Source organism: Pollicipes pollicipes, unplaced genomic scaffold, assembly GCF_011947565.3.
Source record: "Pollicipes pollicipes isolate AB1234 unplaced genomic scaffold, Ppol_2.1 Scaffold_7231;HRSCAF=8579_pilon_pilon_pilon, whole genome shotgun sequence".
NCBI lineage: Eukaryota > Metazoa > Arthropoda > Thecostraca > Pollicipedomorpha > Pollicipedidae > Pollicipes > Pollicipes pollicipes.
In genome coordinates, this window is record NW_023597034.1 from 25,577,009 (window position 1) to 25,647,787 (window position 70,779).

At 54.5% G+C, this 70,779-nt stretch overlaps 2 protein-coding genes across 3 annotated transcripts in view; one reads left to right on the plus strand and one right to left on the minus strand.

Moving 5' to 3' along the window:
- The first annotated feature begins 419 nt into the window (after positions 1-419).
- LOC119110622 (uncharacterized) lies at positions 420-38,621 on the plus strand. 2 transcript variants are annotated; one of them, XM_037234524.1, is made up of 14 exons: positions 420-587; positions 1,270-1,338; positions 1,666-1,844; positions 2,545-2,674; positions 7,172-7,298; positions 10,564-10,670; positions 13,018-13,109; positions 13,733-13,877; positions 21,951-22,064; positions 24,710-24,814; positions 29,246-29,374; positions 30,218-30,323; positions 35,046-35,143; positions 36,334-38,621. In XM_037234524.1, exons 1-14 carry the CDS (start codon positions 528-530, stop codon positions 36,424-36,426), a joined length of 1,554 nt encoding a protein of 517 aa, XP_037090419.1. In that variant the 5' UTR covers positions 420-527; the 3' UTR covers positions 36,427-38,621. The 2 variants fall into 2 exon arrangements, with proteins under 2 accessions (XP_037090419.1, XP_037090420.1); XM_037234525.1 differs by lacking the exon at positions 2,545-2,674 and adding an exon at positions 6,176-6,281.
- An 8,489-nt stretch (positions 38,622-47,110) lies between these two features.
- Positions 47,111-70,779, minus strand: part of LOC119109129 (extended synaptotagmin-2) — a 38,793-nt gene continuing 15,124 nt past the window's right edge. Inside the window, exons 10-21 of the mRNA XM_037232690.1 lie at positions 69,227-69,275; positions 67,467-67,556; positions 66,115-66,210; positions 65,833-65,994; positions 63,423-63,575; positions 61,165-61,264; positions 60,005-60,108; positions 58,634-58,722; positions 57,098-57,190; positions 51,706-51,799; positions 48,344-48,481; positions 47,111-48,087 (exon numbers count right to left, since the gene is read on the minus strand). Of these exons, the coding sequence (XP_037088585.1) occupies positions 48,001-48,087; positions 48,344-48,481; positions 51,706-51,799; positions 57,098-57,190; positions 58,634-58,722; positions 60,005-60,108; positions 61,165-61,264; positions 63,423-63,575; positions 65,833-65,994; positions 66,115-66,210; positions 67,467-67,556; positions 69,227-69,275 (1,255 nt within the window). The 3' untranslated portion in view covers positions 47,111-48,000. The remainder of the gene's footprint in view (positions 48,088-48,343; positions 48,482-51,705; positions 51,800-57,097; positions 57,191-58,633; positions 58,723-60,004; positions 60,109-61,164; positions 61,265-63,422; positions 63,576-65,832; positions 65,995-66,114; positions 66,211-67,466; positions 67,557-69,226; positions 69,276-70,779) is intronic.

Sequence of the window (70,779 nt, forward strand, 5' to 3'; positions counted from 1 at the left end):
GGGGATGGCGTCACGGCCGATGCAAAGTGGGCGTAGCGCTGACTCCATCAGACTGGGGCTGCGGTAGTACAGTGGTTAAGCTGCGCGTCGGGAAAACCAGAGGTACGGAGCTCGATTTCCCGCGGCGCCCGCCCTTCCTGCCAGGATTAGAGGCCGGTATTGCGCCATAAACTTAGCTGCTGAGGACATCGTAAAGCCCCAATGACAGCACGCCCCCCACCAGCTCCGGCGCCGTGCAGCCGGCGTCGTGCCACGCTCCAGGCGCCGGCTCGTTGGGCGCACCTGCGGCAGCAACGCCACCTACCGCCGCCGCTCCGCACTGCCCGCCGAGTCTGTTTACAGCATTACCATAGTAATGCGGCGCGGCTATCGACATTCGCGTCGGCAGGCGCGCCGTGCGGCCGCCAGTGCGCCGAGGGGGCCCTTGCCCTGCCGCTGAGCGAGCGAGCCACCCGGCCGACAGCCTGTGACCCCGGCGCGACGCCTGAGAGCCGCAGCGAGCAGCAGCGTCTGCCACCGCCGACGTCATGGGCTGCGGACAGAGCACCGACTCGGCCTTCTCCAACCGCGGCTCCATCTCCAGCTTGGTGAGCCGAGCGCCGCCCCGGTCGCCGCGGCTGGCCGATGGAGGGGTAGGGGGAGGGGGGGGGGGGGTGAGCGGCGGCTGCCGGGCGGTGGTGAGAGCTGCCATAGCAGGGTGCAGGTTTTGTGGCAACTAATACTCCTGCTATTGAGATGGGGTGTAGTTTACCATGCGTTCGGAGGGCCACAGCCCCCCGCCGAGCTCCGGCTTCCGGCCCCAGGCTGACGCAGCACCAGGCCTGTGTCGGGTGCGGGACCTGAACTCAGGCCTGCGCCACATGACCTTGCCGGTTTGGTTCGAACAGGACGGTGCTGCTGTGCTGCTAAGTTTCTTTCTGCTAAGAACACAATCATCGATGGCTTTATGCAGTTGAACAACACCATAGGTCAGAGCGACTCTGCAGACCGAAAGCTGTTCGTATATATTGAACGTAATGCTCGAAACATCGAACTAATGCAAACAAGTGGCTGAAACAAGGAAAACGTCATCGACAAAAGCATACCAAACTTATTGCGCTATACAAAGCCACCAGTTACAGAGACGTTGCCACGTGCCACGTCGCTAGGCTAGACCACGTAATACACGTAACGGATTGCAGTAAGTCACGTGATGGATACGACGGCCATGAATCAGAAGCTTAAGTTAGTTTGAAATTAGCTCAGCCTCTAAATCCTGCACCGTTTCAGAAACCGTACCCGCAGCAGAGTTCCGTGGAAGACTCGGGTGCAGCGCATGGAAATGGTGTCGGACCTGAGGTGAGTACCTTTGGGTGTATTGTTTTCAATGGCTGCTGTGCCGACCCGCTACGGTTGGTTGGTCTATAATTTTAAAAAAAACTAATCGACCCGAAATAGCCCACTAACGTATTCACCGCTCAGAGCACATTTTGTAAGGCATTGATTATAACAGAACCATTATGAACAAAATGGCAATCGCTAATGACGCAACTCCGCGAAGTCTATGCACACAAATTAGGCAAAACGAAGTGATCCATTTGACAATCGGAGGGACTTGGCGTTGCCAGGAGTGCTCGGGCGGCGGCGCCTATCGATGACCGTGACAGCGCGCCCCCGACATCGCAGCCGGTGGTGGACCGCGAGACGGTGGAGGAGTACCTGCAGACGGAGCGGGAGATCGGAGAGGCGCGTCGCGCGGACCCGCAAGTGCTCTCCCAGCTGGAGATGAAGACGGAGGCGCTGGACAAGATGACGCAGAAGGTGGAGCGGCTGGAGCGGGAGTATGGTGACCTGCAGGCGCTAGCGTGAGTCTCTCTCTCCTCCCCTGCAGACAGGGAGTGGCGTGTCTTCCCCCATGCTTTCGACACTGGAGTGAGTCTGTTCCTCTCCTTCCGGCACCGCCATGAGTCTATCCCCTCTCCTGCAGACGCTCGCGTGAGTCTGTTCCTCTCCTTCCGGCACCGTCATGAGTCCACCCCCTCCCCTGCAGACGCTTGCGTGAGTTTGTTCCTCTTCTTCCGGCACCGCCATGAGTCTATCCTCTGTCCTGCAGACGCTCGCGTGAGTCTGTTCCCCTCTTGCGGGCATTGATCATGAGTTTTCCCCTCTCCTGCAGACGCTGGCGTAAGCCTTTTGCCTCCTGCAGGCGTTCACGTGGTCCCTCCCCCCCCCCCCCCCCCTTTGCGGACGCTGGCGTCAGTCTGTCACCCTACGCCTTCCTACTGCTGTCATCAGAGCATTCAGGTGAACCCAAATTGAAATTAAGCAATGCGTGCTAAGGCAAACTAGCAAAGAGAAACCAGTTGCAAGTGTATCAAAACCGAATGTGTCGTTTGCTTCATCTGTTTAAAAGTGCTGGGCCATTGAAAGAAGAGTGTTTTCAGCCTTTCTGACAAGGAGTTTAAGAAAATAGGACATACTTGCTGAGCATCGCTTCTGATGTAAGGTACCTGTAGCTGACCAACTCAACTAGCCTCAGTCACCAGCCGCATTAAAACATTGCAGAGAAAAAGAGAAGGCCGATGTCGATCAGCTTGAAAAGCCGGATGTGAAAAAATTCCTAGTCGAACAAGGAAAACTTGAGGAAAAAATGACCAAAGAGCAGGAGGAGTACATTGACGCGTTGCAGAAAAAGGTATAAGACGCACAGCCCACCGTCTGCTCGCCTTGGTATTACTGATGAATGGTGGGACATCGGGTCTTGTATCTTGCATTTCGTGCCTTGATCGTGTCTTGAATTTGTATATCGAACGCATCCCGCTCGTACTTCAGAAACATGGCTATGGGTTTAATATATTACTCGGCATGCTTTATTTCAGGAAACGTGGATGCTGTATCGCTTCCAGCACCCAGCCTGGGGAATGCTTGGTAGTTTGCTTGTGTAGCTTAAGTTGCATAATTCGACGGGTTATTATTCTTCATGACGTTTTGGAAGAGACATGCTGCATTCTTATTTTTTGCTCGATGCATATTTTACAGCTCCGGCTCCCGGTAGCATTAGGAGCTTAGTTTGTTGGGTTGGGCTGAATTGGTTGTCTTTTTACTAGATCTTAGAGGCCTTTCAAACCATTTAGGGCATCAAAATGGAACTAGGCATTGTGTATGTCGGTATATAAACATCGTCACCAAAGTGTGCATGACTTAAAAGCTTCAAAAAGTTTGCACGACAAAAGCAGTTTAATTTGGCCAGGCCACGAGTATATGTTGTGCATTGGATGCAGCAATTCTTCTCTTCCAAATCTTCTGAAATCTGAAAATAGTTGCAAAGTGGCTCCTTTTATGCCAGTGACCTTTGGAAAAAATACTAATGGTCAAGGGAGCAGCAGGTGAACTGAAACTGACGACAAAACGGCTTGCGCGACCTTTAAACGTAGGTAAAAACGACTGTCATCCATCAATAATGGCCGTGATGTCATATGGTCTAGATCACGCCACGCGAATGTTTTATTTGACACAAAGTAATATTACAAGGCCTTTCACGGTGTCCACTAAAGCCTCCAAAGTTGACCGAGGCTTTCCCTCAGGGACAAAGTTGACCACGTTTGGCCAGTCGCCAGCTGACTTTTCTTTTTCAGCCCAAGTAGCGTGCTCACCCCGGTGCTCTTACGCAGCACCACACTAGTTGTCAACATACCTGCCTTCGATGGTGGGGCAAAACACCACGCCCCCCCCCCCCTTGGGACTCGTGACCGATAGCAGCCTATCACAAGCCCACCGCTATTTCGCTGGACCACGCGGCCCAGGGGATCGCGGACGTCGACAAGACTTTCGCTGTGGCGCTGCTCCTGCGTTAAGATCTTAATTGCACACACCGGCAAAACAAGTTGAGAAGGTCAAGAGCGCTTAACAGATCTAAGCAGCGCACCGTGCGTCAGTTAAGTTTTTATTTAAGAGCCCAGCTCGCCACTAATTGCATACCAATGAGCCGAGACCTTCCGTCAAACTGGCATTTACAGAACAGATCGTTTGTTGGTCTGCGCTATGTGACGCTGGTTGGTACCTATTGCTGCGCGATTTGATGGTTGGTACCCACCACTGCGCTATGTGATGCTGGCTGGCACCTATCACTGCGCCATGCGATGTTGGTTGGCGCCTATCACTGCGCAATGTTATGCTGGTTGTTGCCTATCATGACGCTATGCGATGTTGGTTGGTACCCATCACCGCGCGATGTGATGCTGGTTGGTACCTATCACTGCGCTATGTGATGTTGGTTGGTACCTGTAAGCGATGTCAGATTTTGGCAGACATATGATAACTGCTCAGGCTACCTCGTCCGGCTGACGAATGTTGGCTTGACTTGACGTTACTGACTAATATTTTGTGCGATGAAAACATTTGCTGGCGATGGTTAACGACGCCAAAGCGATTTATTAAGCTTATGGGCTGTGGCTAGCGCAGTCGTAAAATCTTTTGGCAACGTTTCACCCAACAGTTTTGTGCAGGGCAGTATATTTTGGACGGCATATCCTTGATAAAATCGCAGTGTCAGTCTAATCGTGATCCCCCTCCTTCCCCGCCTTGATTGTTTTTGGCTTCACCGCTGCTCGTTTTGAGCACCGGTGAAGTCATCTATGCAGCGCTAACCTGCTCACCAGAAGTGCCCTAAAAACAACTTTTTCGAGATGCATTTTGTGCGCCGAGTGAATTTCTCCGAGAGTTGTATTTTGGTAAACGCCGACTGATGATGTGTAGGAGCAGCCCTACGAACTGTTTTTTTTCTATTTCAGCGCCTGATGCTGCGCCGCATAAACGGGCATTTCAAAATTTTAAACCACCTCTTTACATAGAGTGGCTTGACCTGTGACTCACAGATATTAATTGTTTTCAAAAGCCCATCAAGCTTAACATACAAACTAAGGCTGGCGGCGTTTTTTTTTTATTCATGGGTGCAGCCACTGGGGGGATATGAGCTGTCAAATGTTTCTAGAGTAGCATGCTTTCCTCTCCGATTTTGTATTTAACATGCACAATTTTTCATGTTTTCCCATTGAAATGCCATCTTTTGATCAGATTTTCCGCTCTATATCTCATTTTGACCCCTTCCAACTTTAGTTTGCTCCTCCAATTACAGCTTGTCCCGGTCATCTTTGTGCATTGTGCAAATATCGTCCGCTAATATGAAATAAGGTGAATAAATATAAAGGTGACGTATAGGGCCACCTTCTCATTTTTGGTTTAGTTCTGCTCTCGCAATTAAGGTATTCAATCGTCACTGACAACATTACTTATAGAGCTTTTACTGCGGAGAAAAGGTAGCATTCATATATTCTCGTTCATTGTTTTTAAATGTTGAAGTGTTAAGTCAATCAAGTCAATTAAGTCAAGGTAAGTGGTAATTTCATTTTTCCCATCAACTTCATCGTTACCGTCAGTTTCACTGTCACTCTGTGCATCGCGTAATATCTCCTGGTGTTAAATAATTTGAATAAATTTGGAGAGGAAGTATAGAGCTATCTCATCATTTTGGTTTGTTCTGCTTCAACAAGTTAGGTGTTGAACGATTACTGACCACATTACTTATAGAACTTGCACTGTAGTGAAGATGTACTACTCACATGTTTGTTACTCATCGCGTTGACAGTTTCGCTGTCTTCATCTAAACTTCCAGCGTCTAGTAAGTTGTCTGCAACCAAATTAAGCTAGACTCTTGCCCCTATGACTTACAAACATAAATCTGGACAGTATGTGTCGCATCCAGACAGCACCAGATAGCTTTCCATTGCACTCGGGATGACAGCTCGTTTTAACAGGATGTTCTGATGCGTCATCGCCAGATCTTCTGCGCCTCCAGCATCAAAGGACTCCGCGGCTTACTCCTTTGTATGGAGGGGCCGTGCTTGATTAGCGGGTGACAGCTCGATAGTTTACGCCAGACACGGACTTGTATGCGACGACAAAACCACTGAGAGTAGTTTTCTCAAAGGACTTCCAAGAACGTTAAATGAGCAAAAATGTCTTGAGCTCCTGGCTTTTCGGCGTTGAGAGCCTAAGATGCCATCCACGAGGTCATTACCAACGCTACCAGCCTGCATACAGCTTAAACGATCCCCTACCTTTGGATATTAGCCTGCTCCGTCGCTCGCAACGCCGTCACGAACACGAGCGGCTGTACAATATCCGTGTCCTTCGATAGAAAAGATGGGGACCAGTCGGACACGAAAAAGGCGCTGGTTGCCATCAAGCGGGGTGCTCGCGCCAGCACGGCTGAGGAGGAACGGGTGGCCGGGTGCAATAACAAGGTTCGACAGCGCTGGTTGGCGGTGGCCGCTGCTCCTATCGCCGGCTTGTGAACTTACCGTGTGCGCCCTGTACATAGGATGACGTGATTTTGTAGATGTCGCCGCTGGCTGGCCAGCTTTATATAGACGCAGATGCTCGCTTATATACTGCTTACGCAGGCGTTTTCTACTTTTGTAAGGATGTTGCTTTTTGACGCTAGGTCCCGGAACATGAACTAAATGCATGAGCGATGCTGCATGGTCCCATCCAGGAATCCTTTTGTATTTTTCTATGCATGATTTGATGTCGGTTGGGGGCGGCTTGGTGTGAGACTGATGCATGTCTCTGGCGGATGTCAAAAAAGTGATGGGTCTTCCTCAAGCGTGTTTTTGAAGTCACTGTGGAAGGATTTCACGGTCGCAAAGCGCGTCTTTCCGCACGCGTGCACCTTTAACACCACCTCGGAATCATTTCACTTGGAATCTTTGCACGTCAAAATAGTTATTGCATCCTCGCATGTAAATCGTAAATGAACTTTGCTTGAGTTTGATAGACGCCGGGGACCAATACCTTGATCTGTTTCTGTCAGCACGTTGGTTCCGTTTTGTGCTGGAAATGTAAAACTTATCAGCAAAAAAGAGTTTGTACGATGTTACAGTTCAAAGAAATATATGTTCAAATTGATCTCGAACTTCACGTTGTTATTCTACACTCATCAGTTGCGTTGTAAACATCATAAATATTGTCATGATAAATGCATCTGTTATTTCGACGTCTTCTGCTCGGGTCGCACCATGTCCCTCTCTGCATACGTGGAGGAAGTGTTGTCGATATTTAGCTGATCTGGACCAAGGTTTTGCTCTCTCTCTCTCTGGGTAACTGGATGCCCTCCTGCGCAATGTGCGTGCAGGAGATAGCGAAACAGGCACGTGACGAGGCCGTGAGGCAGAAGGAGAACATCCAGAAGGAGGTGGACCAGCTGCAAAGCAAGGCGGCTAGGCTGCAGAACCTGTACACCAAACAAGACGCCCTCCTAAGTACGCACAGGTCATCTGCCGTGGCCTGAACATACGCCATGCTACGGAATGGTGTTGATGACAGTGTTCACTATGACTGGGGTCTAAAACGCCTGTTGGAATTAAGACCAAATGACTGTCTTTATTTTGTCTCGTAAGTCAACGTCTCCTCTCGTATGCTATGATAGTATATTAATATTGATCAGCAATGCATGAGAATCATGTTGAGCTGGTTGGTCCGACTAAAGTAACGTAATGCTCTGTTTGGTAGCTCTCTTCACGAGTTGCAGTTTTTCACAAAATGCTGAGACAAAATAAAAAAGCCCGCAAAATGCCACAACATCCAAAATGCCTTAGTAACCTGAAGCCCCAGGCCGCTCGGATAGAGCAGTTCTATGTTTCAGGGGACCTCAGACCACCGTGTGACCGCTCTGTGCTTATGTCTAGTGTAGCAGGCCAACCCGTGAGGTTAGAATGTGGTGCAGTTCTGCCAGCATGTGCTGCTGACTGAGAGCATTCTGAGGTGCCGTCACATAAATTACGTCATGATTTTGTGTCATTTTTGAAACGTATTTCCCTTCTGGTTACGCACTGGTTGCGTTTGGCAGAGACTCCTGGACTGTGTCATATTAGACGTAATTTCCCAAAAAGGAACTTACGATTAGCCCTTCATTTACCTGCAAGTGCGAAACAAAAGAAGAGTGTTGCTTTTGATGGGAGGAAGCCAACGGCAATAAGATTTTAAAACGTCTTGAAATGATCCACATGGTTGGCGACCACGCCCGACCGCAACGCTACGCTGCCTTCCTGTCACCCTTCGGTTATGCTCCATAAACCCTATTCTCTCCCGCCTTTCATGCGTGACGTAATATCTGGACGGTCCCTACCGACTTTCCATAACTGTTGCCGGAGGCTTCCCATAGCTGTAGGCCAACACCTGGCATGCCTGGGTGCACTGCGGTACAGCCTAGCCAGCTGCGCGTGTTATACAAGTCCGCACTGCTCAACTGTACAACGGTGCAGCCTATCTGGCTCCTAGAGTGAATGCCGCGTGCGTGAGCTCTCCCGTTCATCCCGCTTCACTCGCCTGTGCCGGACGGGTCTGCGTTGCACAACAGTCCCATCATGCGAACACATGCAAGGAATGTAGGTGACCACTGGTGAGGTGAAAAGGCGGGCTTGGCCAGGTTAGTCGTTCTGGAACTAATATCTGTAGGACCACGACGTTATTCCGAAGCATCGCACCATTGCAATGGCTGTCAAGACGTAACAGGTCTAGCAACGGCCCTAGTCATCTGCAAGAAAACGTGCTGCTGGCATTCATCGCAAATTTGCTTGTCGCTGGCTGAGTTCAGTGTACAGTTTATCTGTTTGGCTGTTGTTTCCACCCCGCTCATGCCAGTGGCCGGTTGGTGTGACTTATCTCGTTTTCGAACCCATAGTGAAGAAGTTCGGGATACCTTACAGCGACATGAGTCTCAGTGACGCTTGCTCTGTTATGCAATGTCGTACAGGGAATAGTTGGTGTCGTCACATTCGTGCAAAGGACGTGGTCTGGTCCTTGGGCTTTTCCTTTCAGGTATGGCTGTTGAAATGATAGTCGTCACTCTCAACCCGACTTATGCGAAGGAGATGACCCATTGTAATGTAGTTGATGCAACGAATGTAATAATCACAACGGCCCGCGCAGTGCATTGCAGCCGACTCAGCAGTAAATAATAATTTCGACTGATTCTTAGTATATTTTCTCCAATCTTGAAGTCAGCTGCCCTTTCCTCCAAAAAGGTGAATCACAAACCGCTTCTTTGCATTGTCCCGGATGCGCAAGCATCGCCATGAATGAGAACATAAATCAACAGTAGCGTTGATTCTCGCGCACTAACGACGCTCCGCCCACGCCAGGCAACCATGCCTGAATGAGACTCAGTCGCAGCAGCAGCTGAGTGGGTCCTGTATGGTACTATATGGTCCTGCAGAGCTCGTTCGTCCGGTTCAAAGCTGTACCACACCACACTTCCCTTCCGGCACCGCAAGGTGCTCCGCGCCTACGACCACTAGAGGAGTTCCAAAACTGGACCTGTTCTCCGAGACCCCTTGTCGTAGGTCAACTGACACCCACTCCTCGCTGTCTGTCGCCAAAACAGAGCGCCGACAGACCTCAGCACTGAGAACGGTAACCTCCCTTTGATAATTTCCACATTCACACGTGACTTTCTCCATTCCGACTTTCTCCATTCCATGTCATCGATAAGATTTTCGACTGTTGGCTGAACAGAACTTGTCCGAGGTTCGAAACCCAGAGGGTTGTTAGAGGAGACATCTGTCTTCTGATGCATAAGTACTTACCTATGCACCACGCACGAATCGGTCCGCTTTCTCATTTCCATCAATTTTTCAGAGCCGGCTGCGACATCGATGTGCCGCAGATGAGGAGCATGATTTGAATACTGGGTCGGGCGGGAGCTCTGTGGCTTGGCTCGAACATTTAGTGCTCGAAGAGACTGTTGCACAATGGGTTAAGTCCGGCGGCACACAGATCACATGGCAGATGCAACCATGCAGCCAGCCCAGCCGCTTCCCTCCCTTGTGTATCCTGTAACCGCTTCCCGTATGTTGTGCGACAGAGAAGCATGTCAAAAAGCGGAGAAGCAGCAGCGAGAGGAATGTCGCTGCTGCATTTGCCCAGCTCCTCAATGTCGTCGATGAAGCGTAAGCCATATCAACTGGACACGCTTGTGGGCGGTACAGAATGACTCATCAACATCATACAAGACTTTACCGACCGAACTTGAAATAGAAACCAACTATACGCTCTCTGGCAAACGATCGGCAACAACATAAACATCACAAAAGAACCAGATATACGACATTTTCCCAAAATATGTAATGAGGCGGCACTTTTAAAAAAGCGCTTAGGTTACATAATTATGTGTGAATAGACGCCCTATATCGCGTAGCACCAGGCGCGAAGCAAATAATACGTTTTCTTGTGGCCTTTTTGACCTGCTAGCTCGAAACATTGCTGCGTTATCAGTAATGTTTGATACCAGGAAGCAATATTTAGGAGCTACCCAACTGGTCTTTCCTTATCTGAACCGGCTTTTTCCAAAGCCTTAACTACCAATCTAATGGTCATATTGACTGCCAGCCCGGGCAGCAGTGATGTCCGGGTTTTTCTGTTCAGAAAGAATAGCAAATGCAGAAAAACAATCAAGTTAGACAAGTTGTCATACCGTCGTGGAAAAAGTGTGTTTGATTGAATAAGTGATATTATCCATCGTTTTAGGTAAAATATTCGGCGGAGAGTACGGAAGTGACTTGGAAAACAAACTGGAGGAGGAGCTGGACGCCCTGGAGGCTCAGAAGGCCCGAATCATGGAGGCCAACTTCAAGGTAACTATGCAGCTGTCAGCAACAGTCAGGCATGGGTTGAACGCAGTTTTGTTGGATGGTGCAACTGTTTGATGATGGGGGCTGCGTCCGCATAGTACACCACTCGATTACCTGGTAAACAATTTCTTGGCACACAGGCTGATTACCTGGTAAACAATGTCTTGGCATTACATGCCCTGTAGTAATGATTACTTACAGCACCACATAAGTGGCAAATTGGCATCGCTATTGTCTTCCCAAAGGAATGCTCATTTTACGCATTGTGTGCCGGCTGCGCCCTCATTCCGCAAAATAATGAGATTGCCGATCATATTACGCGTTTATCTACCGGTGCGCTTCGTTGTCAGTAAGCGCCACGCACAGCAAAGTCACCATATCCCAGTCAACCTCAGTTACGCTGTAATGACAATAGCTGCTTCGTTAGATATTGATGCACGTCGAAGCTGCGGCTGCGGCCACTGTCCGTCTTAGGTGTTGTGACGAGTACAAAGGAACATTCGATACGCGTCAAACCGCTGTGCCAATGTATCATTTCGAGACGTAATGGACAAGCGTCAGTCTGTTGTAAAACAGAATGAGCATATTTTTAAGCAGTGCAGAAAGACAAAATAATAAACAAAGAATTGGCATGGCAAATATGCATTAGGCAACAAAGATGCTCTCTGATTCATTTTAGGCTGACTCCCTAGTCAACAAATCATCATGTAGGGAGCTAAGTCCTGAATTCCGTGCTTCTATGCCAAAAAATCAGGTGGAAAATGAATATTTTACTGTTCTAAGATGACATGATCTCCGGATGATCCTTTAGATCCACCCTCTCCCCTATCCCACTTGCTTACGCTAGACCAAGGCTATCTAACGACGTAGAACCGTCCGGTCTGAAAACGTGGCAACATCGAGCTTGCGTGAGAATAGAGGTAGAAGTAGTCTGGAAGCAAAGCTTGCGTGATGTCAGGTGCACCACACTTGATGACATCACTGGAGAGGAAACTGCTCATTTATTCAGCTGACTGCTACACAACCCATCATATTGAATGGTGGATATGCTTTGGTCATAAGCATCTTTAATTACAAAAAATAAAATTTAACATTCAACACATTGAGCTATATAAATGCCAACATTTATTAAAGAAGACGTGAACAAAAAATCCCTCGGACAAGCCTCAGTTATGGCAACCGTAACGTCATGGACACCATATTTGATGACATCAGTGAAGAGGAAACTGCTCATTTAGTCAGGTGACCGCTGTACCGTCCATTCGTTTGAATGGTGGTTATGTTTTTGGTAGCGTGCGGACGGTGGTTCCCGGTTGGAATGCGTAGCAGCCGTGATACGTAATGCGCTACAAAAGCCGCATGATATATAACTCTGAGTTATGTGTACCCCCGGGAAAAATACAAAACTATGGTGAGGCTAAACTATTCCAGGATTCAATTTCCCTTACAAAATAGTTTTTGCATGCGAAAACTGTGAGCCATTTACACAGAGTCCAACCGGGAACTACCGTCCGCACCACCACCAAAACACACCCGCCATTCGGGCAAATAGGCTGCACAGCAGTCAGCTGACTCATGAGCAGTATCCTCTCCACTGATGTCATCCAATATGGTGTACATGACGTCATGCAGGCTTTGTGTCCAGCCTATATATTTTTTCACGCAGCTCGATGTTGCCACTTTTTGATAGTATTGGATGATATGGATGGCGTCCTCTGACCTGGACCCTCACCCTTCCCAGGAAGCCGGTGGGTCCGAGAACCGCTGAGCCTGGTTCGGCGAGCTGTCCTGAACTTTGACAATAGTGGGAATTACAACCGCAGAACATTCCTCGCATAGTTGCACGGTGACACGTAGCCCACAGCTTGGTACACCTGTAATTCCCATTACTATCGGGCATATGGCGTAGTTTCCCCAAATTAAATATCAACAGCTTTGGCAGGCATTGAGGGCTTTTTTTGTTAGGCTGTCATTTACTGCAAAAGGCTTTAAGCGTGTTGCTATAGCGTGACATATGAACCCAAGTCTGGGAGTCATGCAGGTCGATGCTGACAGGCACACCGCAAGGTAGAGTCCGGTTGATCCTTTTCGTATAAAGAGTGCATGTTGATTTTTCAGTTCTGAGAACATCTATGAATTCGTGCGATCGTTTGCGTCCGCTGGTTCAAATAGCACCGTTCGCGATGATGTTTGTGCGCGCTAAATACCGCGTCAGCTGAGGCCCGAGACGGACGGGAGCAGCTCGCTCCGACCTGTGACGTCATACCATGAATTGGGCTTGAGCCCAGGCGTCTGGACTCGGAAGCCGCCGCGCCGCAGGTCCGGCACTGACGCCGCCTTATCTCGACAGTGGCGCCAGGCGCAGATGATGATGGAGTTCGCCTGCAGGCAGCTGGCCGTGGCTGTGCAGAAGTGGCAGGACCTGCCCGATATCCCAGACACGTGAGCAGCGCCCCCTGGCGTGCCGTGCCGCGCAATGACACACTGTGATGCCACGCAGCCATTAGTCGCTCGCACATCAACTGTACTCGCCCGTGAGCACAGCTGATTGATGGCAACGTTCTGAACCATTGTTGGTGCTTACTTTTTGGTCGGATGAAGGTTTGATGACCTGGCGCACGTATGGTTGGTTGCAATGGTGCATTGGTTTTTAAAGTCGCTTTATATATATAAAAAGAAAGAGAGAGAGAGAGAGAGAGAGAGAGAGAGAGAGAGAGAGAGAGAGAGAGAGAGAGAGAGAGAGAGAGAGAGAGAGAGAGAGAGAGAGAGAGAGAGAGAGAGAGAGAGAGAGAGAGAGAGAGAGAGAGAGAGAGAGAGAGAGAGAGAGAGAGAGAGAGAGAGAGAGAGAGAGAGAGAGAGAGAGAGAGAGAGAGAGAGAGAGAGAGAGAGAGAGAGAGAGAGAGAGAGCGAGAGAGAGAGAGAGAGAGAGAGAGAGAGAGAGAGAGAGAGAGAGATATATATATATATATATATATATATATATATATATATATATATATATATATATATATACATTCAGTCCATTGCCTGCTTAAGGAGACAGGGTACGTTCGTCGGCTTGGCAGGAGCCTGGAGGTCCGTTACACGATGGCGGCCGAGGCTAGGAACAACCTAGTAGCCGCCTCCCAGAACATCGAGGGCGCTCACCGCTATCTCAGCAACGTGGAGTTCCCGTACTGCAACCCGGATGAAGTGGACACCCTCAACAAGGTAAGGCGCCACCGCTATTTCAGTGGCATTGAGTTCCCCTACTGTAACCCTGACGAAGTGGACATCCTCAGCAAGGTAAGGCGCCAACGTTATTGCAGTGACGCGGGCTTCCATTCTGGCATTTTGAGTTCAAAATTATTTTGCTGAGTTATCGGCTTTAAACATACCAGGAGGTAACGGTAAAACGACGTTTCCGAGCAGGCATTCGTCACATCGACAGTACTTCACGTTTCAAGCTGTGCATGTGATCACGATTGGAGTCTCCAATGCAACGAGTGAGTCCTTTGTCCGAATTTACATCATTTTATGCATGTTGCGAAACTTTAAAGCTCATAACCTTGACATTCACGATGCATGACTTTTTCTCAAGGTTCATCGGTGACATTTTACTTAAACGTGGTAAATGACGCTTAGTTCTCACCGTAAATGCACTCCAAAGGGGTGTTCTGGATTATTTTTTATCGCTATCATTTTACAGTCCCGTACTGTCGGGCTAGCTGATTGCTAATGGTCAGGTCACCCAAGTTCAAGTAAGGTTAAACTTTTGTCTTGGTCTTTGCAAGGTGGCCAGACATGGCCTTTTTTAATTGCATACAATAGTCGCTCTCACGAAGGATTACGGTGCAAAGTTTTTTAATTTCAGTGTTTTTTATTCTGACCGCGCACCTTTTGTCAGCGACTTCCGGCTAAAAATGTGTCGCAGAGATTTAAAATCATGTTTGACACACAATTTGATAAAATCGCGGTTGGCTGGTTATAAGCAAGATCGTATTTATGATATGACGCTAGATCTCTTCCTATCAGTTTTTTGAAAACTTATTAAATAAAAGCACCACAAAATACCAACATTCGGTGGTATTTTGACATTCTGACGCAGGCGCGACAAAGCAAGCTCATTTGTTCTGGCAACATTCCTGCTCATAAATATGCAGTAGTTGCAGAACCTGCTTAGAGTTTTCAGAGCTTGCTTACAGCACCTACAAAGCTTGCCTGCAATACTCACATGGCTTCCTTACAGTACCTACAGAGCTTACGCGGCTTACACAGGTTAACGTGATCCAAGATGAATGATTATTGAATGACATGATCCTTGAGTCCGCCTTGCCCCACACAGCACCGCTGTAAACAATAATATGGCAGCCGGCATCCAACGCCTTCACCGATGCGCATCGCTGACTGCCAGGCATAGTATTTTCCTACAATTTGGGTGAACTAGAGTCATGGGCTGAAGAAATATCTATAAATGGTCTCGTTTAATACAACAAGCTTATGTTTAGTTTGACACATGTGGTCTTCATCTTACATGTCAATGGAGTTCTATAAAACAACGTTCTCCTTGTCAGTGTTCAGAATATACTAAGATTTCACAGAAACATTTTGAAAAGTTTAAAAAACTTGTAGTGCCTTAAAAGGAGCGTTTCACATTTGTATGAGGCTTTTAACTGAAAAAACCATCTTAAAAATCATTCGGTAAACTTCACAGCCTTGTCTTTCTTAAGGCCTTAACACGCGCTCGGGTTGGGAGGGGGTCAGATTGAGCCCACCCCCAAAAGGTTTTTCCACAGTGCTTTCCGAACCGTATCGTATCCGTGCCAAAATTGGCCTAGCTGTAGGCAATCGAATAGCAGATCGCTTGACTTAAAAATTTAGATGCACCTTGTAATGTCACTGACCTATGGCAGGTCAAAGTTAGGCCATGGTTTCAGCGAAGGCAATTTCTAGGGAATCGTTCAATCTGATGCAGCAACGGAGTGTTTGAAAAAGCCATACATCTCTGAGATGCTTTCTTAGGCAACCCAAATTGTTGAATGAGCAAATTACGTTGCACTAAGTTCAGGTATGAAGGTCAGACCAAGGTAACCAGCTTGCTTTATGACTCCAGGGCTTGCTGTATGGGATACTTTCTGGTGCTCATTTCGAATTTATTGATAGCAGGAACCGCATTAGATATCTTCCATTGACTATTTAGAGGTCAGGATAAGTCATTGACCTAAGATGACACAGGTCGACATTTTGTTTTTAGGAACATAGTCCCTAGCGTAATCTTTGTCGCTTATTCAAATGCAAATGCAATTCAACGCTTATTCAGAGCAGTCTTGTACATTTCTGGTCGCCATGACCTTCAAAGGGTCAAACAAGGTCACTTACCGTAAATGAGCTTGTGACCTTTTGCTTAGAAACAGTTATCTAGGTTCTGGGGCACTATGAAGGCCAACCTGGAATTTGACCTTGTTTGACCTTATTTCACCTGAAGGTCATGACTTAGAAACCTCATACTTTGATCTAAGCGAGTTTATGTACAGATAAATGTACCCTGTAAATTTGGTATTTCTAGCTTTCTTAGTTCTCGAGATCTCAGTGGGTTCAAATTGACCCCCACCCGAGCGAAGGGTGTCTTGCCGGCCACCCGGTCCCTATTTAACTCTTTCATTTCCGAGCGGTGCGCCCATGGAGATATGTAGACTTTTTCGTACCGGCTATATCAAGGTCACCCAGACATCTATGATATTGAAATAATGTTGTTCAAATCCCGCCGTTTTATTGGCGACGCGGTGACCAAGGCAAAAAAACCGTTGAGTCGTTCAAATTTCGCGTTCGTGACCGCGATTTCTGGATGCAACGGCCGTCAGCTGGCTTTCAATCAATGTTGTGCAAGGTATGATAACACAATCAAACGCTGGTGCACTGAGGAGCATACCTAATAAATAGATAACTTGTGTTGTCTAGAGTAGTCTTTTCCACTTAAAATTATACTTATAGTCACAAGCCAGCTAACTTCATCATATCTGATGCTTGCTTCAGTATATTCAAATGTGGAACATTCTCTTTAATTCATCGTGAAAACAGCTGATTCGAATATTCGTGGAGCCTATCTTACAGCTTTCACTGTTTGAACTGATGTGGGTTGTTTTATTATTGGTGCAGCGAGACGGGCCAGCACAACGATAGCCTTCAACCCTTTGACCTGACATAACATATCCCTTGTCACACCTGTCGCTGTTCACTAGGACGCATGCCATTCAGGTTTTCCAAGTTCTCTCCAGCGCGGCTTTTCTGCTTTGTGGTAGCCTGTTTAGTTCCTCAGGTAATCGGAGCCCATAAAGGGTCAATTTGGCCGCTGCAGTCTCATTTGGCCCGTCAAAGGTCACATTCATCTTTGTTCAGCCACACTTATATAGCCCAGCTCGACGAAACCTTAACACTGCCTTTTTCTCTTTGTCTTAATCTTGCCTAGTTTTGGAGATTGTTGTGTTTGTGGAAAAGTTAAAGGCTTCTGGCCAATGAAAATGTCGGAGTTGAAAATCTATTACCGTGAAGTTAAAATCGAAGCACTTGGACCCAGCCGATGAATTATTTAAGGATTGGCTCTCATGTTCAGCAGTTGGCTTGGCAAATACCTCGCTTACGTCAAAAATGATGGCGTGCAGTTCATTATGTCAAATAAGCTGTGGCTGACTTTCCGGCTAGCCATTCATTAGTTTTTTATCGTGTAAAGCTGTTATTTTGTGGCAACTGTCGTAGCATGCAAAATTCACCAACTCCAAACTTTTTTATTTCAACAGAAAACTTGTTCAGTGAAATAGACAAATTTCACCTTTTAGTTCGATGATATGAAAGTGTGGTGGCGTTTGGCGATAATTTCGTTATGGATTCCTTGGTTATGGATGCCCTGAAACAAAAACTTCAGATTACGAGTCATCCGTTTACATTCCTCGCTACGATTTTTTTTTACAACCCAAAAATGTTGCTATTCATTTGTAGCTCCTGAACGCAAAGTGGAACGGCACCAACGTAGGTTCAAGCATCCCGGTGTCGGGCTTTGTGGGCTTACTGAAGCGCTGAAACAAACGTCAGCAACCTCTTAATCAGCATGCAGAACGTTGCGAAATGAATGCTGGATGGCGATGATGATAACATAACGAAGCTAGAAATAGCTATTTAAGACTGCACCAATTAGTGCCATACATCGCTCAAACTACCACTGCGTAATGTAGGAGCGGTTTCTCTGCCCGTTGACCTGTAGAGGTGTGGCTATGCCGATTTTTTTAAAGGGAAACGCGACGTACACGTCGCGCCCCATTTGTAGAAGCCCCAGCGACTGCATTAGCTATATTAGCGCACATGTGCCATGGCGCAAGCAGGCCTCGGGCTCAGGACCATCACGTCGGAGTCCAATGTGTTGACCACTCGGCCATTACGTCCCATATGCTGACTGAAGCCGTTACTGTCCTGCGTATCAAAGACGTAGCGGCCGTTGTATCAAGAAGTGAAGCCGTTGCAAAGCCGTTACTCCGCAGCGGTGGGAGTATCTGGGTACATAAAAGTACGATCCAGGTTACATCATCGCTCTGCTAAGCCCAAAGAACGCATTTCTCCCCTTCCCCTGCAAAAACAAATGTTTGGATGACGCTGTTAGCCCGGCTCCATTACTATCGCGCATTCATATAAGTCAACGTTGAACGTCCAGTGCGTTAGCACTAATGGCATGTACCGTGCAACGGCCTTCACATTTTTGCATTAGTGACAATGTATTTGTAGAGCGGAGCGCGTAACGATCGCCGGCCACGCATCGCACACGGCGGCGTCTGAGCCGACCCGGCGGTGTCATGTGCATGTGTCATGTGCTGTGTCAAGTGCATGTGTCATGTCCAGACCAGCGTAATCCGCGCCTCTACCTTGCCGTAGAGGACTCCGGGTCGGGTGCGTGCAGACAGACCACAGCTACGCTCGGACGTGTCTTACGCAAAATTTCACAGCTGGTGCAGTGTTTGTGTCTGATGGAGAACAAAGCGGAAGCTGAGACAGATGCGTAAATCTGCCAGGCGGGAAAAATCAGACATGAAGCAAAAGACAATGTAATTCAGCTGACACATTGACGTTGCCCGTAACGGTCGTTTGGCACGCGCCTACTCCACCTCCCGCGTTAATCAATGAAGTAATGTCACACTTCATGCCACCAACGTTTGATATGTGTATTGTGTCTATGTAGATGACTGTATGGCATATAGGGGCTCACTCGCATCTGACGTGTGCAGCAGGCGTCTTGCAACTTCTACCATGGCATGCGAGTGTGCATATAGTATATCAACAAAATAAAACTCAAGAACAAATACCCAAGAGCCGCCGCCCTCTCTTAATGCCGTCAAATTTATCGGGTGAGACGGATGATCAGATTTTAAATTATGCGCTTTGTGAAGAACTCTTTAAATAGAGCCACTTATTTGGGCCACTTTTTTTTAGCTTACATGATACCGGGGCCCCGATCCGAGAAACAGTTTCCAAGCGAGTTTGAACATGCATACAACACTTGTGTTTCTTTCGATCACGGCTGTAAGCGTATGTCAGCCACACACGGACAAATCCCGAGAAGTAAGCCTTGGTGCTCCCCATTGAAGCTAACTTTGAAGGATTTGTCAAAGATACTCCTGTTCATATGTATACTTATTTTCAATAGGACATGGCAGCGTCAGGTTAAGGGAATAATATGTATTTTGGATGAATCTAAAACCTCACCGTTAAGCCCTTCTTCCGGTCTTTTTGCAATACCGCACGCTGCAGGTATTGCAAATAATCTCCTTACCAATTACTGATTGTCCCCACATGCCGAAAGACCTTGGACTTAGAGCCTCCTGGATTTCATGAGAAAGCGCTGTTTGTCTTTAGAAGCTTTGTATGAGTGCCAGGTAAAACATCTAATAAAACACCTAACAAAACACCTGTCTTCGTAAAATTGTTATTCCTCACGATGTAAGGTTCATCTTCCAATTATATGATTGGAGAAGTTTTCATGACTCCTGTGTCAATACGAAGAGAGACGTTTGCAATGAGATCTAATGGTCATACTGGTCCCTGCGTCTGCCACAGACCCGTCTTTAATGATACGGTGACAGACTTAATGAGGCTGGAGTTTTGCCAACGACCGTCCTCAAATGTCGCCACACAGCGGGCATGCCATGCGTGCTTCCACCCAGACCAGCCAGGACCTCCTCCTCACTCATGTGGCGGAGCTCGGCAACGGAAACAGTCGGCCTTTGATCACGCCTCAGGCGTAGAGCAGTCAGAGACGGAGAGACGCCTGGACAGCTCTTGCACGGAACTCCCTGGTGCGGGATAGCGCTCCGGTTTTCGCTCCGTGTTGGTTTTGGCGACAGGCGTGCTGTCGGCCGGAGCTTCGGTTCGAAGGTCTAGCGTGGCACAGATTGCCTAGCGCTGTTTTGAGAGCCAGGGGACGTTGATTTTACAGAAAGGAGTGTTTGCGTCCCCGGAGGACTCCCGCGTAGGAGCCGAACGGGCCCGTGTTCGGCTCAGCAGCCTGCCCGGGCGGGGTACATGAAGAGGAGCGGGAGACGCCAGCGGCTCGTGTCAGCGGTACTGCAGGGTGGACTCACAATCCGTGTGCGAGGGGAGAGTTCGGTACTGCTCCAAGCTGACGGTGGACTCGTAGGTCCAGATCCAAAGGTGTTTGCCGGAAATGAGCACGAGTCTGCAATATAGGTGGTCGCACACGAGTGATGGTGAGCGGTGGAGCCAGGAGTATGAGACTTGTGAGAACAATGCGATCATTCGTATCCAGCGGGCAATCCATGTCATTGGCCGGGATCGAGTCTGAGTTAGTACAAAAATTACCGCTCTCCGTTACTTTCGTTTCCCGCACACGGCGAGCAAGCGACGAATTTAAGAGCTAGACCAAATGAGCATGTCACTCGTTAAACAAGCTGAAAAATAAGAACCCGAAAATATTACAAGAAAAAGTTTTTTAGACTTGACCCGAACAGGAGAACATGAAGCCTATTCTAACGAACCCTAATAAACTCAACCGTGGGTGGCATTGCATGTGTGCACAGCCGGCTAGCTAGTGCCTCTGTCGAGCCTTTTCAGTGTTTAGCTAGAAACAAACACCACTTTGTGAAGAACGATGGGAATGCATGTAATGATGTATCTAAAGCATTTATTGATGTATTCATTTCACCAGCATCCCCCGGCATGTCAAAGACCACTTATTTTTTAACTAAGGACCTAAATTGCTGGAATTCAAATGCTCATGTCATTTCTTGCGATATCGAGCGTGAACCGCCAGAACGTATGTGCGCATACAACTGTGGGTGCGATGAAGATCAATAGCGGCCAAATCACTCAGCTGTCTCTGTGCTACGACTTTATTTCTGTCCTCATGGCAGACTTTATGTTTTCACTACGTAACAATTATGAAGTAGATCTCAGTTTTAGGAGATCCCATTAACATGCTTTAAGGCTGCACCACTCACTCCGGCAGTAGCGAACGGTTTCTAATTTTCAGCTAGCTTCACTCGCCCTCACCTTTTTGGGACGTAAATGTGCAAGCTTCTTCAATCGACAAAACGTTTGGTACTTTTTCCTGTTCTGTCCTTTTTCTGAATCCTGCTGTCAGCGGTCGCGTGCAGGGGACTACGTGCCTCAGTGTCTGACTCAGTCAATTTTATGGCTATTAAAATTGACCGAGTCACATCATCTACCTAATAACTAGAAATAAGAGAGCATTTTAGACCTGCTACGTTAGAACTGGTGTGGTGTATGACCCAGCGTCAAGCTTGACCTGGAGTGAGGTGTGACCTAAGGTGACACCTGACCTGATTGAGGTGTGACCTGAGGTGACACCTGACCTGGAGTGAGACGCGACCTGCTGTGACACCTGACCCGGAGTGAGGTGGGGCCTGTGGTGCTGCCTGACCTGGAGTGAGGCGTGACCTGTTGTGACGCTTGACCCGGAATGAGGTGTGGCCTGAGGGGACACCTGACCTGGAGTGAGGTGTGACCTGAGATGGCACCCGACCTGGAGTGGGATGTGACCTGAGGTGATGCCTGACCTGCAGTGGGATGTGACCTGAGGTGACGTCTGACCTGAAGTGAGGTGTGACCTGAGGTGACGTCCGACCTGGAGTGAGGTGTGACCTAAGGGGACAACTGACCTGGGGTGAGTTGTGACCCGAAGTGACAGCCGACCTGGGGTGACATCTGACATTCAGTGAGGTGTGACCTGGGGTGACATCTGACCTGGAGTGGCACCTGACCTCGCTTGCCTCTGTCGCGCCGCAGGCCACATCGTACGTGTTCACCGACATGCAGTCGGAGGAGCGGCACAGCCACGCCGGCCAGTGCTATGAGATCACCCACAAGAGGGCCGCCGCGCTGCTGCAGTGGTTTGACCAGGTCAGTGCTGTCTTGGCGCCCTGTTGTGAGCGGAGCATGTGCTGCAACCACCGCCAAACCCCGCCATGGAGACCCCCACTGACGATCCTCTCGTCGCCGTGCGCCATCGCCTGAGCCCGCTGGGGGCTCTTACATCGGGTTTGGTAAGCCAGCTGGGATGGTCGAGCTTCTGGGCGCACCGATTAGCAGGCTTTTGGCGCGCCAGAGCAGCAGTTATGACACGAAATTGGTTTCGTTCAGTGCCACTAATGGCCGACGTTGGAAATGGTCTCGTCCCGTATCTAGGCCGTGGTGCTGACGCATTTAATGACAAATGTGAGTTGAATGGATAGCCCGCTTGAGTTCAAACAGAAAGGTGCAAATTTGATTATTTCGTGCATTTACGACCATTCAGTTTTTCACAATACATTATATGTGCCGGGTATATTTATGCTCCTTTGTGTTTTTGTCATGGCATGACGGAATAAAACCACGCAATCTATGTTACAAACGCACGGTGATCAGATACTTTGATCCGCGACAGGTGATGACACCAAAATGAGACCAAAAAATCATGAACGAATGCACCCGCGATGTCTGGATTCTGCCTCCGCTTAGTTCCGTTTCTGACCGGTCAGCTGAATAGATCTGCTTTGCCAGTGAGCTATTTGCTGTCCTAATGGGACGGATTGTTGTCCGTTGGTCGCAACTGGTGACATCGACCCTCATGGATTATTAGGTGCTTATAAAGTAAGGCAATTACCTGGCACATTTTCCCCCGTGGAATCCTGCTGTTTGCTATAAATAACGCATGATCAGATAGTCTATTTTCAATTAATTTGTTGACTGGCTCTATAAGAAGTGAGTAGAGTTAAAGGCAATTTGTTTTGCTTTTAATCTTGTTGCGATGTGTGTATGGATATGCCCTAAACCAAATGGAAAACAACACGCTTCAAGTTATGTTTCAATCATGATAATCAAGCTCATACCGTTTGCTCAATGGCTATCACCCAGACGATTCTGCCGTCATACTTTCTTAAATCAATTGGCAAAGCCGCACGGCACAGTTAAGTTAAGTGAAGCTAGGCGAAGTATTGAAGCTTAGTGATTCACTTCGCATGAAGAATTGATCGTCCATAGGCTCAAAGAAGTCCTGATCAGTGGCACTTCAAAGAAGCTACCAACAGCCGACCAGCCCACCGCTGAAGACATGAATGGTGTTTAAAAATACACACAATGGCAGCAGGCAATAGCCCTCAGAGCCATGCGCTGGTTCCCGCCGTAGTTCCTAAGTTAACACGCCCGCAGGCGGCGCTTCATTCATGCTCCCACCCTTAGTGCTGTCTGGCTGCCTCGCGCCGCGCAGATGCATGATCGCCCGAACGGCGGTCGAACATCGATCCTTGCGCGATTGCCTTTGAGCTCACGTGTGCGATTGGCTGCCTCGTCGCATGTACGCGGGATCACCGTCCAGCGCCGCTGACTTCGACCGCCGCGCATGAAGACGACGACCGGCTGCGAAGCGCCGCCGATCGCGCACCGGCCGCGTGCGGGCGTGTGCGCGGCCGTGTCCGCCCGTGGGTTTGTTGATGTCGGCGTGTTTACCGGCATCGACCGATCGCCTCGCGAGCCGCAGCGTCGCGCCGTCGGCCTCAAAAGACGGCCACGTCCCGCGCCACTGGCGCCGTCAATGCATCGTGGACGCCTCAGCCGGCGGCCGTGACCCCCGCTGAATGCCCGCGGGCGCCGCTGGTCAGCAGCGGCCCCGCAGAGGGCGCTCTTGTAGATATTGGAGCAGCCGCGGCGACGACGTGGTGGCCGCCCGTGCCTGCGGAGGGATGATATGGCTGCCCGCGCCTGCGGCGGAATGATATGGTCGCCCCGCTCATGCATTCTGAGCGACGCAGTACTGTTGGCGACTGAGTCCAGCGAGCCGGAGGTTCATTACGTTCATGGACACCACCGATGGCAAGGCCGCGTTAATCTCGTCGATCGTTTCGGGCCCTCCGCAGTCGTGACGTTGGTCACGGTTTCCTGGGGTGTTCTGCGCTGTCGCGCGCCTGTACGCTCCTGGTTTTTATAGTTCCTGAGCAGAATCGCACAGCCTTCGGGCGTCAGAGACTTTGCATGCTAGCGCAAAGACATTATGAGCATGCTCAAGAATAAAGGCATGGGAATAGTGAGCATGTTTGAGGAAAAACGTAGGCTGTTTCGTAACAGCCGAGTCCGCAGCACCTTTGCCGGAGATTGGGATGTTCGGTCGCCATTCTATATTGTCAAGTCATGAACGATTACCTGACATCGGTCCGGGCGAGTTAGTGCATTTCTGTGCATTTCCTTTGAACCGGTGGGCAGATATCCGGCTACGTGCGAAGCTACAGAATCATCTGGGGAATTACGTATCCTAGTATCCTGTTAACAGCAGTCTGATGGGACGTTTCAGTGATCCGACGCCCCAGCGACAGCACCGAGGCGGACACCGCGCCCAGCAACTTTGCTCATCGTTCTCAGACAGCGTATACTTGAAATTAGTGTTTTTGTTATCAGCTAGTCAGAGGTAAGGTTAGCAAACTTTTCAGCAGGTGTGTAAAAGCTACTAAAAGTTATGTAGATGCCGACCTTTTGAGTCCCGTCACGAGTGCTAGACCATATGGCGTGTGTTGCAGGTACTGACGACAACAATCATGGAAGATCTGGCGCAGGTCAACAAACGCGTCAAAGAGACATCTCTGGCGCTGCGTCAGGAGCGAATCCGTCTGATCAAGCTCAAGGTGGGTCCGTGCGCCTCGTGTGAAATGCATTCACTTGGTGTCCAACGCTGTTCAATAATTACTGTGCTTGCTACATGCCATTTTGGGCGTTTTCCCCGCGACTAGGATTTCTTGTTGCATTTGGTTTCCTGCTCACAGGGTGGTTAAATTTGTCTGACTCGTTCGACAAGGTTGGCGACAAAATGCATGTTTTCACAAGAAGCTTGGTGCCCAAAAATCCTTTTGGCAGAACCTTTTGGAAACAGCCACAACGAAATAGCACAGCATTCTCAGCAAAAATTAACTTGAGTTCTCTATACACAGATAGTATGCCTGCATGGTGATATATTTCGTCGCACAAACAAACAACGCTTTTCGTACAGTGAGCTAGAATCGCTTTTAAACCAGGGTGGGAGCGAAAACTCCATCGCAAAAAGACCGTGCGAGAGTGAAAAAAATCAAGTTACAAAAGATGGAACTTATGGGCTAGTGAAGGATGCTTCAGCAAACATAGACATACATTTCAAGTTGGTATGGACGTAATGTCATGAACCTGACAAAACTCTTTTGTTTTTTAACATCTTACGTCATTGAAGTGAAACAGAATACACTGAAGCATAATAATTTCATAACAGTGTAATAAACATAAAACTATGTAACACCAATAATTATGATGCTGCTCTTTCCACTTCACCTTCACAGCATCTTTTAACACAAAGCAAAGCAAGGGAATTCAACAACAAAGCAACAACAGAACATTCAACAAGCATAAAACACTCAAACAAAAAACCTTAGACTCCTACACATCAGCCCATCACCAAGTGAAACACGATAGACATACCTCTGGCTTCTGTTAAGATGGGGTCAGGAAAAACGTACATTTCTTCACTGTTTCTTACAAGATACTGATACATATTTCCATGGAAGTAGGCTCACTATGCCTAGCCTAAAGAGGCTTTACTTTATCTCATCCTATCTAATAAATGCATCACAGCAGCATTTGTGAGTCACTGATTCTTGAACAATTGTTATTGTCACTTGCCCTGCAATTAACCAACTTAACCTAATTTAGAGTAGCCCATATATGGCAGTAGCGTATATAGGGCATAGGGCAGAATTTTGCCATTAAACACTTCTGTATTAGCTGCTTCAGGTCTGTCCCAAAGCTAAGTATGGCAGCATAAGGTAGCCTGGTGAGGTAGACACTGGAAAGGCTTAGATTTATTATTATCGAGCACCGTTATGAACCAAAACACGGCTAACTGAGGGTTAAACAAGGCAAAAATGGCGGTAAAAATCAGTTCCGTGCTTCAAATTGTTTCCTTCATTCCCTGTGAATTGTTCAGTGCTGGGTGTACATCAAACGCGTTCGGGCGGCTGGCGAATTAATCCAATTTATGTATAAAATTTGTGCAAGTTTGCAGTTGGAGCATTTTGCAGAGCGGTATCACACTCGTATGATGCCAAGAAAAACAACATAATTTAAATAAATATAAAAACTAATACTTTTTGGCAAAAGTCTGGAATCAGCTGATTTGACTCAAAACCTGTGAACATGGGAGCTCAAACGGTGATATTTATCTCGCAAATTTCATTTAAAAGACATTTCTGGCATTCTTCACTCCTGCATTTCGGGAGTGATGCTATTAAGTGGTCAAGTTTCTTCGGGCTAAATAAATACGTGCAGTAAAGTTATCTACCAGGCTTTGCTGGTGTTTGCACCAGGCTCTGCTTTCGTGGCGTGATGGTGAGACTAAGAAAGATGGGGATGGGGACCACGCATTTAGCACCCAGCCGCCGATCATGACGCATTTTGTAAACAAACCAAACTTGATGCATGCAAGCGGCTGGAGTCGCTGGGGCTCTTGGGCTTGAAGGTATCTGGTGCCCTCGCTCTGTGCATACATAGACATGATTCAGATGTACTTGAGGCAGGACCTAGCCATAGGTGTCCAGGTTCTGTGGAGCCTTGTTTGTGCCTGATGGCTTCAAGTGAGCTCGATTTTAGATGACATATGAAAACCTCAGACAGGAAAATGTGGGTTTGGCGTGTGCGATTAGACAATATCAGGCAGGAGTGAAAAACTCACATGAAATATGGGGACAAGGAGTGCAAAATTCCTCCTTATAGAGTGTTGCTTTACACCCAAGGTTGGCAATTCTAGGACACTGATTTCCAGCTTACATTTATAATGTAGGGCTTCGTTAACGTGACAGCGTCAGCCCTCCGCGCGCGGTCCGCAGAATCGTCGCTTGCCGCTTGCCACCCCAGCTGGCCTTGGATCGTCTCGCGATGTTCGTAATAAAACATCACTACTCCGAAACCAGAATTGCGTGGGACACGTTTTTGGTGCTAACACACGCGCAATAGATGCCCCAGAGGCTACCAAAGATTTGAGCGAGAGTGCGCAATATGCTGGACTGGTATCCTCAGATATCCTTAGGGAGGGGGTTTCGCATCGTCCTCCCCCCCCTTCCCCCCTCCCCTCCTGTCACGGCGACTATGTTGTTCAGAAAGAACTAGCAGCCTGATGTAAAGTTATTGTCAAATTTAAATACAATTTGCTTGTTGGAACACGGCGAAAGGCGCCCACCGGGTAATACATGCCGCGCCAGCCTAGGAGCATGCCTGAGGTATGGTGGATAGTTTGATGACCGTAGAAATGATGCTTGAAGCGCACATGTGATTTTCAAAAGGGGGTATGACCTCAAGGAGGCCTGCATATTGGACGCCATCCCCAGTGCTGCCTACTACCGGTTCGAACTCTGTCATGCATTTTCTGCTGCCCTGGCTATCAAGCTCTTTCGTTGTCGTTTTTTTTCGTGGTCGAGGAAAGCAAAGCCAGCCGAAATCTGTGAGACCCCCAGCGTGCCGGTAGCGTAGTGGTTAACGTGTCTGCGTTAACCACTGTTACCACTGTTAACAGACGCGTTAACCACTGTTAACGCGTCTGCGTTAACCACTACGCGCCTGGGAAACAAGAGGTGCGGGGTTCCATTTCCCGCGGTGCCCGCCTTTCCTGTCAGGGTGAGAGGTAGGCGACGCGATATAGACTCAGCAGCTGAGTGCCTCGTAAAGCCTCAATGACAACAACAAATGTGAGGCCCCGGCAAGTCCCGAGGGTGAACGAAGGCTGCTGCTGTGATTTGGCTATCCCAAAGTCTAGGGTGGGTGCGCCTGCTTTCCAAGCAACAGCAGTTGAAGGAGATGGTAAAAAGGAGCGTTAAGCTATGTGCATGATATTGAAAACTGTGGTGATGAAGGAGGCCATCGGTGATATGCTGATTCCTCCTGATGACGATGCTGGGCATGAGCTTCAGTACCTTTATATGCCATATGGCACCGCATCGCGCCGCTGGCGGCTATTTTGCCTCTAGAAATTTCGTCGGCGACAAAAAGTACGCTTTTACCACCCCTGCCTGCTCACGACGCACGAATTCATTATCAACACACTCCCGCGGGCTTCTCGAATTGCCTGCAGTCCACGTCCGCACGTCCTCAGCGCGTCCGCCATCCAGGTCGGACCATCCATTGCGGCTGTCGGTAACAGAGTGCCCCGCCTGCCCGCGGACATAGTCGATAGCTCAATTGTCGGCCGAGATTCAATCGCGCCCTGGCATTGACCGGCAGCCGCGTGGTGCGGCAGGTGCGGCGTCACCGCCGCCAGCTCGCGCGGCGCCGGCGACACCGTGACCCTGACCTGGAGCGTCGCAGGACCCGTCAGTCCGGACCCCAGGCCTTTCTAGAGCGGGGAGCGCTCGCGCAGTAGTGTAGGCATGCGCTGCCGAGGCGCCTGATTCGAAGCTCTAGTCGCTCGTGACAATAAGGGCGAACAGGGCCGGGTACAATGGCCAGGTGTGTGGACGCCTTATGGTTCCGCATTGCGGACGACGCGGCCACCCGCCTGCAGCCTGCAGTGCTGCTGACACGTCGTCATCTCCCCCGATTACATCCGGTCGCGACCGTGACCGAGTGACCCAGACAGTGACAGGGGTCCGCCTCTCCCCCCCCCCCCCACGACTGGGACGACACGGATAAGTGGCTGGCAGCACCGCGACACTCCCCACAGACGCCCTGCGGAGGATAGGAGGAGAGGGGGAGGGGACGTGCCCCAAGGTGATCAATAAGTGTCTGGTGTCCCCGTTGGCGGGCTCTCCGCCGACACCGTCTGCTCCGGGAACACTTACTGATCACTGCTCCCCACTTACGCGGGCAAGGGAGATACGCCTACCCACCGCTGCTCTTCTCAGCGACAGAGTTCACCGCCAGGTCACCCTCCCCCACCGCCGTCACCGCCTCCCACCGCCGTCCACTGCGGCAGCCTTCGCTCACTTCTTCCTCGCCAGCTCTCCCAGACACCACCGTTTCTCGCGGTGACGCTCTGAAACGCCGCTGTTGTCACCTGATGACTTGGCCGCTTCCTACTGACCTTCTGGCGCCTCTCTGCCTAGGCCAAGGAGATCTGGGGTGCCGATGTGGACGTCGACATCGACGCAGGCGTCAGCGCCGACGACGAGGACCTGAACGCCATGATGATGCAGGGCGTCAGCGACTCGGAGGTGGCGAAGACGGAGGAGACGGTCAGTGAGGCGGGGGAAGCGGCAGGGAGGGGAGGAGACATTCGGTGATGCGGAGCAGACGGCAGGGAGGAGAGAAGACGGTCGGTGAGGCGGGGCAGGCGGCAGGGAGGGGAGGAGGCAGTCGGTGAGGCGCGACAGGCGGCAGGGAGGAGAGGAGACAGTCGGTGAGGCGGGGCAGGCGACAGGGAGGGGAGGAGATCGTCAGTGATACAGTACAGGCGGCAGGGAGGGGAGCGCGGTCTGCGTGACTTGGCTGCCTGCCGCCGTGGCAGAGCTGCCGCGTGACCTAACCTGCCCCGAGGTTTGTGACGGTGCAGGGATCCCATCCCTCGGTCGATATCATGTTTTCCTGGCAAAGAGCATTTCCCAATGGGCATCAGAACGCCCCCGACAGGTAGTGCTTGCAGTTTAGGTGGTAGTGCGCCTCATAGATAATGTCCCTACCTTTAAACTCAGGTGAGAAGCAGCATCCGTCTGAGAAATAAATGATTGTGCAGCGCTGGATCTCGGCGCCCACTACCCATCGCTTCCACCGCTCTCTCGGATGAAGATAAATGTAACGCGCATGGATGGGCTATCGAGATGTTGGTCATAGGCGATAAAGAAAGATGGAAGGGCAAACCTTGTTAGGCTCCCGATGGTTTAAGGTGTGTGTCAATGTCAAGCTCTAGTTGTTTCTCTCTTGGCAACGGTTGACCGGTTATTGCCGTCACCACTTGCGTTGCCGGTATGACGTGCTGCCTCAGCTTTACTTACCTCGGCAAACGCTGTCTGAGGTGGCCATAACCACGGCAGCCTGGCCTGGAGTAAGAGGACTTGCCTGACCTGGTGCGCTCCCGACAGGCGGACGGACCAAGGGCCAAGACGCCACCGCCGCTGACCGCGGAGGAGATGGCCCCGATGCCCTCCAACGAGGCCATCTTCGGCCTGTCTTACGAGCAGTTCAAAGGTGAGCACGACCGTTCTCTTGGCCGAGGTCCAATGCACATATCACCGATCGAAAGAGGGGGCAGGCAGGCGTATGGGGAGGGACCTTTAGTTTAACAGGCACGTGAACATGAATAGGCATAGGCGAAAGGGAATTTTCTGAGGAGCAAAAGGAGAGATGGAAGAACAATACAGCAACGTGTGGGTAATAAGGTCAGAGCTGGTGCCATAGCCTGGTTGTGAATTTCCGATGACATGAGTGTGAGCGGAGGGAGCCTGTATATCACCAAAGCAATACAAAAGTACCTTCATAAGGACATTTGATAATAAAGTCACGCCAGTGCTCAGAAGAGTTTCATACGGTGGCAAATCCATCCGCAAAGGGCTGTTACGACCACAGTGGTGATTGCACCCTTAAGGGCTTTAGCTGATCCGTCGACATGGTGCCGCCGTACGACAGGGGATGAGGGCTGCGAGGCAACAATTGTTAACCATTTGTTCGCAACCAGGCTGTGACAATGTGTGACATAGTGAACGCTAGGCCTTGGTGCAGAGGCGTGAGGAAAAGTCGATCGCGAACCACCTGATCCAAACGTACTTTGCAGTCAGGGATCAGCGACCGCAATCTGATCCGAACGTATCCTGCAGTCAGCGATCAGCGACAGCAATGTGATCCGAACGCACCCCGTAGCCAGGGATCAGTGACCGCAATTTGATCCGAACGCACCCCGCAGTCAGGGATCAGCGACCGTAATGTGATCCGAACGTACCCGGCAGTCAGGGATCAGCGACTCCAATCCCACACACGTTGGAGAGTAATCAGATTTTGATGTCACGATCTTGTGACTCAATTTTCGCCCAATAACACTCGGACGACGACGTGTGTGCGAAGCGATCTTCAGTTCCCATCCCTAGGGAAGTGTTGATGCAGTGCAATGAGTCCCAAAGCGAGCGCAAAATTGCGTGTGATGGCATAGCTGTTGACGTTGCCTTCCGTTTCGAGCGATAAATGTCCGGGAAAATGCCAAACAACACAGCGCCTAGGTCGTGTTCTTGGACAGTACTCGGTCGGAACCTAATATACTTGTAATGTTTCAAGTGCGTTCCTGAACAGGTAAAAGTCACCGGTAAAGGTCATTAGAGAAGAAAATAAACTTAACGTTATGCTCGTATTATACAATTAAAACAATAATGCATGATCGATGCACTTCGGGGTGTTTCTCCAGTATCACCCTCGAGATCAAGCTGTTTCTCCAGTATCACCCTCGAGGTCAAGCTTGATGCAGGGGAATGGCCATGTGCGAAGCACATCTGACGCTCAGTATTATGATCAATGGTACGCTTTTGGCATTGAATGGATTTTATGTTCTAATTTACGGACAAGACATTCGGACAAACTAAGGACAATCTACTTATCTTGCAACGACATGCAATAATTGGCATGCCACCGTTTTAATTGAGATAGTGACAGCCAATTATTGCATGTCCTGGCACACAAAAAGGGAAGGCTAGCAGGACACGTCGATAAATAGCGTGACAGCCTGTAGGCAAGCTCGCCGGAGCACCAAAGGTCATGACCTGCAGCCACCGGGCACGGTGCTCGCCTGTGACGGACGAGCTGCCAACTTCAACAGCCCCTGTGAGAGCGAGCCGCCAGACGTCTCTCCGTAGTGAGCGGCGTGAGCGCGCGCACTCCATCACCGCTACGGAGAACCGGCTGCGTCCGCGCACGGTCCGCGGCCACGCCTGACACGGCCGCCCGCCGCCAGCAATGGTCCCCAGTGGCCGGCGGCGGCGGCCGCGGCGCTGGGAGCCCACGGAGTCCCGCTCCCGAACCCGCGCCACTGGCGCGCCGAGGCCGGTCCCGGGTGGATTCGACGCAGCGGGCCGCTGCTCGGGCCTGGGTGATGGAGCGTTGCTGTCGAGCCGGCTCGGCCAGCAATGCTCCGAGCTCGGCGGTCGGCGCGTGGGTCACGTGGTCGGAACTGGCACACAATCGGCTGCGGTCAGCCGGCGGCGGATGGAGGCCCCGCCCCAGGTTATGGTCGGCTCGTGTGTCGCCGCCTTGTTGACCGGCGACCCCACACCGCACCCTGCGCCGGCACGCCACCGCGTGCATCGGCTCGGAAACCGCCGGACAGCCGCCGCCTCCGTGTCCTGCGACAGGGAGACCACGTGGCGGATGGTCCGCTCGTCAGATCAGAGGAGTGATCACAGCGTGATGGCTTGTTTTGTCAGTCACGCGTCACTGACAAGGCATATCTTGCAAATTGCAGTGAACTGGTAGCCTTGAGTGATGATGAGTTAGTGGTCATAGTGTAGTGATGATCTAATCGCGCATGTTAATGATGCGATATATGAAATGCTGACTAGAATATATCAGCTTTGCATTTTAAAATGAACATGATTTAAGGATAATGCAGTAATACAGCTGAAGAATTATGTGAATTACGTAACGTCAGAGATATGAGCCCAGCGTCACCCCTGGACTTTGTATTGTCACCAGTTAGCCGACTTCCATCGAAGTGAAAGTTTCCAGTCATCACCCGTTCATCTTCAGAGTTACAGAAGCAGGGTCGCAAGAGTTGCAGAGAACGAAGAGCAATGAGTTCGTTACCTTGGCATTCGGCGGTGTGATACAATGGCGAACTCATCAAAGTGGTCCCAACTCGCCTTTTTTCCTCTCAAGATTATAGTGACTGAGTAAGCGGCCAACTGGGCCGCCTGTGGTTTCGTTCCCAGACGGCCTCATTCCGGAGACATACCGCATCTCCATAGCGCGGGCGCTCGAGCTGCAGCCGGTGGAGGGTTGTTGGTGATCTCCTCTCCAAGCTGGTGGACAGGGCGCACCTCTAAAGCAGCGCAGGCGCTCGAGCTGCGCCCGGTGGAGGGTTCTTGGTAATCTCCTCTCCAAGCTGGTGGACAGGGCGCACCTCCTCCTCTCCAAGCTGGTGGACAGGGCGTACCTCTACAGCGCGACGGGTGCTCGAGGTCCGGCCGATGAAGGGCTCCTAGCACTCCCCTCTCCAAGCTGGTGTGCAGAGCACATCTCTATAGCGCGGCGGGCGCTCGAGCTCCGGCGAATGGTGGGTTCCTGGTAATTCCCTCTCCAAGCTGGTGGACAGAGCGCACCTCCTCCTCTCCAAGCTGGTGGACGGAGCGCACCTCTACCGTGCGGCGGGCGGTAGATCGCTCGCTGGTGGTCGCTCGAGCTCCAGCGAATGGCGGATTCCTGGTAATCCCCTCTCCAAGCTGGTGTCGCCGGCTGCGGGCTGGCCAATTGAGCGAGAGCCGCGTTGAATTATGCATAGGCATCAGGAAAGGAGCTTAGTGGGTCGGATCAATAGCCACACCTCTCAGCACGCCGGGACGGGGATGTGGAGCGCCCTTCAACGGTAAATGTAAGCCCATTCACAATCAGGGTAAGCCCATTCATTGATAACGTACCCCAGCGGAGCAACTTCGCCAGGGCATATCGTTTTCCCTCGCCGAGGTGCGTACGGTTAGAAAGTATGATTCACCAAAGTGGCGTAGAGCAAAACAACACAGGTGCAGGGTATCACTGTGTGCATCGTTCAGCATTGGTCCCTTTTGGAATAAAGATACGACCGATGCTCCTGAAACACTGCCGCTAAGAAAAGAAAGCAGCTCGGCAAGATTGCGCCATATTTCAGCTACTCTTCCTTGCACAAGCGAGCCAGCAGCCCCAGTTACACCCGGTTGTGGTTGCTCCCAGCGCAGAGCAGGCCTTTGCGCGAACCGGGGGCCGATCCTGGGGAGGGGTGGATCAGGCGGCGACTGGATGGTTGCCGGACCGCACCCGGCCTCCGAAGAGGTCCCGGGGGCAGGGCCCCGAGGGATGGCCGCAGGCTGTGGGGGACAGCTCGGCGGCGGCCGTCAGGCAGTGTCAGGCCTCCGGAGAGGTCTCGGGGGTCGGGTCTCCGAGGGATGGCCGCAGGCTGTGGGGACAGCTCGGCGGCGGCCGTCAGGCAGTGTCAGGCCTCCGGAGAGGTCCCGACTGGTCAGCTAGTGTCAGGCGGATGGCAGAGCCTGTCGCCGCAGCCTCGCCGCGGCAGTAGCATTTCGGCGCGTATGTGAAGAGCCGTGGGGACAGGAGAGGATCTGCGGGGATGAGCTCAAACACAGGGACGCCTCGCCCGACTGGCGAAGTGGCAGGCAAGGCAGGGAGGAGAGGAAAGGAGAGTAGAACTGACGCGCAAGGAGAACAGGAGGAAAGAGAGGGAGAGAGAGGTAGAGAGAGAGAGAGTGAGAGAGAGAGAAGAGAGAGAGAGAGAGAGAGAGAGAGAGAGAGAGAGAGAGAGAGAGAGAGAGAGAGAGAGAGAGAGAGAGAGAGAGAGAGAGAGAGAGAGAGAGAGAGAGAGAGAGAGAGAGAGAGAGAGAGAGAGAGAGAGAGAGAGAGAGAGAGAGAGAGAGAGAGAGAGAGAGAGAGAGAGAGAGAGAGAGAGAGAGAGAGAGAGAGAGAGAGAGAGAGAGAGAGAGAGAGAGAGAGAGAGAGAGAGAGAGAGAGAGAGAGAGAGAGAGAGAGAGAGAGAGAGAGAGAGAGAGAGAGAGAGAGAGAGAAAGAGAAATGTCACGCGCAAACGCACACATTTCCTAACGAGTCACGAAGGAATATGTGGAGCGGGTCGAAATCTTAGTAGTGTTTTGCAACAAACTATGCATCACTGTGTGCGTGTGTGTCCGTTCCCAGCACTAGCTGACTGATCTGAATCCGCATTCGCAGAGGACCTGGACAACATGCGCGAACAGCACGAGACGGAAGTAGATCACTTCATGCGCGGCCAGGAACGACAGGCAGACAAAATCCGTGGAGACCTGGAGGTAAGGGCACGGCGCCTCCAAGACAATCTCGAATGTGTGTCTATCTAACCTTGTTAGGTTCTGTCTACGCCTCAATCTCGCAACAGCGGAAAGCGACACGCACCCGGCCGTCCGGAGCCGGCTGGTTAACCGCCTGCGGGCACGCGAACCGCGCGCTCCGCTGGTCGATAATGGGGCACCGTAGCCCGTGGAGCCGCTGGGAGCACCCCCCTCCCCCCTCCCCCCCCCCCGGCCGTATCGCGCCCCCGGCGTGGTCGGCGCCCAATGTGACGGCCTTATCCATGTAGGCTGGCTTGCCGGCTGTGTGAAATGGTCCCGGTATTAGTAAAACAAAACAACGCTTGGAAACAAGACGAGATTTTCCAAAGCGATTTGGTGGATCCTACGCTAGCTAATTCTGGGCATGTTGAGATGATTGTTCCCGTTCGTTGCTGGGGGCTTATGTTCTAATCAGACATTATTGATAGCTGGGACATTTAAAAAACATCAAGTGCCACCCCCTTTCTGAACATGTGCAGTATTATTTAAGGTGCCGCAAAACGTCACATCTTGCGAAATGGCTATCATTAAAAGACAGCCTAGTGATTGCTACGTCCGAGTCATTGCAAGTACCGTAATCCCTGATCGGGTGCGCAATGGTACATTTAGCAACAACGATCAGCTGGCGGCGGTCGGCTGTCACAGCCGCATGGTCGGCTGTCACAGCCGCTCGGTCGGCTGTCACCGCGCTCGGCTATCACCGCCGCTCGGTCGGCTATCACCGCCGCTCGGTCGGCTGTCACAGCCGCACGGTCGGCTGTCACAGCCGCACGGTCGGCTGTCACAGCCGCACGGTCGGCTGTCACAGCCGCACGGTCGGCTGTCACAGCCGCACGGTCGGCTGTCACAGCCGCACGGTCGGCTGTCACAGCCGCACGGTCGGCTGTCACAGCCGCACGGTCGGCTGTCACAGCTGCACGGTCGGCTGTCACAGCCGCACGGTCGGCTGTCACAGCTGCACGGTCGGCTGTCACAGCCGCACGGTCGGCTGTCACAGCCGCACGGTCGGCTGTCACAGCCGCGCGGTCGGCTGTCACAGCCGCACGGTCGCTGCTCCTGACGCCTCACCCTCAGCGGCCCCTGTGGCCACCAGCTCTGTCACGGCCGCGCACCAGTCCATGTTTGCGCATCCTCACGTCGCCTGTTTGTAGGCGAAGCTGAACGCCCGCCGGCGAAACCGCGCCATGCGCAACCTGGAGGAGCGCCAGAAGCGGGAGCTGGCCGCCGGCGCCGCCGTCAGCTAGGCTTGACGTCAGCGCGGCGGTCGGCCAATCAGCGACGGCGACCGTCTGACGTCAGTGACTCGCCGTCACCCGGGCACGTCGCGACAGCGGACGAGTGACGCCACGGGCTGGAGGACGGGCTTGAGGTGCAGCCCCGCTGGGAGTGCCTGTGTCTCGGAGTGACAACCACGAGCAGGGACTAAGCCGGCGCGGATCGCCTCGTCCTGGCTGGTCCGCTGTGGGCGTTCGAGCAGCAGCTGGTCTTCGATCTGCTTTCTCGGTAGCACTGGACGCTTAGAAAGCATGTTATTGGATATGTTTATCACCAATCACGGACCACTACTGGCGCAGCTGTAACATGAACAGTGTCCATCTCATCATTTGCGGCTTATTATCGAAAATAACTTGGTATCAGCTGAGAAGAAGACGAAAAAGAAGAAGAAGAAAAGGTGTTGTTTTCCGGTGTGTTGCCCTGATTTGGGCGCCTAGAAATTAGAATACTAAGTTTTGCCTTTGCTTTAGAAGGTCTATTTTATTGACACTAATTGACTGTGATCAATCAGGTTTTTCACTATATTCGTCATTTCAAAAGAGGACCCAGCCGGTCTTCAGGACTCTTCAAATAATAAAACCGACAAAATGAAAGATGCTGCCGCATATTCAGGGACAGCGGTTGTTTCAAAGCATATGCTTCCTGGCAGTTTTCAGAATTGCATGATTAGGCGTTGTTACACTTTGGTTCAGCATTTTTTCCGAGGTGATAGCCACCCTCAACTGAACATCCTTAACATGGTATTAAAAAACTTCTCCGCCAAGGGGTACGTGACCAGTAAAAACACATGAAATTGTTTGTTGGAACTCCAAAGTCTCGTATCACAGCAACTGAGCAATGGAGGCGGTGTTTCCCTTGTTTTAATGGACCCCACATCACGTAAGTGCAAAAACTGCGCATAAGTAGAACTCGCTTGCTGTAGAGTTGAACTAAGTCACATATAGGTTTTACATACCGCTCCTGGTTTTCGCGCACAATAGTCACAATGTCCGTGGAAACTGTGGGTGCTTCGTGCTGACAGATACAGAGGAGAATCCCATAAAATATTGATATTGCAAAATAATATGCACACAATGAATCGGATCAACCACTGCATGCAGAGATCGAAATGCTTTCCTTTACAATGTAATTCATCATACAACATCATTAAGCTATTCAGATACCACGAAAAAGCACAAGGGCTTTTCTACCCACGCTGACAAAGTAAACGCCGCTGTAAGCATGGGTAGATCACATGCTCACAAACTCAATCTGTACCAACCTTTCAAAAATGTATTTGCACGCATGCACGCACAAGGCACGATATGTTCACTTCATCTAAAAAAACGTTGATAAAAATACTGTATATGCTACCCAACTCGTCAGGGCCTGTGATATAGTGTACATACTGGGCAGCTTGAGTCCTTCGCCTCTTACGATGTCGTACGTGCCTTGGATATTGCCAAACGTGCACTAGTTTACTTACTTAAGGAGTAAGTGCACTTAAAGAGAGTATTGCACCAGTTCCTTACCACCATGTTACCTACCGAATGAGTGCCGTTTCTTGTCATGTGCGTACTTTCTCACCTTGTGACATCGGAAGCCCGCTCGATTTCTCCTGCGAAGGCAGCAGCTTCAGACGAAGGGTCCACTATGGAACTGCACCAGACGGATACGGAGACATAACCGATACGGATACATTAAGTCTTTCGGCTGCCTTCTCCCTATCCTTCTGATGAGCCTTCGCGGGATCAGCGCCTTCTGAGAGCTCGTGCGCAGCTGACCGTCATGTGCCTCTCAGAAGGGAGCTGCCGGCGCCTGTCGTGGTGGTTGCGTGATCGTGTGGGCCCGCCGCGTGTCACCGGTCCCTTGTTATCACGGGCGGACAACAGCGACGTCCACTACCACAGGTTCCCACGTCCAGAACGCACCTGCCTGCTCACGAGAGCAGCACGACCCGTGCGAACGCAAACGACTGCGTTTTATCAGGTGCACGGGAGCTGAAAGCCTCTGGCCGCGGCGCAGCGCCTATCCCACGGCTCGTGGCAGAGCCGGGCGCACGTGTGCCTCAATCAGGGAGCGCGCCGGTCCAGTCCGGAAGTACAGCGACACCGCCGGGTCGTCTGCTCTCACTTCTTGTCAGGTCTGCACCGGCGGAGCCTGTCTGTAATCGTAGCATTAGATCTCGTGGAATACATTGTTGATTTTAGGAGACTGTGTTTAAGACCCGGGTTATAAGTGCGATCACTGGGACAGACGTCGTGATGCGTGCTGGTCCAGATGGAGCGTCTGGCCCAACGACCTCTCCGTTCGTACGTTGGTTTGTTTGCATCATTGCCATTACAAGCACTTTCATTGTAATTTCTCATAGATAAGACGGTAGTAATAATCTTATTCCTCGGAGAAAAACCAGGAGAATGGAGACATAGATGGGCTTATGTTTCGGCAACATGCCTTTATCGAAACAATAGGAGAAGTGATGATGACTTCATCACTTCTGGCATTGTTTGATGACTTAATCTCTTCATAAGATGACTTCTGCTATTTTTACGATCGAGGCATGTTGCCGAAATATCAGCCCACCTATATCTCCGCTCTCCTGGTTTTTCTACCAGAAATAAGGCTATTACTATTGTCTTATCTATGTGTATAATGTTCCTCGCTAATGCACTGGACAACTGACGTAATTGTAATTCCTTGTTGAATCTTCTCCTGAAGACTCCGTCTCAATGCTACCCATTGGTGTTCCGTTTCTAGGCTCCTCGGCTGTTCTGCAGGCGCCGAGTTCTTGTGCAGCGTAGCATCACACGGTGGTCGTGTTTTCGTTCATGCACGATAGCGTCAGGATTCCCGGATGCGAGAGGTCAACCTCCAGATTATGTCAGGTCGTGCAGCTAAAATTAGGGACTTTGATGATCTCCAACACGTCGAACACCGTTTTGACGCCGTGCAAATGCATGTAGCGCCCGGGCCGGTGGGTTGGCTATCATACCCTGCAGTTCCGAGCCGATAGGAGCGAATTCCATCAACTTCCTCACTGCGACGGAGCATGTGTAGCATCCACCGAAGCTGCGATAGTTCGATGCGACTCTTGCTTGCAGTGTTGAGCTAACTTTATACGGACGAGGAAGGTGCAGCGGGGCAGAGCCTGCGACCGAGGGAGAAGTAGGAGCGTCAAGTGCCACATAGACAGGTAGCGAAAAGGTGAAAGAAAAACAGCGTGAGGGAATGGCAGGGTGCTTGGGCCCGTGGTGAAGACAGACTCAATGCTGCTACAGACAAGCCTCAAACCATTTACCTGCAGCTAAACGTAGGACGAGACCAGTTGTGGACCACATAAGGGGTCCTCCGTTGTGCACCTCACCTCATGCCAGTATCCCAAATAAGAGGTGACCTGTGAGCGCTGTGGAGTTGCCAACATAGCTTTGGTTTCGGTGGGTTTGGCCGTGCTTACATATTGTTCAGAATCGCCTCGTGACCGAAACCATGCCGTTTGTCGCACAGCCAGCATCAAATCCTTAGCGTCTTCGCCACATGGCGCATCGCATTTTTTCAAAGAAAGCCTCGATGGTTTGTATGTGTCTTTAAGGCAGTGTGGGGAAGACGCTGCGTGATGTAAGACTCAGGAACGTCGCTCCGTAGCCATTCGACCTCACGTTCTGAGCAACGTGCTTCTCAGAACAAGCCATTCTCCGCTGCTCCGAGCATTGAAACAGCAATCGCAGCCTACACACGGGATTCGCTGGTGGGAGCTCTGTTGTCCGGGTGGCAGTTTGTCTTCGGCGTTCGCATTTCCGGCCAGGCGCCGACCGTGTGTGAGGCGCCGGCCGTGCTGGAGCCGGCATGCGGCGAGGCCGTTGGAGCGTCCCCTCCCCACCGAGCGTCGACGTTAACACCAGGGGCCACGGAACCCCGCCCCAGCCGGCCTCGGCCGAGCGGTCTGCTGAACGTGGTCAGTCAGCCTGTGAACCTGCAGCTGGAGAGGTCACTCCCCGGAAGTCTGTGTGGCACGACAGTGGCCGCAATCTATAGGGACACGTGCCCCTGTGACCGCGATCGCAGAACTCCCCAATCGCCGGAAGCATTTCCGTATCGCTTTTCCACCGCACGCTAAAATGTCATCATCCATCATATTGCCTTCACCACACGGCTGACGCGGTCAATGCGATCACCCAATCACATTATCAGCCGTTGCCGTCAGCGCCCATGACGCCGCTGGTCCCGCGAACACGCCCACCCGCCCGCCGCCCCGCCGGCGCGCGTCGGCTGCTCACGACACGCCCGCGCCAGCGCCTGCGTACGCCGGGCCGGCGTGGGCGCCCCGCCCGGTCCGGGCGGCATCGGGATTCACGCGGCGCTGCCCCGGGCCAGGCGGTGGCGTCAGCACGCGCCACGCGACACTGAAGCCGAATCGATGGCGCGCGGACGACGGCGCCGGTCGTGTCGGCGGCACACCCGCACGGCCGTCGGCGTCGACGGCACGGGACGGCGAGTGGGACGCAGTGGGGCTGGAATAGGGCGGGGTGAGCAGGATGCAGTGGGACACGCTGGAGTCGGGCTAGTGCGTGGCAGAACCCAAACAGAAGGGGGTCAGAACAAAGCAGAACGGAACACGCGATGACGTCACGAACATGATGACCACAGAAGGGCCCAAGCGGATGAAAGCAACGAACGTGGACGCAGATGAGACACGGCAGTGCAAAGGAGAACAACAGGTTATGACAGAACGTAGGACCCGGAGGAAGCGCAGCAGCGTGGGGCACGGAATGACATCACTGGTGCTCACATGACAGCATGGAACGCGGGCACTACCCACGAGACAGAGTCACAGGAGACGAACACGCTCGGCCAGCGGCGCAGGGACGGGAGCCACCGGGGCGCCAACTAGAGGCAGGCGGGGGTGGCGACTGGGGTTCCTCCGATGTTACTAGCGTTGACACGGATGCATTCTAGGAAGGCAAACAGCATGCTAGTCAACGCCCACTCCCTCTCAGAGTTGTTCGACATGAACGCATGTGATCGTTAGAGGTGGATACGACTTTGTATTGGATCTGGTTAGTCTGTACAACAGCACGGTGTTGGCAATCGCAGAACCTGCTGTTTTTTATGTTCGTGGCATTATCCAAGTCAGGGCTGCGTATACAAGAGCATGGAAAATTTTCCGCCCATTTTGTGTGATTTTCGGAACACTGATTGCAGACCAAACGTTGGTGTTTCATTTTTTAAAATGCATAGACGAAACGTGATGCTTCCAAATAAGGGCGTTGGATCTTATTGGGTTTAATACCCGAATTTTCCACTCCACGCTGAGAACAATGCGGAATGTATACGCAACATTTATCCTAGTCTATAATTCAAGGTGCTGGCGGCGGCGATACCATGACAGCCGACACTCACGAGTCGTCTCTCCTTATCTCCGCTTCCCCGACCTGAAATGTTCTGTGTTCAACACATCTTCACCTCACTTCGTCCTTGTTTCCGTCCCAGATCCCGTCTCCCGTCAATGTCGTGCACACGTTCCCTACGATTGGTGCTGCTGCGACCAGTGGCTGTGAAGGCGGAGGTCGCAAATGGTGTAAGCAGGAGTGTTCTTGAGACAGAGCCTGTAGCAGAGCCTGAGAGAGGAGCCAGAGCCTGCTGAGTCTAAATAAACTTATCGGTGTTAAAGAATGTACGTTACGTACTGGAGTTGACGTTATTTTCATCCAATTTGTACCAAAACAGAGCGCGTTACGAGCACGCGACTACGTGCCTAATAAAAAGTACATCATTCAGAGCTCCACTTATCAGTGAAGATCCGTGTTAGTGCTGAAATTACTGGCCGATGATATAAGAGTAATATGTACTGTGTGTTATTTTGTCCAAGGTTACATCAAGAGCTGTGCGCATCACGACTTAACATCTACGTATTGAATGAAATAAGCCCGTTATTCGTGATCCTAATGCTCTGAAGGGCTTGGGTTAGTCACGCACTTTTTAAGAAACGAAAGGTACGTTTTACGGCAGATTTACACATAGGCATAGAACGTTTCAAAAAGTGTGGAGGGGGGGGGCAAGCTCAGGGTGGACTTCAGGAACTTTTTCTGGACAGCGAGCCCGATGACCGGGGGGAGGGTAGGGATGGAGGTTGTTATCGCTCTTTATTCAAAGGTCGTGGCTGCTGTGCTAAATATGTATGTAGAGCTGTTTCTCACTGGTGCAAAATCCTGCCTATTCGACTCATCTGTCATTTGGCAAATAGGGCTATCCAGCTTCCCTAGATTATTCGTCCATATTAACTTTGTCTCTGAGGCGAAATTCCACGAACGGGTAGGCATTTTGGGTCATTGATGAAGCACCTATCCCCACAGCGTAGATGCCAAAATACGGCCTGGATATGGGCTGGTGAGAATTTTTAAAGTGGATCGACGGCTCACAGTGTAACATATTTTTCATGCGCCTTCATTTCGCTGGCTGCTTTTCAAGGGATAAGACTTGTCGCAGAATTTTAGGCGGAAACAAATTGGAGAGCTCGAAACTGCTAGAACCAATGTGACAATTGTCATAAAACTGGAGATTCTATTTTAAGAATCAAACCACATAATAAGGCTCACCTGCCATATGTCCCTTATCTGGGTCCTGCTCCTTTCCGCCGTCGGTGGCCAACGCCCTGGCCCGGGATGTCTTCGGCATGAATGACTGCGAACTGATCGTATGGCTGCTTTGTTGCATACTTTTAGATCAGCCTTACTACTACATAGTGCATGAAACATTTCTTGGACACCTACAACAGCATCTTTTTCCGATGGCCTAACGGACACTTACTTGCCCATCATGCAACGCATACAACTTGATCTGCTTTTGTGCCAGCAGGGGCGTAGCCAGAGCCTTGCCAAGGTGGAACACAAGGTTGGCGAAAGCCCATCTTATGGTGATCCCCAAAATCCCCAGATATATTACACGTGACACGGTTTTCATTGTTATTTGTACCTTGTAACCAGAACAGAAACCAGGAGCTGCCGTGAGCTCCATTCTGTGTGTATTTCGAGGTCAATAAACTGTAGAAATCAGGCGTCAAACGACTGCATGAAAGAAATCACTAGCGCTTTTGATTTACAATGGTTAGTTGACTCTTTCAAAACCGATAGAATTCAGATGCTTTGTCAAAATTTTTATCCGCGTTTTACAGACATTGAGGATGTCGCGAAGGTAGATTGTATATCGATATGTTTGATCCAAGTTTGGAGATGAAAATTTGATCGCAGATCGAGTGGTCAACAATGTGTATTAACATCGCCAACTTGGCCATGACGACGACGACGACGACATTACCGTTTTCGGTCAAGGGCCGGAGGGCCACTCCGTCCCATCGCGAAATGTCTTCTAGCTATCATTCTGGTGGCACGGGGCGGGATCTCCTGGTCGATCCGGAGGCCATAAAAGGATATATATCACACTGTTCCCATCCCTGACACGGGAGGCCTTCTGGCCCACGCAGTTAGCCCCGGATCAGTACAGGAACCTCCATTTACGCAACAACATCCCTGATCACCGCAGTTAGTCCGATAGTTGTCACATAGACTCCAGTTCCGTGTTTTTCTGTGTTCTTCAGAGATATTGAGTTATCCTTGACTGTAGATTGTTCATGAAATGGGGTTCCTAATTTGTATTAACATGGCTAACCCATGTTCGTCTTGAAATGCTCAAGATCCTGTCAGAGCTGGTTACTGATAAGACAACTTCGTAATATGGTATTGAACACGCGCGCTCGCAAGTCATAGCAATAACGGCATCGACGCTCGGTGTTGTAGTCTCCAGGCCGTGCGGCGTCGACCTCGCGGCTGTAACATTAGGCGATGGCCGATGAACAAACGAAAAAGATGACGCATCTTAAGGGAGATAGCTGGTGAACTAGGTAAATCGATATGCATGTTTCACGTAGTGCAAAAGTAAGCCAAATGCAGCCTTAATCTGAGAAGTGGTGGCCAGTTAACATTGCTGGTCCCCCACCTTGAAAAGTGTGGGGGCCATGGCCCCCTTGGCCCCCCTGTTCCCACGTCCATGGATCTACATCAATAGCTTTGCGCACCGCACATAAATTGTTACGTTCACGACTTGCAAAGTCCGTCTTTTTGACACTAATTTTACGTAAAGACTCGTGCACGTCACGATTTTGCCTAATAAATGGCATAGATATTTGCATGTACGACTTCATTATGGTTCGTTTACACCACGTCCATTCCTGGCTTACATTCCTCGCCTCCTCCCTTAAAATGATGACTTGCTCATGAGCCTATTGTGTTAAAATATAATCCGCAATCACGCAACTCAGCACACGGAGCATATCTACATGTACGCGATGCGACTCCTCCCAGAGATAGTCCTTATGACATAACCTCACGTGTAATGTGATCTGCCCGGCGCGTAACCCGACCTCCAGCCCCGTCGCGCGCAATTACCCCCACCCGGCACGTGGCATGTCCATCCTGTCTGGCGAGTCACCTTTAAACTGGCAGTTACCGGCCAAGTTTCCGCACCTAGCCGGCGTCTGACAAATGCAGCAAAGAGGGAGAAGAGAGATGGAGAGACATGGTCGAGGAGGGATGGAAACAAAGGGCGCACTGCGGTGCCTCAGCTCTTCGTCGCAGCTCCTCCACTCCGATGCTGGTGGCTGCTGTGGTGGAGCACAGAGCGCGACCTTCCACTGAGAGCTCTCCCAGTCCCAGTGCTGCTCTCTCGCTGAGTCCGCGCTGGTTCCGTGAGTCGTCGTCCTCCCGCTGTCCCTCTAAATGTGACGCTCTAGCCGGTTTTGTTCCGCACGCCCTTCGTTCCATGCTCCAGCCATGAGCTAGATTCCCTGCCATTCGTGTTCATGTTCAGGTCAATTTTGCATGGGCTCTGTTGGCCCGGGACAGGCACGGGCCTCAAACAGCGAGCGCCGGTATGCCCCGTATGGTGCCTGGCCCCGAGGTTTTGGTGTTATGGGGTTTTGCTGCGCATTGATTGGCTGGGGCTCCAGCTCGAGCTCGGGCCTCGCACTTCCCCGCGGGCGGGTGGTTACATCAGCTGGCTCAGGCTCGGACGCCGAACCCGCCCGCGGGCGGGTGGTTACATCAGCTGGCTCAGGCTCGGACGCCGAACCTGCCCGCGGGCGGGTGGTTGCATCAGCTGGCTCAGGCTCGGACGCCGAACCCGCCCGCGGCCGGATGGTTACATCAGCTGGCTCAGTCTCGGACGCCGAACCTACCCACGGGCGGGTGGTTACATCAGCTGGCTCAGGCTCGGACGCCGAACCTGCCCACGGGCGGGCGGTTACACCAGCTGGATCGGCTCTGGTCTGCTGCTCGGCTCTGGTCTGCTGCTCGGCTCTGCACGGGTCCTTTTTGTCGTCCGCTGGCGGTCTGTCGACCCCGGTGCGGCGGACACGCGAGCGGCGAGGGACACGACTCCGCCGGATGCTCCGCTGCCCGGCTGCCTCCTGCTCCCACGCTTTTAGCACTTACGTCATGAAGCGTAGCCATCCCGGGCCACATGCTGCCTTCCCGCCGGGACGTCTCGTCCCGATGATCCTGCTGTCGACCGGACCCGCGGCTGCCCTTCCGCCGCGGCCTGTGCGCTAAGACGCCTCGCCCGGCCGGCTGACCCGCAGCTGGCTTCATGGCTTACATACAGCTGTATGTAATCCGGCTGTATGTGATTTATCCGGCTGCTGTGCAAAGCAGAAAGGAAATGCGACGGGAGCGGAGGGATACAATAGAAACGAAACTGACAAGACAAAATATCATATATACACGGTATTTATTAGTCAGATGTAAGCTCCGCCTCACAACATCGTGACTTATGTATTTGGCCCTTGGCCTATGAGCAGGGCCTTCAAGACCCCCGTTGAGATTTTGGGGAATATTTTGATGAGACCTTTCCAATGCCGTTTTCCGCGAGGCTCTAGACTCCTTAGTTTTCGAGATCGTGCGTGATCTCCGACTGTTGAGGCATTTCCCTCGTAGGACGAAGGTGAACAAAACTCTCGTAGGACGAGGATTATTTAAAGAAGTTTAAAATCGCCGCTGATGAAAAGCATTCAAGACAAAAATACCACGCTAATGAAACATTAACGTAAAGCACAAAAATATAGAAAAATATATGAAAAAACAGCTTTGAATAAAACATTCCAAGAAATGCAATGCTGTGGACAATTTGTAAGGAAGCACGAAGCCTTGAAATTCCCGCGCATGGGAAGGATGAGGAGTCAGGGAGGTCGGAATGTCACCCAACCCGGCGATAAAAGGTCGCACAACACATACTCCGATCGACTGTCCCGCAATACTCCCGTGCATTGCGGATTAGCGTGGCTCGCACGCTGCGCAGTGTTGCCGGACGCCCTCATCCGCTGATGGTTTGCCGACACCGGTCCACTTTGGGGCCGCGAATAAAGCCGATACAGTCATCGATTCGCCCAACGTTGGTCGCGTAAACCAGAGCTCGCTGGCAATGCAGTCAAAATGACCGTTTGCCGCCAGCAAATCCACATCTACCACGCCATCGGAGCGTAGTACTATTTGACGGTTGACAGCTGCAGCGAGGTGACGCCATCCGAGGTGGAGGTGCCCGCAGTTGCGCCCCACGCCGCTGCTGTGTTAGACACGGACTTGTGTCGCCCTCCTGCTGAGTACCCTCGTCCTGGACATGTTCAAAGAACGCAGTCCTCCAAGCGTGTATTTGCATAAGTACGGATATAGTATGCATCAGGCATCACCGACGAAAGCACGCAAGATCACCCGTCACTTCAATGGCCCTAACCAATGGAACAACAAATAAATCAACAGGCCTCTGGCCTTCGCATATTTTGACAACTTGTCTCTATGAGGACCGCCGTGGACCAAAACTCGGCCACCACCATCGCCACTGCGCAAAACTACCAAGCACAACTGGATCGTTTGATTTATCAGCCGCATGCCCGTCTATTTGGCGGTATTCTGAGTTGGCAACGGACGCCAGCGGGCCAGCTGCAGGCCGGTGACGTCATCAGATCTGTCAGCTGGTCCTCTTCAGCCACCGAGCCATGCCGAAGAGCGGCGGCGAGCTGCGGCGGCCACCGGTGGCCGCCGGCAGTGCCGGAGCCGCACCGGCGTCGCGCGCAGGCGCAGGTGCTCGTCCGAGCAGAGCGGGCAGAAGCAGCTATCCGGCAGCGCACAGGAGCCGGTGGGCCGACCGGTCAGCGGGGGGGGGGGGGGGGGGGGAGACAGCGGTGGACTTCTCGTCCGTCGCCGGCGGAGTCGGAGCATGAGAGGTCACATCAGCGCCGCGGACGTGACGTCCCGCAAATGTCCAGGCATCCAGCTGTCGCGCATATCATTCTACACAAAGCGCAACCACAGTCGGGACGGAGTTAGTAACGCCGGGACACGTGGAGCTCTCGAGGCCCCGCGAAGCAGCAGTCGACTGAAGAAAGAGCACTACCCACCACCAGAGAGACACACAGCGAGTCCGTATAACGCAGGGCGCCAGCGCAGCCCGAGGAGCCGCGGCCGGCGAGCCGTCCCGGAGCGCCCGGTCCGGCCGGCGCGGCGGCCGCTGCCGGGGCGCCTCTACGAGTCGAACCGGTCCTCAGGCTCCAAGTCGAACCAGCGCGTCACTCCCGAGGTCAGGTCCATCTCGCTCATGTCGATGTGCAGCTGAAACAGGTTGGGCGGCGCTGCTCAAGGGGCGGGCGGCGGGAATGAGGCGGCACAGAGCGGGCTCGCGGCCAACCGCCGACAGACGACCGCTGTCGGGACGACGGCCGGCTGGTCTCGACACGACTAGGTACACCTGGCCGGCAGCATGCACGAAAGAGAATCGACGACGCTTGCCTTCGAGCCGAGCCGCAACAGCAAGCAGCAGCCCAGCCCGGCGCCCTGTACCACACACCGCACACTGCAGCTGACTCACCATTCCCAGCGTGGGGTTGCGGGCGAATGTCTTCTTGCTGACCACCATGACCTCCAGACGGCGGATCCTCATCTCGTTCAGCCGACCGGAGTACTCCAGCGTCTCGTCGTACACCGGGTCACACTGGTCCTTCAGCATCTGGGACACGGCAGGCGTGCTCACTGTTCACTGGCCCGGGCACACACCTGGGGCTCCCGGGGTTGGCGGCGGGTGAAGAGAACACTTACACGGCACACGCTCCGAACAAGACAGCCACCAGCCGCGAACGCTGGCCTGGGCACACACCAGGGGTTCCCGGGGTTAGCGGCGGGTGAACAGAACACTGACACGGCACGCGCTCCGAAAAAGACAGCCACCAGCCACGGTCACTGGCCCGGGCACACACCAGGGGCTCCCGGGGTCAGCAGTGCGTGGCCGGGCCACTGACACGGCACACGTTCCGAACAAAACGGCCACGAGCTGCGGACGCTGGCCGGACACACGCCAGGGGTTCGCAGAGTCAGTGTCGGCGGCGGGCAGGAAGTGCCTCAAACCGTCTGTGCAGCTAGCGGCGCATGCGGGAGGTGGCACCTCGCAGCGTCTCGCCGTTCGCCGGCCGCGGTGTCGCCGTCTGGTGGCGACCGGCGACGGGACGGACAGACTGTGCTGCTGTCTCTCTCTTCCCTCCCTTTCTCTAACCCCCCCCCCCCCTTCAATAATTCGCCCACTGATTGACGCCGTCGATTAAAAGTGCTACGCCTGCCCTCACTCGCAGTCCCATTTCGAGCAGCTGTCAATGAATTAGCGCACCAATGCACCAAATAAACCCCGCCTGTTACGCTATCATGAAATTTGTCGGCGCAACTGAGCCGCATCGGTAACGTTTCGCGCTCCATTAGCTTAAGTTGTCAAGGCATCATTTCGTGATACGGACCGACGGATCTTCGATCTGCCCCGGCACCGCTCGTCTCACGCTGCACAAGCCGTCTTACTGGAGTGCTACTGGGGTTCAATGGCTGGCCGCCCCGATCGGATGCTTGTCGGCCTTCAACCGGGAGGTCGAGACCTTCGCAGAAGGTTGGCCGTCCCGGGAGAGGCTAGATCTCATCAGGCGGCGTCAGACTTGGCGGAGGGGCAGAATTGCCCAGGTGCTCACAGGCCGCTTAAAATACCCAAGCGCCTCGGTCAAATTAGGGTATCAAAGTTTCAACTACCTGGCGGTCGTAGATCTCTCATTCGATCACGTCAGTCCCATCCGTGATGAGCCCATCAGCTCTGACATATGTTTGAAGATGTCGTCACGTCAATATATACCGGAATGGGAGCGTTGGTGATCTCCCACCAACGCCAAAAACACAGCATAACCAGCTCGCAGTCAATGTTAACATAATATCTAGTTTGCAGCCTTCCGTGAGGTCTATCCTCAAGGACGCCACCACCCTTGATTAGCCAAACCAGCACCAAGTAGTGCCAAGGTTGGTAGCAAAATTAACTTTGCGCAAAGGACAAGGACACATGAAACCAATGCACAGCTCATCTAATCGTGGCTCGTCCGTGTCATCAGCTGTTAAGGCAGTCCCTACGAACATCAAAGCGTGATTCGCTACCGTTAGCAAAAAGACGTCGAGGCAGATAGACTGGCACTGAAGCAGCAAGGCGAAGATGACCGTAAGTTCTGGCCATTTTTGCAAATTTCGTTGTCGATACAGACATGCTGTCCACCTAAGGACTTGCGATTATGACTGGGCTGAACAAATGCAAGTTTCGTTTGTTCGCATAAGACAATCAAGCACAAGTCCCGACATGGTATTGGGATCGGTATCATTAACAAACGTAGCCCAGAATTCCATTCCTCCAAGCCACCCACAACCTAGTGTCATCCCAACGGCCGTGCGAGCACGGCATCGATTTTGTAACGAATGAATCGAAAATGATTCAAGTGAACCCTTTGCGTTTAACGGCGGTTTACTCCCGCCCTTCCCTGCACGTCACGTTGTGAGCGTGGGCTCAACCGCGCGTCACCCCGTACCAGCGACGCGGCTGTTCAATTCAATCAGGCCGTCCGTGCATGCCATCCGGCTGGCCCCGCCCAGGCCGGCTCAGCTCGGCTCGCCGCGGCCTGCCCCATCCCCACCGACGCCTGCCTCCCACGGCCGGCTCTGGCCGGTCTCGGCAGCCGCTCGCCAACACGCCGCCCACGGCGCGCGCATAATCCGGATATTACGACCGGCCAACTTCTCAGACTGCCGGCGGCCGGGAGCGGCCGCAATTTCACGCCGGCGGCGGCGGCGACGGCGGACGCCCCGCGAGGCCACGCGCCGAGGCGGGCGGGCCGGGCCGTCCGCGCGGCGCCGTCGCCGCTCAGACGGCCGGGGGGCGGTGGAGCGGCACCCGCAGGCCGGCACGTCACCGGACCCCGCCGCGGTCATCCGACGCTGCCGACCGCGGCAGGGAGACAGACGGCCGGCACGCTCGCGGGCGTACTGTCTGCCAGCTACATTCGTGCGCAGCCATCACGACGGTCCTCCGTAAGTGACACGAGACGCTAACGAGCCGAGACAAGCCGCCTTTGCGAATACGAAATGAGGATCTTCAATGGGTCGGGCTCCAGCGTCGTCCATCCAGACTGTGAACCGCTGCTGACGCACGTCGCGCTGTCGGCTTTACGGGAAGCGTTCTACATTTGTATGGGGTTTTGAACTGGAACAGCCATCTTGAAGATCATTCGGTGCAGTTCACAGCCCTGCCATTCTTTAGACCTAAGTCCCCCTAGTTTCTGAGTTACACGCTCGCAAAGCCATACAGACTATTTCGTGCAGATTATTTCAAGGTCACCCAGGCACCCATAACACCAAAGTAACGTCATTCAAAAACTGCTATCCCATTGGTCATGTGGCGATCACGGCCAAGGCAAATATAGTTGTTGATTCGCTCATATCTGGCGTTCATGAGCACGATTTCCAAATACAACGGCCGCCAGTCGACTCTCAATCAACGTTATACGAGGTACGACGACACAGTCGCACCTTGTATAATCACAACCGTGACAGTGACGCATTGAGGGGCACAGGGGCACAAATGTTGTGTGGCCTAGTGCAGTCTTTTCCATGTAACAGTTTACCAATAGTTGTAAGTGAGCACGGCCTATCATATCTGATGCTTGATTCGGAATTTTCAAATGTGACGCGTTCCCTTTAATGATACCACCAGACGACCGGCGCTGAACCTTACAGCCCGCCCTCAGGCCTCGACGGCAGGCGTATGTGTGTGTGACGGCAGGCGTGTGTGTGTCGTGAGCACGGTCACCTATCGGCACCACGCTCACGACGCCGCAGGCTGGCCGCACCAGCCGGCAGCCCCGCCTCCGCACGAGCGGCACTCACCCTGGTCTTGCGCTTGTTGTCCTCGGACCGGTCCGGCAGCAGGTACGTCTTGACGTACGGGTCCGGGATGTCGTCGCCCTGCATGGGCAGGCTCCTGCCGGGCGGCGGACGTGCCGTCAGCGGTGACGTCAGCCGAGCGGGCCGGCGGCGGACCCGAGCGTCCATCGGCGCCGGGCCGGCCGGCGCGACACGGCCCCGAGGGGGCGGGGCGACGCCCCAGCCGGCGCGGCGCCCGGTAATGGATCCCTCCCGGCTCCGCGGAGGCCGCCGCCGCCGCCGCCACACCGTCACAGCGATGGCGTAGGTGGCGGCCCGTGCGCCAGACGACAGCCCGGCAGGTGTTAGTGTCAGCGATTGAGTCGCGGCGGGCCTGCAGCCGGTAATGATCTGCCGGGCGAGAAGCTTGAGGGCCGCTGATCTGTTCGTAGTGGGAGATCTAACGGCAGGCTGGGTGCTGCGTCGCCCGGTGTTAAAAACTGAGTCACTTGATCATATCAGCGCAGGACGCCATCGGTAAAAAAACCGTATCGCGAACAATTGCGCACTTGTATAATGCCTTCTAACGTCATTAAGTCAGGGTCAAGTGCTTAGAGCACGTCAACTGACACTTCAAACAGCCCTCAAACAAATGCAAGACTAGCGTCATTTCAGTCGCAAGTTCGCACACCGGTTACTTGAAAGGAGCTCGTACGTCAGGAGACCGGCCTCATCACGCCATCAAACAACAGGTCACGAGGCTCGCTAGGATCCCCTGGGACGTGTCAGCGCGCGCTCCTTCCCGGGAGTCGACATCACCGCACGACGGCATCGTTTGCCATCGAGTCCAGCCTCGACCGCGCTGCCACGTCGCGCAGGTCGTTACCCGCCAAGCAAGAAAGCGCCGGCACACAAGGCCTTCAAGCAGCAATCAAACGGCGCATCCATTTGCAGGGCTCACGACGGGGCTTCGGCGGGACCCTCTCGCCAAGCTGGATAGTCCGTCCGTAGAGAGTCGCGGAGCCCACCGCACACTCACCACGTTTAACATGAAGTCACACGTCCAGTTCCTCTGTCCGATCCGACCCGAGCCCCGGTCTTCCCCACGGGAGCGGCCCAGGCCGAGAGGCCGGCCGTCTGACAGGTACGGTGCAGCAGAGCTCGAGCACGCCCAGGTCACGGTCTTCCCCACAGGAGCGGCCCAGGCCGAGAGGCCGGCCGTCTGACAGGTACGGTGCAGCAGAGCTCGAGCACGCCCAGGTCACGGTCTTCCCCACAGGAGCGGCCCAGGCCGAGAGGCCGGCCGTCTGACAGGTACGGCGCAGCAGAGCTCGAGCACGCCCAGGTCACGGTCTTCCCCACAGGAGCGGCCCAGGCCGAGAGGCCGGCCGTCTGACAGGTACGGTGCAGCAGAGCTCGAGCACGCGCGGGTCACGGTCTGGACGCGGCAGGCGACCGGCGCGGGACGCACGGCGCCCGCCCGCAGCCGCCACCGTCGTCGCAACGCAGTCCCGGTCAGTGGATCCAGGACAGAGCGCCGGAGCGCCGGACAGAGCGCCGCAGTCAGTCCGGGACAGAGCGCCGGAGCGCCGGACAGAGCGCCGCATTCAGGTCAGGGGACAGCGCCGGGGCGCCGGAGAGAGCGCCGCAGTCAGGTCAGGAGAGAGCGTCGGAGCGCCGGAGAGAGCGTCGCAGTCAGGTCAGGAGAGAGCGTCGGAGCGCCGGACAGAGCGCCGCAGTCAGGTCAGGAGAGAGCGTCGGAGCGCTGGAGAGAGCGTCGCAGTCAGGTCAGGAGAGAGCGTCGGAGCGCCGGAGAGAGCGTCGCAGTCAGGTCAGGAGAGCGTCGGAGCGCCGGACAGAGCGCCGCAGTCAGTCCAGGACAGAGTGCCGGAGCGCTGGAGAGAGCGCCGCAGTCAGGTCAGGACACAGCGCCGGAGCGCAAGAGAGAGCGCTGCAGCGTCGGACAGAGCGCCGCAGTCGGGTCACGAGTGACCAACATCGTCAACTGACTCGATAATATCGGACATAGCCCCGGGCTAAGTGGTGACCTCGCCGATAAATCAGGCGGGTTTGGAGCCGGCCCATCTGTCCGTCACTGATGTCTATCATTTTGCCGGCAGAACTGGAGCCGTAGGCGCAGTTTCGCGACCGGACATTAATGGCGACACGGCGGTTTGTGCCAGGGTTGAGTTGGTCGTTTCGTGTTTATATACGGGAAGGCGGTGCTTAACATCCCGGCCGACCGGCCGTTCAGTTCTGTTTTCACGGGGGAAAAGAGGCGCAGGGCCCCGCCCCGATGTGGCGGCGGTTGACAATTGCGCCCCCAGGGGAAGCGGGTTGCCAGGCGCGCCCGGCGCGAGTGCGGCGCTACCATGGCCAGGGCCCGGTTCCGCCGTGTTTTGACGGCCTCGCTGGCTCACGAACGGCGCGTTGCCTGGCATCAGGGATCGATCCAGGGCCGGCCGGCACGGCGGCTCCGGCCACAACTCAACACCGGCCCGACCGTGCTAATCCAATTTGCACAGTTTGAGTCAAACGGGCCCGGTCGAAACCCACCCGACGCCTGTTCTGCCACGGAAACAGGGGTTATAGTTTTGCGCGCGGGTGCATATTATGGGTACAACACTCGCTCAACCACATCCTCAAAAAATCTTAATTAATCATACATTTTTGTCTCAAATATTAGATCTTTGCTGGCAACAACTGCACGGCTCAAAACATGCCCATTCAGGTAGAAACAACTGATTATCGTAGGCGCTTGTATATCGCAAGGCATGTCTGGTTTCATGCCGTGATGCTGAAACTGCGCAGCTCTACTTCAAATCCAGGGCAACGGCCTGGCCTTATGGCGACCCAGAATAGCGCTCCATCGAGACCCGACAGGCGGTCACGCGCGCCCGGCCCGGACATCACGTGCTCCCAGAGCCGGCCTGATGGCGGACATGCGTGTCCGGACGGGGCGCCACGTGCTCCCAGAGCCGGCCTGATGGTGGACAGGCGTGTCCGGACTGGGTGCCAAGTGCTCCCAGAGCCGGCCTGATGGTGAGCAGGCGCGCGCTCGGCCCGGACACCACGTGCTCCCAGAGCCGGCCTGATGGCGGACAGGCGTGCCCGGACAGGGCGCCACGTGCTCCCAGAGCTGGCCTGATGGTGGACATGCGTGTCCGGACGGGGCGCCACGTGCTCCCAGAGCCGGCCTGATGGCGGACAGGCGTGTCCGGACGGGGCGCCACGTGCTCCCAGAGCCAGCCTGATGGTGGACAGGCGTGTCCGGACGGGGCGCCACGTGCACCCAGAGCCGGCCTGATGGTCGACAGGCGTGTCCGGACGGGGCGCCGCGCGCTCCCAGAGCCGGCCTGATGGTCGACAGGTGTGTCCGGACGGGGCGCCACGTGCTCCCAGAGCCAGCCTGATGGCGGACAGGCGTGTCCGGACGAGGCGCCACGTGCTCCTAGAGCCGGCCTGATGGCGGACAGGCGTGTCCGGACGGGGTCTGAGCCGTCGCCAGCAGCGGGGCGCTCAGCGCGCCGGCTGACGGCCTACGATGGTGTGCCAGTGTCACCGAAGACAGGCACTGCGGCGGCAAACCATGGTCAATTTCATGTAACACGGACTTGGAGTTTTGTTGTTGTTAGTAGTTTGTTCGTGCAAGCAGCGAACACTCAATTCTTCATCTCAGTAAAAGAACTCAATCTAATTATACGGACCAAAGCACGCGACCCGTGGACGCGCCGTTACTAGTCATCGACGCTCCGTCAATGCGTTTCCAGGACAACGTCGGCGTGTGATTTCGTAGAGCACTAAGGGTTTGTTCACTCAACTTTTCCATCACCGAGCAACCAGGACTGTGCGCTGCCGTAGTGAGTACTTGCAGCCGGTGGGCACAGCAGCCTGGCGTGTGCGGGAGTCCAGCCCGGGGTCGAATCCAGGTCAAGGACACTTGGCACTGGACCGGTAATCAGCCGAGAGACTCTCCAGCAGCCGGCGCCGACTCTTCGCAACGCCGCGCGGCGACCCTGATTGGCGGTCCGGCGACGAATTCGGGGTAACCCGTCGCTGTCAACCAACCGACTTCGCCTCTGGTCCCATGACAGTATCGCAAGAAAGGTGTCGGCAAGAAAGGGTGATAATGTTAGAGAAGACACAAGTCCGGCAGCGTGGGCAGGGTCTGCCCGGAAGAGCGAACGCCGTACCAGCCTTCCCCGAACGCGTCATGATATCGCGTGGGACGACATCGCCGGAGCCGACCTCAGAGCAGCGTCGCGGCCGACGTCCAATCAGTCCGGCGCCGGACATCATCACGGCTTGTTACTGTTGTGGCGCCATATCACACACGCTGCACCACTGTGTGGGAAGACCTGACCGGCGACAGCCGTTGATTCGACATGGACGACTCGACCTGTCAGGAGAGCGGGCAGCGCTGGACGGCACTCTCAGCTCTGACCGAGGCCGGTGACCCCAGCTCTGACCGAGGCCGGTGCCCCCAGCTCCGACCGAGGCCGGTGCCCCCAGTTCTGGTCGAGGCCGACGCCCCCAGTTCTGGCCGAGGCCGGTGCCTCCAGCTCTGGCCGAGGGCAGCGTCCCCCAGCTCTGACCGAGGCGTCGGCCGTTTCGCGGCCAGCGGTAATGCACGACTCCGTGCGGCGCCGCACCCCGGCCGCCGGCCGTCTAATCCGGCTAACGAGACGACGGCCGCACAAACAGGCGAGCACGCGACTCCGAGCGGCGGCGGAAACGGCGCCGAGCCGGACACGGCACGGTGCCCCGACGCGACGCCGGCGGCCGGCGACGCACGCGACGCCGGCGTCCACACGGCGCACCGCGTCAGACCGACACCCGGACGCGGTCAGGCAGCCACGGCCGCCGGCGGCCGGCGGAGCGAGCTCGAGCCGCTGAGGAGCGGCACCGCCGCCGCCGCCGGCCGCCGGCGGAGCAAGCTCGCGCCACTGAGGAGCCGCACCGCCGACCGTCAGGCGCTGCTGCGGCCTTCCGCTGCCGCCGCCTCCACCGTGCCGTAACGGGCTTGTTTGGCCGAACACCGTGCGATGAATCGGACAGCCAGACCCTGGGACCCCGCTCGGCCAAGCCGGCTGCCCAGCCACATCTGCCGCTCAGTTGACAGGTGACGTAGCCGGACGGAGCCGAGGAGCGCGGCCGGCTCGGGGAGCGTGCTACAAACTGTCCATTTTCCAACTGTTGCTTTTGCGAACCCGACATGAAGCTGCGAAGAGTTATGCCATCAAGAACTTTGTGATGCTTTTATTCACGTTTCACTTCATTATGCAGCCCTTTAAATGCTTTACAAAGCATTCCAAATTTGATCGCATTTTTAACTGACCATGTAACGCGGGCTCACAGGAGCCACTTTGTTGCGAAACGGCGCCGAATGATTGTCACAATACACAACAGTACTCACGAGATCTTGTGGACGACGATGACGAGCGCGCCCCGCGTCTCGCTGTAGCGCAGTGTCAGCTCCACCCGACCCAGCCGGTACTTGCCGGCCGGACTGGAGAGGGGGGTGCGGGTCAGATGACGCCAACCGTGTGTACACACTCGGACGTGCGACAGAGGGATAGCGCCGACGCGGGCGACCGTCACGCTGGGCGAGGCCGACACTTGGGCACCAGGCTCACGCAGACACACACAAGCATGGCGGGAAAGCGATGATGCGCATGACAGCACAGCCGAGTCCCCGCACACAGCCGGCTCCAGATGCTCGGTCGAAATTACCTGCCGATGATAGCATCAGCATCGCCAGTATTCGTCACTAGCGTCATTATCGACATTAGCGTCATCATCGTCATGACATACTAGCTGCAATCTGCGACAGACCTTGCAATGTCTTAAACTTTCGCATAACAAGCTATCACACTGCCCCCCCCCCCCCCCCCTCCCCACCACCTGTCGGTATCCCCTCCCCTTCCCCACCAGGGCCCCGCCCGGGTGAGGAGCGGCCATACCGCACGATCGCGCGCCGCCGGGCGGCCACAGATCCTCCCCAGCCGGCGGCAACAGGCGTCGTCCCGTGGCGAGACGACCGTTACCCGCGGCGGCGGCCGGTTTATGAGCGGGGCCGGGCCGGGTGGGCCGGTGATTCGGGCCCGGCCGAGAGCGCCGCCCGCCTGCTCCCGCCGGGAGAGCAGGGCGGATGAGAGCAGACAGGCAGCGGCGCCGGTGATTCGGGCCCGACCGAGAGCGCCGCCCGTCCCGCTCCCGGCGGGAGAGGCAGGGCGGATGAGAGCAGACGGGGGGCGGCGCCGGTGCGCTCCGTAACCTGACCCGCCGACGGCGTGCCATCGGAGAGCGTCCGTCGCCGGCCGGCCTTCAGAGGCGCCGCCGCCAGCCGGGCTGGACCATCCGTCGTCGCCCGAGCTGGCCGGCGGCTGGCTCGCTCCCGGGCCGGCCCGTGTGGCGAAGCGAGCTCGTTAACCGGCCAGCGCCGCCGGCGCCTCGCAGCCGGGCGACGGCCGGCCGACCGGCGACTCGGCCTGCGGCCGCGGGACGAGCCATGGTTCCGCGGCGGCTGCGGCACGATCGACGACCGAAAGCCGCGCCGTTTGGCCGGCCCAACCCCTCTGACGTCAGAACGCCTGACGTCAGACCCTCCCCCGCGCCCGGTGACGTCAGAGATGTGACGACGTTCGGTCGATGGCCGGGTTCGAGCGAACGTGGGAGGTCCAGTCGGCCGCTGGGACGATCGAGGCTCGCCGGGGCGCGTCTGAAAAGCCGCCCGTCCTCCCCCAGCATTCGAGCCACGGCCCACACACACGACCCCACCGGGCTGCTCCGCTCTCCCCGCCATTCACAGGGTGGACCCCAGTCCCCGCCGGGTACGGCCGTGACAACGTCACGCGCGGGGCATCACCCAGCGCCGACCGCGCGGCGCCGGGGCGATGCGCACTCTGGCGTGTCGAGACGTGCCCATCCGGAGCCGTGGGTGGCCACTCACTTCTCCGGCTTCCTCTGGCGCAGTCCGGACTCGGTGGTGGCCGCGTCTCCGGACAGGTTCTGGATCAGGCTCTCCACCGCCTCCCGCGTCTGTCGCATCCAAATCACGTCAGCCCGCACCAATGCGGCAGCGGAGGGAGCTCAACAACGACCCTACACGCATACGGCCCGGTCCGGGCACACGTCTGAACCACGTGTCAGAACACCCAACCTCTAAGAGGTCGCGAGCGAGACAAAAAATACCCCCTCCCCCCCCCCCCCCCCCCGGCTCGCTCAACACCACGGCGCGAAATGGCGGCAACGCCGGCACCACAGGCAATACGCGCTCGTCGGGTACACTGCCCTCGCGCCGCGGGAGACGGCAGCGCGCGGCGCGGCGGGGTCGAGCGGGCGGAGGCGGTGCCCGGCAACAGGTGGCGTGCTCTAGTTAGCAGCTGCCGGCCGGCCACCTCGCTGCGAGTGAGCCATTAAGCGTGCTACACGGCCCGGTCAGGACCGGCAGCCTCCGTCCGAACGGCCGCCAACGACCACTCCGGCCGAATGAAGCGGACGTAAATGACAGCGGCGGCCGGCAACGACCTGACAGACGGCTCGGGCAGAGAGTGGCTCCGAGCGCCCAGAGCTGAACAAGGCTGGCCACAGTACGCCGCATAGCGAGCGTGTGGCTCGAACTGCCCACAGGTGAACGGGCTCGGAGCCCACAGGTGAACGGTATTGTCCGGGCAAGGAGAGCCCACAGGTGAACGGTATTGTCCGGGCTCAGAGCCCCCACAGGTGAACGGTATTGTCCGGGCTCGGAGCCCTCACAAGCGAACGGTATTGTCCGGGCTCGAAGCCCCCACAGGTGAACGGTGTTGTCCGGGCAAGGAGCGCCCGCAGAAGAACGATATTGTTCCGGCTCGGAGCCCCCACAGGTGAACCGTATTGTCCGGGCTCGGAGCCCCCCACAGGTGAACCGTATTGTCCGGGCTCGGAGCCCCCCACAGGTGAACCGTATTGTCCGGGCTCGGAGCCCCACAAGTGAACGATACTGTCCGGGCAAGGAGCCCCTACAGGCGAACGGCATTGTCCAGGCTCGGGGCGCCCACAAGTGACCGCTACTGTCCGGACTCGGAGCGCCCACAGGTGAACGGTATTGTCCGGACAAGGAGCGCCCACAAGTGACCGCTACTGTCCGGACTCGGGGCGCCCACAGGTGAACGGTACTGTCCAGACTCGGGGCGCCCACAGGTGAACGGCACTGTTCGGGGTAGGAGCGCTGGCAGGTGACCAGCGCTGGCCACAGCAGACTAGCTGCTGGCGATCCCAGCGCTCCGCAGCGACAGCGCGCGTGCGCCGGCGCCAGCTGCGCCACGGTGACCCAGTCACTGACCTGGGCCGGCACCGGCTCCGGCCGGGCCGGCTCCCCCGCCGCCGGCTCGGGCCGCGCCGGACTGGGTGCCGCCGCGTCCCCGCCGCCCGTCGTGTTCCCGTCGCCTGTCGACACAGCGGACGTCACAGGATAGCTGACAATCGGGCGGCCCAGTGACAGGCCGTGCCGTGCCTCAGCCAGCACCTGGCCAGGCGAATAATTCTGCTTCTACACAAAAATCGGCGGATTCTCGTGCCGTGCAAAGATGGTTAGTGATAACGTGCAGACTCCAGAACCAGTTGACCCGAAGTGCCTAGTCCCGTTACTGCCGACTCTAGGCCAGCTGGAAACTGCGGTCTCGTGCAACCTGCGCACAAAAGTACCCTCACGGCGCTCTGGAAATAGAGTCGTCATGCCCCGGCGGACAACATTTCCCCACAAAGCAAGCATCGACCACGGAAGTCGGCCGACGTCAAGCGATGACACCATAATCCGCAAACACCGGGGTGCCCGACACTCGCACAATGGTCTCCATGGAGACCGATGGCTGCCGACGACAGCCAGCGGGTCGATTAGCTGCGGCGGCGTCCTTGAACCCGGACGTCTCCCGCCCCCGGACGGCGGGTGACACACGCCAGCGGGCCGCCCCGGCCGGGCCAGGTCCGCCCGCCCACGCGGCGCCGTCCACCGTCGGGCGTGTGAAGCCCGCGGCGGGCCAACGCGGTCAGGCGGGGCGGCGGCCGGCCTCGCGCCGGAGACGGTGCGTCGGCGCCGGCGGACGCGCTCGGCAGGACGCGGGATGGCGCTGAGAGCTCGGAGGGGGCTGGGTGCGCGAGAGGACGTTGTGGCGACAAGACAGAACCGTGGCCGGGCGGAGCGAGTCGAAGCGGTGCGAGCGGTCAGAAAACAGAAGCGGGACGGAAATCGGAAAAAGCGGATAAGCGGGACGGAATTCGAGGGGTGAGAACGATGGAGAGAAGGGGGAGGGGACGGGCACGCCAGCTGTGGTCCGGTCAGACCTCTGAGAAAACGACAGGTGGGGCGGGAGACTTGCTTAGGGTGTTAGAGCCTCCGAGCACCGGTCAGGACACCGGCCAGCAGGCCAACTGAATGGAGGTTGGCGGAGGGGACGGCAACCAAACCGGAGGGAGCTGGGACGCGAAGATGGACAGCAGACCCACCCGATGGTGTAGGCGCCGGCGCCACGGGCTGATTCTTCAGAGCAGACGGCAGACTGGCATCCAAGTCATCTGTGTTCTCCACCTTGTCGTGCGTCAGAATCTGGCGAGCAGCACAGAAGTCAGGGGCAGACCGGACACAGAGCAGCACCACAGGGCGCTGCTACGGCAGGACGCCCACCACCTCAACACACATGCGTCGGTTCGATCACGGCGCAACAGCGCCACATGGCGCCACCGCAACCGGCCCCTTCCAATCGTCCCCTGACCCCGTGACGACGCGGCTCGGCTTGATGGGCGGTCGTGGCGACCCCGCCGCGCCGACGACCCGCTCCGAGGCCCGCGGCGGAGACGGCGGGCGGGCTGGCGAACCGCCCACCGCCGCCGCTCGTCCTCATCGCGAGCGATGGCGATGGCGACGGCGGCCGCGTGCCGTGCCGTGCCGCCAACCGAGGCAATCAGGCTGGCCGGCCGGGAGCGCGCGGCACGCGAGCCGGGCATCCCACCGCCACCGCCGGCGACGATCGCTCATCCCGCCAGCCGGCGGTCACGCACTGACGCCGCGGTCGCAGGCAATGGGCACCCCCGCCCCCCACCCCCTCCAGAGTGCGGCTCGGGTGCGGACAAAGGAGGTCGCGCCGTTGTGAGAGGGGGGCGTGCGGACAATAGGCAAGGTACACAGACGGTGAAAGAGAAGGGGAGGGGCGGAGAGTGAGAGGGAAAGAGAGAGGGGAAAGAGAGAGAGATGGAGAGAGGGGAGGGGAGAGAGGGAGAGAGGGAGAGAGGGAGAGAGGGAGAGAGGGGAGAGAGAGGGAGAGGGAGAGAGAGAGAGAGAGAGAGAGAGAGAGAGAGAGAGAGAGAGAGAGAGAGAGAGAGAGAGAGAGAGAGAGAGAGAGAGGAGAGAGAGAGAGGAGAGAGAGAGAGAGAGAGAGAGAGAGAGAGAGAGAGAGAGAGAGAGAGAGAGAGAAGAGAGAGAGAGAGAGAGAGAGAGAGAGAGAGAGAGGAGAGAGAGAGAGAGAGAGAGAAGAGAGAGAGAGAGAGAGAGAGAGAGAGAGAGGAGAGAGAGAGAGAGAGAGAGAGCAGGATTAGAGAGAGAGAGGAGACGAGAAGAGAGAGGAGAGAGAGCAGCGAGAGGGGAGAGGGGGAGAGCAGATTGAGGAGAGAGCGCGTCGAGAAGAGAGAGCAGAGGAGAGAGAGAGAGCAGCGAGAGAGAGAGAGAGCAGCAGGAGAGAAGGTAGAGAGCAGCGAGAGAGAGAGGAGAGCAGCTTAGGAGAGGAGAGCAGAGGAGAGAAGAGAGAGAGCGAGAGCAGGTTGGAGAGAGAGAGGAGATAGAGGAGAGAGAGAGAGAGAGAGCAGCGATTGGGAGAGAGCGAAACAAGTGATGGAAGAGAACGGCGGAAACCTGTTCTGAATTGGCGGAACACGTCTGGCAGCTGTGGGGATCAGTTGCTCATAGCCTTTATCGCTAGAATTCCCCCGTTACAGTGCCTGAAACTTCAAGGCTTCCTTCTCTCTTCCTGTTTTTGTTTTTTTTTATTTAGTGCCACACATTGCCTGCGTCGTTGGATTTGATCGATGAGCCCCCGGGCGTCCCAGCATTTCTTGTTTACACCGACCACGTCTCCAAGTGGTCACAGCTGCGGATGACTTAACTTCAGCTTGTTAGCCAACCAAACATAATCCAATCAGTAGTAAACCTTTTAACAACCCATCCAACGCCGTACAACGCACGACGGTGTCAGACGCCTCCTCTTAAAAGGAAGGAAAAAACTTAAAAACTTAAAAACTTAAAGCTCTCGGTTGGAGGCATCCACACGCGGTGGTGTGTCCCCAATCTGCCGTCCGTCCTCACCGCCGCTTCAATGACGTGATTTGGATTGGAGGCATCCACACGCGGTGGTGTGTCCCCAATATGCCGTCCTCACCACCGGTTCAATGGCGTGCTTTGGATTGGAGGCATCCACACGCGGTGGCATGTCCCCAATCCGCCGCCCCCGCCGCTGGTCCTATGACGTGACCGTTCGACTGAATGATCACCATACCACCGGGGCAGCTGGCCATCAATCTACCGCCTGACTCAGGGCTCGCTCACCAGCAGCCGGTCAGTTCGACAGCATGGGCCATAACTGGGAGCAACGATGAACTGGATAACCCGTATAAAATGGGTGCCTCGAATGACGAGAAAGATGATTCGAACAGGCATCCAGTCAGCCGAGACATACACCAGGAAGCCCAACTGATGATCACGGTCCCGCACGTACCCGCAGCTGCATGGAGAGAATGACCTTGGAGATCGGTCCGGAGTCCTTCAGTTGATAGGGGTTCTCGTGTACCTCCAGCTTGGTCTCACGCAGCAGATCCTTCACCTCCATCTGAAGGTGACCCAGCCGACGGTCCGTGGTGCTGTCCATCACCTGACGGTCAGGTCGGGGGTCAGGTGTGCTGCCCACCACCTGGAGGTTGGTCGCTGCTGTCCACCAACTGAACTTAGGTGGTGCTGTCCACCACCTGAGGTCAGGTGGTGCTGTCCACCACCTGAGGTCATGTGGTGCTGTCCACCACCTGGGGTCAGGTGGTGCTGTCCACCACCTGAGGTCATGTGGTGCTGTCCACCACCTGGGGTCAGGTGGTGCTGTCCACCACCTGAGGTCATGTGGTGCCGTCCACCACCTGGGGTCAGGTGGCACTGTCCACCACTTGAGGGTCAGGTGCTGCTGTCCACTACCTGGATATCAGGTGGTGCCGCCCACCACCTGGGGGTCAGGTGCTGCTGTCCACCACCTGGGGATTAAGTGGTGCTGTCCACCAGCTGGGGGTCCTGGGTGGTGCTGTCCATCAACCGGGGGTCTGGTGCGGCTGTCTACAATCTGTGGGTCAGGCCTGAGCTCTGAGATCACCTTAAGGTACGCAATCACCTGTTTACTGGGATAGATATGGGGGCTGAGCATCGCCGGCCAGGGGCAGGAAGTCAAGCAAGGCTGTGAGGCTTCTCGAGCATTTTTGGAGCCAACAAACCCATGATAAACTAGTTTCAGCTCCGTGTTCATACCAGTTTTACCCATTTCGAAACAATCCACCGACCCAAACCTTCTTAGGTCACTAGTAATGGCATCTTCCTTCAGATTACGCTGACCACATTTGAAGCTCGGGCGTCTCATTATGTGCGTCGGTCGCAGAACTCATCTTCATGCTCGGTAACATGTACAAAATCAACATACGTCTAGGCCATTACTGTCTGATGCCATTTGAAACACTGAAGGTTGCTGGCGAGATAAGCTGATGTCATATGACAAGCGCTATTCAACGTCGTTTGTCTGATTGATGTCTGATAGTCGCGCCATGACTACATCGTTAAAAAGCGGGCTGTGGTCCTTGCAGATTCGTTTACGTGCCATGCGACACCGTCTTCACAATGCGTTATATCCGGTAGCAAACGTCAGTATGTTTTTTTTTTCAATAACGCACCAGTTTCGATCAAGACAAACAACGAACGGCTGCACTCCCACTCATATCGATAATAACAACACACCAGCGAGATTGCCACGACACCCAGCCAAATGACGCCCTATATCCAATATGTCAGACGATGCTCACGTGCTGTGGTTGGGACGGACCCACCCATAATCGCTGACGTATCGTCAGCACCCGTGCAAGCAAATAGACTCATCCAGTAACGGATCAATACGTCATTACCGTCCTGTGTAGCAGCCCGTTGGCGCTATCCTGCTGGCAGGCCGCATTCCGGAGCAGCTGGGCCGGAGTCCTGAACACGAGTTTCGCAAACCAGCATACCAATGACGCCTTCATTCGAGCACTCTACTTTTGTGCACATCCTCGTACGCTACATGGGTCAGTCCATCGCCGGATGTTAACCAAACTGCAGTCGGCGGTAACTGGCCATGGGCGAGCGCAAGCTTCACTCCGCCCTGGTCAATGAAAGAGGAATTTACAACATGCGCCGCCTTCCTGTCCATCGCTCATCTCGCCAAAGCGAAGTGAGACGTTGCCAAGGCAATAAAGCGTCTCTGACGTCCCTACCCAAAGGCATTGCCTCGCGAGGATGAGACGAGATGAAGCTCAAAGGACGTGACGTGCATTGCAGACGAGAACCTCATCATTTTCAGAAAGCGTGCAGCCACTGGCCGACAAGAACTGAGACGAATTTTGTGTGAGGGCGTATATTCGTACGACAAATCCGGTGCTGGGAGAAAGTCCAACCTCTTAAGCCATCAAGATTGGCGAGTATTGAAAAAAATAGCAAATAGGGCATCAGTTGTAGACAAAAAACTGGTCCGAGAGAGGGAAATTTTGTGTCTCACGCATAAGCGCGTTGGTGGGTGTCGAAAAGATAACAAATAGAGCAACGGCTGTGACAGGAGATTGGCCTATTAAAGACAGTCCAGAGATTCAGGGACAGAGTGAGATCAAATCGCTTGCGTAAGGCATGTTCTACTCTGAGGCCCAAAAGGTTGGTCAGGAAGAAGTAGTCCGGCGGGAATCCCCAGCCGTCACACTTCTGCGCACTTCTCCGAGCACCTCACGGCAAATGCATAGGTCAGATATGTCAAAATCCTTTTCTACCACACACAGGCCGCCGGCATCAGCGACGTCTGGTGGTCTCCGGGCGGTTGGGCTGGCCCCGTTCGGAGGCGGGCATGGGCGCACACAAACCTCCAACGTCAGTGTCTGCGTCAGCGGGTTGGTGACCAGGAAGCTGAAGCCCTCTTCCCAGACGGGGTCGAGCGTGCGGTACTTGCAGCTCGTCTCTTCCTTCTGGCTGCCGAGTGTCAGGCGCACCAGGGGATTCGGCTCAGCCGCCGCACGTGACGCCATCTGTTGACAATACGGAAAGCTCAGTTTCGCACCAACGCTCACAGACGGCGGGACAAGAGCGCAGCGGACTCCCCGCGGGCAGACGGAATCGCCGCCGTGAGGGTCGTGCAGACGACTCACCGGCAGTTTGGTGGCCGAGTCTATGAATACGGTGAGCACGGACGAGTTGAGGCCGGAGTGGTCGAACGCCGACAGGTCCTCGATCTCGTTCAGTTGCTGGAAAACACGCGTCGCGTCTGTCAGCGGCCGAGCGACGCGCACCGAGATCCGCCGCCAGCCCAACACGCTCCACGTGATCGATAGCAGACGTTCGAACTTGAACAGTAGTCTCACTTCCTGTTATTCCCATTACTAGAATGTCGTGAATCGATGACCGCGACAGGCCTGCGGCGGAGCTCTGGCGCAGTTCGGGTCGTTTTCATAATGGAAACTGCGACCGCACGTCTTACTCATCACATGCATGCCACGTGCACGCCGAACATTTCAGATGAGTAAAGCCGGTTTGTTTCAAAGCACAACGGCGCCGGACTCCACCCACAATGTTGAACTGCACCCAACGCCAGTCACTAGAGATGCAGTGTGAATTCAGGGTTGGGATAGCGTATACTGCCCCAAAGTACCTTAATATGCAGATAGTTCGCTTCCAGAAACACTTCTTGATTTGTGATGAATTTGGTCAGCTCAAGCCCTGTCATTCCAAATCAGCTGCTAGAAATAAGAAAATCCCAAAGGGAATGCTCCTTGCGGTCCGCCAGGTAGCAACCGGTTTTGGGAGTTTTCGCCTGTAGTTTCGTGCCATTTGGGATTGGGTCTTGAGCCTTGGACACTTCATAACGAACCTTGTTATAAATGATCGCGCAAATGTAATGCCCCAGTGCAATAATTGGGCGCTCCAGGGGGTAATAACGGGGAACAAGTTACTGCCGCCGCGCCGCGCCGTGCCGACTCCGCGCTGTCATAGGGGTTATTTTCAGTCGTCGGTTGGCGGGCAGGCCATCCATATGGATGCTGAGGGGCAGGTACGAGCTGGCAGTGGACACGCCAGCTCGCTAACATTGAACGAGATTTGGTAGGTGGAGTGCCAAAAGGTGTCCCTTCCCACCGCGCCACTCACTCATTACATTTCGCCAATGCCGAGACTGCTGGCCTAACGACCCACGGCCGCGTGCCTACAGGCCATGATGGCCTAGCCACGTGCCTACGCTACAGGCCAAGGTGGCCTGCAACACTGCTGCCCATGGCGATTACCAAGGTGGCCTGAGGCACCGCTGCCTGTGGCCATTACCCATTCATAAACGAAATGTACAGCATCGGGCAGAAAATACAACTCGGAATGCCGTAGTCGCTCTTATCTGGCTTCAGATGCCCTCCTGCTCATCCCCGTAACTGCACCCGGCCCACCCGGTCTGGTGCACCATCCTGCTGGCTGCCCCTCGTCCCCTGCCTGCCTCCCTCCCTCCCGGCATTCCCACCTCCTTGATGTCGGCCACGCGGGTGGAGAGGTTCAGCCAGTCCAGCTGCAGGTGGATACGACCGCTGCGGGCCTGCTCCAGCGGCACCCACTGCCAACGAGGCGCCAGTCACCACACCGCGCTGACGTCAGCACATGACCCCAGTGTACACAGACACCGGCCAGACACGGTATACAGGCCAGCACGCGGCGCCAGTCATCACGCGCACAAGGCGAGCACACAGAGTAGCGACGTGCCCACGGAACCGTTCTCAAGACAAGACCCTCAGGTCAGCACAACAGAGGCCACAGCAGGGCACAGGGGCTCACAGGCGGCCCGAATGGAGGTCACCAGGCACCGCCCACCGCCGGCGAGCAGTGTCAGCCTCCGAACAGTGGGGCAGGGCGGTCACAGATGTCCAGCGGGGTGGGGCAGAGAACTATGTGTGTCTGGTGCCCGTGCCTGGTGTCTGGTGCCTCAACACAGCCTGCAGCGGCGTACTGGTGTGGCCTGGGTTCACAATGAACCGATCTGCTCCTGGCACGGGCCTGATATGTCCATTGTACATTGTTGTCATGTTTAGTGGTGCCTATGATATCTGACGGTGCTTGCAGGATCTATGAAACGTTACTTAATAATATATGTATGCATACTCAATAATAAAATAATATACGTATGCATATCCAACGTGAGCTGAATGAGGTTAAATGCCGTTAACGACGGTCACGATCCAAAATGAGCTGACTTCAGAATACCCTGCCACAGACGTGAATCGACCGGTGGTTTCATGCCGAAGACATGCGTCAGTATTCCAAGAATAGTCCACGCTATCGCCACGTCGCGCTGCAAGCGTGCGACGTCTGTGCCTGCCCCGCTTCTCGCCCGGCGCCGGACGGACAGCCCCACCCTGTGAGGGTCGTCCAGGAAACGTGAATAAACCAAGCCCTGCGCACGCCCGCTTAGTCTACCACAAGCCACATGATGGCACAATGCGGCGTTCTCCGTCAGGTAAAAATGGAAGAGGCGAAAGAAAAAAGCGGAGCACACAAGCGGTAGTCAGTAAACAGGTGGCGAGAGACAGCCCAGGCCTGTTTTGTACACAGACAACAATGAGTGCACTTGGCACCGGGCCAGGCGTGTCCGCGGGCCGCTGTGGGAGTCCCATTGTCCCCGCACTACAGGCATCTGCAAAGCGCAGACAATGTGTTTGGACTCAACCGGCCACCGAATTTGCCATGCGTTCGACTTAGAAACAGAGCTCATACACCCCACGGGGCAGAATACTGAGAAGAAAACGCAGGACTGCTGTGAGCCGGTTCCGAACTGGACCCGGCGCCGCGCCGTACGCCAGAGGCGCGCGGCGCGGCGTCAGAGGTGTCTAGCCGGTGTCAGAGGTGTACAGTTGGTGTCAGAGGTGTACAGACAGCGTCAGAGGTATACAGTTGGTGTCAGAGGTATACAGACAGTGCCAGGGGTGTACAGTCGGTGCAAGAGGTGTACAGCCGGTGCCAGAGGTGTACAGACAGTGCCAAATGTGTACAGCCGGTGTCAGAGGTGTACAGTGTCAGACGTGTGCAGTCGGTGTCAGAGGTGTCCAACCGGTGTCAGAGGTGTACAGCCGGTGTCAGAGGTATACAGTTGGTGTCAGAGGTGTACAGACAGCGTCAGAGGTGTACAGCTGGTGCCGGAGGTGTACAGACAGTGCCAAAGGTGTACAGCCGGTGTCAGAGGTGTAAAGCCCACGTCAGGCCTTGGCTACGGCAGCCTTCGGCGGCACTCACGATGTCCTGGGAGCCGGCGGCCACGATGTCCGCCACGTCCAGGCTGCATCTGCGGGTCGGAAGGCACAGTCGGCAGGTCAGGCTAGGCCAGGTCAGCGGTGGAGGACGGGCTGCCGCGGAGCGCAGCCTGGCTGGTGTCTGGCACGCGCAGTTGAAGCCGGCAGGGAAGCGCCGTGATCGGGGGGTCTCTGACACGACCGTCGGCCGAGGCTCGACGCGATAAACCGATGTCACAGAGCATTCAGAGAGCTGACGGGCCGGCAAAGGGAATGCTTTAGCTTCCAGCGCAAGATTGCAAGCGTTTCGGACCTCAGCTGACTTACGGGACGCACATCTTGATTGTCGATGACGTACGTTAAGACCATGTCACCACGTTAGTCGACAGTGCAATGGAGGTACACGCCAACACCAAATAAACCAGCGGATGCAGAAAAACGTGCATTCACCCGCATGACAACATAAAAGCACAACACGTTATTTGATCCACATTGCAGCCAAGCCGGTGCACAAGTAGCAGCTTCCCCCACCGACACGTACAGCGGCCAGCGCAGCCGCCGAGACCGATACCCGCGGCAAGAGGGACGGCCCACAACCCAGAGCCGGGAGGGGGAGCGCAGCGCGATCCCGGCCCCGGGCCCGCGCCGTTACAGCCGGGCGCAGGCCGTAAGCGTTAGCAGGGCAGCAGAGCGGCGCGCGATCGATGGGCGGCGGCTGAGGGGGACGCCTCCTGCCCGGCGCCGGCGGCGGCCACGGGTCACAGCCGCGTGGCAGCCGGCTTCAACACAACACACGGCACGCGTTGGTACAAAATACCTCGGAGCGTGTCGAAAGACCGCGCTGGCGTCGCATTTCTTTCCGAAGCCTTTGTCACGGCTGTCAAGCCTTTGTCATCTTGCGCTGGTTTAGCGGACTGGGCGCCATGATCGCTGACCAGGCACATCACCGCCGGGGCAACGCTTGTCGGGGCCCGCCGGCAGAGCCCCGAGGTGGGTCAGACTCCCCAGATTAGGCCATGCCAAACCCCTGGGACCATTCCGCCAGGAACGCCGCCCGTCAGGGACTCCCGTCAAGCATTCTCCTACAGACGTAACCTATTTGCAGCTACAGATAATAATTTACAGCTACATTACTTACAAACGATTCCCCACAGCTGCAAATAATACGAACCGCATGGCAAATTACTACCCATCGCGTTTTTTCGATCATGTTCTTAACTATGCCGCCATTTGCCCCTGCGTAAGGTTTCTCATCCGGTGTCATCGCTCCTGCCGCGTAAAAAGAGCTAGTTCCCGCTTGATGTCTTGTTCCCTCGACATTGGGAACAAGACAGGACCAGAACCAACCATACCGCGTGACACGCTAGACCAGACCAGACCAGACCAGACCAGACCAGACCAAACCAGGACCAGAACAGACCAGACCAGACCGGGTCATATTAGATTAGATCAGATCAGACCAGACCAGATCAAATCAGACCAGACCAGACCAGACCAGACCAGACCAGACCAACCAGATCACATCACATCACATCACATCACATCACGAGACCAAGC

What these genes read in the sequence shown, in the direction of transcription:
- LOC119110622 (XM_037234524.1), top strand. Translation starts at nt 528, where the DNA reads ATGGGCTGCGGACAGAGCACCGACTCGGCCTTCTCCAACCGCGGCTCC. An exon ending in GAAATGGTGTCGGACCTGAG is followed by an intron (nt 1,339 to 1,665) that starts GTGAGTACCTTT and finishes CCGACATCGCAG; the next exon opens with CCGGTGGTGGACCGCGAGAC. An exon ending in TGCTGCAGTGGTTTGACCAG is followed by an intron (nt 22,065 to 24,709) that starts GTCAGTGCTGTC and finishes CGTGTGTTGCAG; the next exon opens with GTACTGACGACAACAATCAT.